Source organism: Neomonachus schauinslandi, chromosome 16 (assembly GCF_002201575.2).
Source record: "Neomonachus schauinslandi chromosome 16, ASM220157v2, whole genome shotgun sequence".
Taxonomy (NCBI): domain Eukaryota; kingdom Metazoa; phylum Chordata; class Mammalia; order Carnivora; family Phocidae; genus Neomonachus; species Neomonachus schauinslandi.
The window spans coordinates 4000652-4072740 of NC_058418.1; the positions used below are offsets into that span (position 1 = coordinate 4000652).

Below are 72089 nucleotides of genomic sequence, written 5' to 3' on the forward strand. Positions count from 1 at the left end.
AGCAGGGAGCCCGATGCGGGGCTCGATCCCAGGACCCTGGGGTCATGACCTGAGCCGAAGGCAGACGCTTAACGACTGAGCCACCCAGGCGCCCCTTATTTATTTATTTTTAAGATTTTTTAAAAAATTTATTCATTTGACAGAGACAGACTCAGCGAGAGAGGGAACACAAGCAGGGGGAGTGGGAGAGGGAGAAGCAGGGAGCCCGATGCGGGGCTGGATCCCAGGACCCCGGGATCATGACCCGAGCGGAAGGCAGACTCTTAAGGACTGAGCCACCCATGCGCCCCTAGACTGGTTATTTTAAATATCCATTAGATTAAGGTGCCTGGTCACCTCCCCAAATGCTTCCCAATAGGATCACGTGTGGAGTTTCAAAAAGGATCACATCTGCTGCCCTCCCCCTCAGATTCTGTCAATTGGTTTGGCTGAAAACTACAGTGTTGTGTTAATTAAGGGCTCCAGGTGATTCTAAGTGAGGCCAGGTTTAAGCACAAGGACTCGAGGTGAGAGCGGGCTCTGGCTTAAGGAGAGGTAACAGGGTCTCTGCTACGTGAGTCTGGGAGGGTCAGGTCCTTGGAGCACAGGGTTCCTAGGCTGTAGCTGAATTTGTGGGTGCCTGTGGGAGGGGAGGCCCCCTGAAAGCAAAGAAGGAAAAGTCAAGGCTAAGTCTCCCAGGAGGAGCTCAGTTTTTGAATAGCTCCTGACACAAAGGACTAGGAAGTTGGGCTTTTTCTGCGTTTCAGGGTCCTGCCTTCAGGGAAGCAGTTTCAGGTGAAGAGGCTCTGTTGTTGGCTTTAAGGGCATTTTCTCCTGATGCTGCTGTGATTTCTCCACAAATAACTTGTGAGAAAGAAATTAGAGGACGAGGTGAAAGAAGAAATGGCCAGTTCTCAGGTAAGCTTGGTGTTCCAGGAGAGGCCATGTCATGTTTTTCTCCTGAAATTCCTTGCATTTAGAAATTGCCTATGTTAATTCCTGTAGTTCTGATGTTTCTCCCTTATGTTTTCACCTATTTTTAAGATCTTTTCAGAAATGACACTCAAGGTGAGGTGTTCATAACACTTGTCTATATCCCAGAGCCTTCTCTCCTGTGTCTCCAACCTGGCTTATAATAGGGCATCAACAGTTGTTACTTTGAATTAAAGTCCTCCAAGTATTGAAAATATTTTCTTGGTGACAGATCCACAGCGGAAGGCATTGAGTCTTAAGATTCCTACTGCTGATGAGGTTTGTTCCTGGGATATCAGTGAAGGAAAACATTTCTAATTTAGGTCCCATGTGGTTACTTTATCAGCTCTGTGTAGACCAGGGGTAAGAAAATTAAGAAATAAACCCGATGAATTTGAGGTCCAGAATAACTCCAAAAGTTCTCTGAAAGAAAAGTGGGGCGGGGGGGGTGCTTGAGACTTGCTCTTTAGAACGTGAAACAGATATTCTATTTAAAATAACCCTAGAGGGGGAGCTGGGGGGCTCAGTTGAGGAAGCCTCAAGACTGTTGATTTCAGCTCAGGTCATGGTCTCAGTCCTAGAATGGAGCTCTTCCTTTGGCTCCATGCTCAGAGGGGAGTCAGCTTGAGATTCTCTCCCTCTCCCTCTACCCCTCCCCTGCACTAAAATATAAATAAATCTTTAAATAAAATATACTGGCCATTACAGGACATGGAAACTGGTGTCTAAATGTGGTGTCTCTGCCAGTCAGATGGGGACCCCAAATGTGGGTCCATGATTGGGTGGAAGTCAAGTGGGAATTGAAAAGAATTCACCTGAGGCAGAACCACGTTGTTAGAAGTTTCCTGAATACACTGCGAGAGAGCACCAGGCAGGACAGCCGAGGAGCGGCTGTCTGCAAGGAGCAGTGGGTGGGATGGGGGCTCTTTTAAAAGCAGGAAGGTGAGAAGGTGTGGGGATTTACGGAATTTTTCCTTCCCTTTTCTGGTCACTGAACCTGGTTGTCAGTAGCCCGTTGGTTAATGGGCCTATGGCTATTTTGAGGTGGGTCATCTGTTGGGCCAGTCTCTGTTCAGCCAAGGGGTCACTGTGGGCTCTTGCCTAAAAGCAGCCTCTATAGAAACTATGGGTGATGGAACTGTATATATATCCACTGTATTTTCATAATTAGATTTATATTCTGAATTCCTGCTTTCAGACAACAAGGAAACACCAGTGATGGTGTGTCCTTGATGTGCCTTAGGCACTGATAACAGTTTGTTTCCATACAACTGATGCTAACTGCTTTTATTGTCTTGGTGCTCTTTGTCAGATTCCTCCCCTGCAATGTTCATATTTCCCCTCTTAGTCATTTGTAAGGAACTTGGATGTACTCAGCAATATGCAGAGACCATCACAGTTCAACTGGAAACTTCTTTGTTCTGAGCTACTCTTGTAGTTTTTTTTTTTTTTTTTAAGATTTATTTTTAGAGAGCGCACATGAGTGGTGGTGGAGGGGGACAGGGAGAAGTAGACTCCCCACTGAGCGGGGAGCACAATATGGGGCTCCATCCCAGGACCATGGAAACAGGACCTGAGCTGAAGGCAGATATTTAACCAAGTGCCCTTGCTTCTAGTTTCTGAGGAAGAGAACAAAGTCAAAAGAAGTGTGGATAAAATTAAATTTCCCTCAACTTGCAGCCCATTGATAAATACTTGAGACAGAGTATGACGTTCTTCATGGAATTCACAACTGTCTTAATGTTTTATTTATTTTATTTTATTTTATTTTTTTTTTAAAGATTTTATTTATTTATTTGAGACAGAGAGAATGAGAGAGCCAGAGAGCACATGAGAGGGGGGAGGGTCAGAGGGAGAAGCAGGCTCCCTGCCGAGCAGGGAGCCCGATGCGGGACTCGATCCCGGGACTCCAGGATCATGACCTGAGCCGAAGGCAGTCGCTTAACCAACTGAGCCACCCAGGCGCCCTGTCTTAATGTTTTATTAGAGGGGGAAAGCAACCTTAGCTTGACAATAACCAGAGCTCTGGGATTCTTGTAAGTCCTCTTTAACATAAAAAAATGCCCTTGGAATCTTCTTTATCTTTCCCCCCAAATATGTTGGCCATCATCCTCTCTGCATAGCACCCACTGATACATATCTGAAGGGTCTTAGGTTTTTTACTCGACCATAGTTAAGTGACCTTATCACACCAGGGAGGCCCTCAAGGTCCTGGAAACCTTGCTTTCAGATTCCATAGAGATTGCTGCTATTGCTTACCCACTCACCATTTGTTAAGTATAGGATAAATTACTGCTCACAACCCCAGTGCATCTCTTTTGACCCGTGGGTCCTGTTCCTGTGCTTCAGTAAGACCACATTTTTTTGTACCAAAGACATCTCAGTAATTCATCATTCACTTCTGAACCCCAGCATTTCACATCAAAAACATCTCAAGAATTCTTCCTTGGGGTGCCTGGGTGGCTCAGTCATTAAGCGTCTGCCTTCCGCTCGGGTCATGATCCCGGGGTCCTGGGGATCCCCCTCCCTGCTCCGCGGGAAGCCTGCTTCTCCCTCTCCCACTCCCCCTGCTTGTGTTCCCTCTCTCGCTGTCAAATGAATGGATAAAATCTTAAAAAATAAATAAATTCTTTCTTGACCATTGGCTCCTATCCCACATCCCATCAATTTCCACTGGACAATGAGGGCTCTCACCTTGGTGTAGTTGATACATTTGACTTCTGGGAGTGGAGGTTCTCAGTCAGCCAGCTCTCTGTCCCAACGGTCTTTCTTTTATTCCACACTCATGTCACAGAGCAGGGAAAGTCAGGTCTTGGGTCTAACTGATGACATTAACTCCCTTCTCTTTCATCTTAGGGACCATTGTGAACTCTGCCTATGGCCACTTGGTAACTGTGGTATTTATTGCAGGCACTGCTGACATTCAGGGATGTGGCCATAGAATTCTCTCAGGAGGAGTGGGGATGCCTGACCCACACTCAGCGGGAATTGTACAGGGATGTGATGTTAGAAAACTACAGACACCTCCTCTTCTTGGGTGAGGATGACTCCTTCCAGATTTCCCAAACCACACTAAGTGTTTTCTTCCTTCCTGTGAAGACTGTCTCTTGGAAGATTCCTCCGTGAATGACTGGAATTCAGATCTAGGCAGCAAGGGAAATGAGGGGTTTGTAGATGTAGAGAAAAATGTTCATGATGTTTCCTTTTCAGCTTTAGCTTCCCCTTCCTTAAGGTAACATCATCACTTCTGTAGATTAGTGGTGATTCTAAATATTGAGGGGCATAAAATGGTACTGCTCACATTTTTTTTTTTTTTAAGATTTTAATTATTTGAGAGAGAGCATGAGTGGGGTGAGGGGCAGAAGGAGAAGCATACTCCCCACTTATCAGGGAGCCGGATGCAGGGCTGAATCCTGGGACTCCGGGATCATGACCTGAGCTGAAGGCAGACCCTTAACCAACAGAGCCACTCAGGTGCCCCGGCACTGCTCCCATCTTAAGCTAAGCTTAAATTTCCACTCCTTATTATTGTGTCTACTACTTGGAAGTGGAGGTCAGAATGTGAATATTGGAAATCCGTTCTTCGTGTTCTAAAGGGGCTATTTGGCGGCAACATTTGGGAAATTATTTTCTAGAATTCTACAATGTCTTCTCTACTGAGCACAATCATGATTGAAAGTTGAATCCCCAGCAGTGTTCATTTTCTTTTTGTCTAATAAACAGGTCTCATTGTGTCAAAGCCAGACCTGATCATCTTTTTGGAGCAGGAGGAGCAGTTCTGGGCTGTGAAGAGAAAGGAGACAGTAACCTTCCATCCAGGTAGGTGGGAATGAAGGAGGCAGATGACAGAGGTGAGGTTTAAATGTAAAGGTGGAAGATCGACCTTAAACTGTGGTTCGAGTAGCTCTCCTTAGATGGAAATACGTTTGAGAAGCCTGTCACACATGTTCTGGGCATTTATCATGTCTGCGTTTTTGTAATTTCCCAGTTTAAGAAAGTGGAGTGACTACTTTAGAATGCATGATACCTTCCTCTCTGTCTTCAGCTCTGGAGTCTCTTCATTGTTTGAGCAAGTGCTCACGTTTTGTCTGAGCAGCCAGCACACTGCATCCAGAGGGTGCTCTCATTCCGTCTGTTTTCTGTGTCAGGCAGGTGAAAGAAGCCAGATCATTCAATATTCCGGTCACTCATTTTTTTCTCTTTTGAGGAGAGGTAGGAGTTTACTCACAGTGTTGCCATGGAGTGTCAGAGGGTGAACAGCTGTTGTGAGAAAGTGTCACAAATGCTCGCTGTCTCCGATGTGCCTCTTGTTCATTTGTATTGTCTGGAGATGCTGTGTTCTCCTAACTGGCTTCTGGAACATTCTAAAAGGTAATTTGGCCCATTTTTGTCTCCATGGGGGAGCAAAGTCCTGATGGTTCCTATTTCTCCATTCTGTTGCTGTCCTAGGATGGCTATTAATTTGGTATGCATGTGAATGTAGTAAGTGAGATATCTTATTTTTCATCTGTTCATGGTGTCTTTCTTTAACACCCCAAGCTTGTTGGCAAAGACCAGCAAAGAAGATTGACTGCATAGAGTGATAGGGGAAGATGTGGCAGCAGTGAACCTGAGTATTTATACTTAATGAATGACTGGGAAGGGGATGGGGCTAGTGAAGGGCAAGAAGGATGCTATGATGTATATAACCAGACTGGGACAATTAACTGTAATTAAATCCTTACTGCCAGAAGAGAGCAAGGATATGAAACATTTGGGGGGAAACCCCACCTTAAGTCAGTTATATTTGCAGAACAATGTCATTCATCCCAAGGGCCCAAAACCATTAAAAATATATATATATTCTGAAAGGACCTTTTGAAGTTTTGGAAAGTCACCTAGTCCATGATGAAAGTAATCCTTCAAAGCATTTCAAATGTGAGATTGTATTAATCATTCACGGAAACATTTCTGAAAGTTAGATATTTAAACGTGAAGATGAAAATTCTAAATGTGATTGATTGGAGAAGTCCTTTTTCAGAAAGTTCATTGTTCTCCCACCAACACATAATCCCTCCTTGTTCCAAAGTCTCTAATATTGATAAACACAGGAGGGCCTTTATTGAAACATTACTGTTCAATAGTTATCACATAATACTTAACTTGGAGCAAGTTTTCATGTGTTGTGAACTTAGGAAGATCTTTACCGAGGACACTCTCTTTCATAATTACAGAGGTATATATAATGGAGACAGAACTTACCAATGCAATGGATCTAGGAAAAAAGTTAACCAAGGGTCAAATCCCAGTAATCCTCAGAGAACTTAGTCTTCAGAGAACCAGTATCAAAGTAATAAATGTGGGAAAGACTTACGAAAGCTCAAATCTCATTGTACATCATTTTATCCTCACTGGAGAGAGGACTTAGAAATGTAGTAATTGCAGCATAGCTTTTCACTTATATTCAAAACCTCAACAGCAGAGATTCTATAATAGGAAGAAACCTTACAAGTGTATAAAATGTGGCAAAGCCTTTAACTACCACTTGAAACTTACCAAGCTAAGGTAAGATACAGTGGGGAGAAGGCTGACATATGTAAAATGTGACAACGCCTTTAAGCAGAACTACCAACTTTGTGAACAGCAGATGCATAGTAGAGAGAAGCCCTTAAATGTAAAGAATGAGGCAGGGTATTTAATTCATAATCAAAACTATTCAACCTGAGATAATATATCCTGTGGAGATAGCTTACAATTGTCCAGAATGGTGGCAAAGTCCTGGAACTGCACCCTTAGTGAACATCAGACGAAGCATACTGTATAGAAACCCTAGAAATGTAAAATTAATGCAAGACTTGGTTTTAATACACACTTCAGAAAAAAAGTTATTTATGTCTTTAATGATTTTATCCTTTATAATTGGCAAACTGTGTAATGGAAAGGCAAATCTTAACACCACAAAAAATTGGCAGCAGAAAGCAGTAAGTCAATACCACTTTTCAGACATAATTCAAAATCAGAGTATTTTTTTTAAGATCTTATTTATTTATTTGACAGAGAGAGACACAGCGAGAGAGGGAACACAAGCAGGGGGAGTGGGAGAGGGAGAAGCAGGCTTCCCACGGAGCAGGGAGCCCGATGCGGGGCTCGATCCCAGGACCCCGGGATCATGACCTGAGCCGAAGGCAGACGCCCAACGACTGAGCCACCCAGGCGCCCCACATTCTGAATTTTAAATACTTTGCCAGTTGGGTTTTAAGGAGAATACAGTGGTGGCTTATTAAAAGTTGGATGGGGGTGCCTGGGTGGCTCAGTCGGTTAAGCATCTGCCTTCGGCTCAGGTCATGATCCCAATGTCCTGGGATCGAGCCCCACATCAGGCTCTCTGCTCAGCGGGGAATCTGCTTCTCCCTCTGCCTTTGATCTGCCTACTTGTGCTCTCTCTCTCTGTCCAATAAGTAAATCTTAAAAAAAAAAAAAAAAAAAGGCTGGATGTATCTTCATGATAGGAATTGTTACAAGTCAAGAATATTAGTTATGCAGTTAAAATAATAAAAATTTCACAGACAACTGAGAAAAGTATAGCTGACTCTTCCGTAAAAGGGTGTAAAATCATTATAAATCCACATTTACTCAGTGAAGACCCTCTGTTTGAAAAGCATGGAAACTACAACTCACAGATCATCGTATCAGAAGAACAAGAATGGTCCTTCCTTGAGTGACTGTCATGGTATTTTTTTATTTTATTTTATTTTTTTTTAAGATTTTATTTATTTATTTGAGAGAGAGAGAATGAGAGACAGAGAGCAGGAGAGGGAGGAGGGTCAGAGGGAGAAGCAGACTCCCCGCTGAGCAGGGAGCCTGATGCGGGACTCGATCCCGGGACTCCAGGATCATGACCTGAGCCGAAGGCAGTCGCTTAACCAACTGAGCCACCCAGGTGCCCCTGTCATGGTATTTTGACCAATGATCATACAGTGATTTTGCAGTGGTTTGTTTAGAGTGTTTCAACTTTATTTGAATTAATAACACTAAATGGATTTTAATGTGTTAACACTGATGTGTAATAAACAGTGATCCTGCACCAACCTTAGCCTGCCCCAATTTCATCAAGGTTGCAGGTAAACAGACAGTAACAAAAGGACACTTGACCCTTGAGCAACATGTTTAACTGTGTGGGTTCCCTTATAGTCAGATTTATTTATAGTACAGTACTATAACTGTATTTCTCTTCCTCTTGATTTCCTTAACATTTCCTTTTCTGGAGCTTCCTTTACTGTAGGAATACCATATATAACATAGGTACCATAAAATATAGGTTAAGTGACTGCTATAGGTAAGGTTTCTTTTCAACAGTCTATTAGAATTAACCGTTGGACGACGTGGATGGAACTGGAGGGCATTATGTTGAGCGAAATAAGTCAAACAGAGAAAGACATGTATCATATGATCTCACTGATATGAGGAATTCTTAATTGCAGGAAACAAACTGAGGGTTGCTGGAGTGGGGGGTGGGGTGGGAAGGATGGGGTGACTGGGTGATAGACACTGGGGAGGGTATGTGCTCTGGTAAGCGCTGTGAATTGTGCAAGACTGTTGACTCTCAGATCTGTACCTCTGAAACAAATAATGCAATATATGTTAAGAAAAAAAAAGAAGAAGGTAGCAGGAGGGGAAGAATGAAGCGGGGGAAATCGGAGGGGTAGATGAACCATGAGAGACGATGGACTCTGAAAAACAAGCTGAGGGTTCTAGAGGGGAGGGGGTGGGGGATGGGTTAGCCTGGTGGTGGGTACTGAGGAGGGCACATTCTGCATGGAGCACTGGGTGTTATGCACAAACAATGCATCATGGAACACTACATCTAAAACTAATGATGTAATGTATGGGGATTAACATAAGAATAAAAAAAAAAGAACCGTTGGAGAATGGAAGTTACACATGGGTTTTCTTTCCTTTTTTTTTTTTTAAGATTTTACTTATTTCTTTGACAGAGACAGCGAGAGAGGGAACACAAGCAGGGGGAGTGGGAGAGGGAGAAGCAGGCCTCCTGCTGAGCAGGGAGCCCGATGCGGGACTTGATCCCAGGACCCTGGGATGATGACCTGAGCTGAAGGCAGATGCTTAACGACTGAGCCACCCAGGCGCCCCTACACATGGGTTTTCAACTGCATGGGTGGTGGGTACACCGAACCCCTGCATTATTCAAGAGTCACTTGTACTTGTTAAAGCAGTGGGATGGTATCACTAATAATTTTTCTTCCCAGTGGCCCTAAACCTTGAATTATTTGTGATTAATTTTCCCCCAAGATTCTGTATTATATCTTTTCTTTTTGAAACTGCTGGGACATTAGGGTGCTTTTAATGATGATGATAGAGTAGTAGTATGGATACTGTGGGTAACAAATGGGTGATACTGCTGACTTGGAATCCAGTTTCTATAACCAGACTGCCTGCAGGGAATTTGAAATAACTAGCTCCACCCATTAGCAAATACACTAGATAACAGCCCCTATAGTCACAAGCAAAGGTAATTTCCTGATCTGACTTCCCCAGTAGCCTCTTTGAAAGTGTCCGATCCTTGGGCGCCTGGGTGGCTCAGTTGGTTGAGCAACTGCCTTTGGCTCAGGTCATGATCCTGGAGTCCCTGGATCGAGTCCCGCATGGGGCTCCCTGCTCAGCAGGGAGCCTGCTTCTGCCTCTGACCCTCCCCCCTCTCATGTGCTCTCTCTCTCTCTCTCATTCTCTCTGTCTCAAATAAATAAATAATAATAAAAATCTTAAAAAAAAAAAGTGTCCAATCCCAGTATATTTATCATGAGCATCCCTTAGAGAAGACCCCTGCAGTGTTGACCATCCTCATCCACTCATTCTGGTTTGAATTGTGCATTCTAGACTTGGCCCAGAAAGTGAAAAGCACTCCTACCAGGAACCCTAAAAAGACATCTACCCCAGTTCCTGCCACACTCTGCCTGCACTCAGTCTTGACCTCTTCATGTTGTCCCTCAAGGCATATTGGGTACATCCTTCAGGATCTATGAGTAGTAAACTTTATTTCAATTTCTTTGTTTCCTTTTGTTGAACCATGGCTCACCATCTAATACCCAGGTGTTCTGCCTAACTACTGCTAATTGAACAAAGTCACTACAAATATAATTATAAGCCATACCTACAGAATTCTTAATCACTATAAAATTTTGCCATAGATTTTTCTTTCCTCCTGTTTTTTTTGTTTTTGGGGTTTCTTTCTTTCTTTTTCCTTTTTTTTTTTTTAGCATACAGAACACAGTTTTATGGTTTAGATATTGACAGAAAGGAATATATTACATTAAGCTAAAGATAGATTTTGGAGTAACAGAAATAACTAGGACGGAGTATGAGTGTGCTTATGTATTTATGTGTATGTGTATCTATATCTTCAGAAGGAAAGGGAATATGGGATCAAGAGAGATAATTTGCAAATTTCAAGTTGATGATTTCCTAGCAAAGGGAAATGTTATAGATTATTTAGTGGGAATAATTTTCTCTACAGTATATAGAATTTATTTCTCCTAAATACACCCTGTATCTTGGTGTGAGGATCTCCCCATGCAAATCCTGTCCTGTCTACCTGCCTGTTACTCATGTAGGATCTAGTGTTTCCCTTGTTCCAGTATTCAGGACCTATTGCTTATATGCCTTGATCAGGGATTTTAAGAATAGTTTGCACGAAATGACGTGTTCAAAAATTGATTTGAGGGCGCCTGGGTGGCTCAGATGGTTACGCGTCTGCCTTCGGCTCAGGTCATGATCCCGGGGTCCTGGGATCGAGCCCCACATCGGGCTCCCTGCTCCTTGGGAGCCTGCTTCTCCCTCTGCCTCTGCCTCTCTCTCTCTCTGACTCTCATGAATAAATAAATAAAATGTTTAAAAAAAAATTGATTTGAATGGGGGAGTAATTCTACAGTAAGCATATTAAATTCCATGTAGTTCAATTAATTGTATTTACTCCTTCCTTCTTGGTGGGCGGACACTCAGTAAGATTTCTTTAGTTATGTTATTTTCCCATCTTGGAAGTGACATCCAAGTTCCTCACTTTACTATAAGTTTGATTAGGTGAAAACGTGGACACTTCATGAGTCATAGGTTGTTTTACATTTATTTGAAGGGACTGAGCATGGGACAGGGCTGGGTGCTGAGTAGATGTTCTAGCTTAGGAAGAAAACAATCTTCTATTCAGAATGATGAAGAAGCCCAAGGTCAGAGGTAAACGCATCTAGGCTGACGTATTGGCATGAATTTTTCATGTGGGGAGAGGACCCCTGTCCAAGGCTGCACTACTGACTGAATCTAAATGATAAGTTTTATTTTTTTTCCCCAAATCCTCTCCAGTTCTTCTGTCTCCTCATCTCCATTCCAGTGATGTAGGCATCACTGCTGTCCTTCTTTCCTGTCTTATGGAGACCCCATTGTCACTGCTCACTCCCACCACCTAAGGCACCCAGGCCATTGTACTTAGGAGTAACTTTGGAATTTTCCAATTCAAAGGTAAATGAATGGTACAGGAGCATTTGAGGCCCTATCTGAGATTGAAATACTATGTTGTCCCCAACTGAAGAACAGGAAAAAGCCATCAGTTCGCCACAGGCTTAATTTTGGCACTTGGCACTGAGAGTTATGAGGACAGATAAAACATGATGACACAGTTCGAGAGGAAGATAAGTCCTACTAAAAGCAAATATGGAGAACTCTTGAAATGTGGGGAATGTTCTGGTATGGAGCTCCCTTTGGTCACTGTAAAGTCTTAGGAAGCTACTTGTGATGAGCAAATGTGACAGAGATGGGGACTTGGGGAAATGAGATGGTTTTCTGGGATTCAGGGAGGTCTGATCCTTTTCTCAGGATTTAATGAATTCCTTGGTGGTCCTGAGGACCAGCGCTGTTGGATGACAGAACTACACTTTTCCATGGCGTGGAGTGGACGGAGAAGGGAGTACTGGATGATGTAAACATTGAATGAATGCATAGCATGCCTAACTGTTAAGATGTCACATGACAGAGTGGCTCTTGAAGATGAAGAATGCTGTTGGACATTACTAGTCAGAATCAGCAAGGTGTGTGTTGTGGTGCCACAAAGCCCTGGTATCCCAGGTATATAACCCCAATATAGGTGTGATCCAGTATAGATGGGTGACTTTCCAAGGATGCTGACCTGAGGTTGTCAGGGAGGGACCCCCCCCTCACTTCCACTCAGCCCCGTGATGAGTCTAGTTCTGTGCTATGAACTGTGTGCAAGGCACTGATGAGTTGCAAAGCATGTGCGGTGACCATCTGTGCTTCAAACAGCCTACCCAAGTTTTGGGCAACTGTCCCTATGTTGTTTCACAGCCCATGCAGTCCCTACACCCCTCCTGACCTGAGAGGAAAGAGAATTTTCATCAGTTGTAGAAACCGGTAAAATTAAGTTGGGTAGCATATTACACTCACATTTAACATTGGCTAACAGGTGTGTAGTCTTGATTCTCTAGGTGTGAAAGTGGATTCCTGTGTGTTGGACCTTTCCTGTGTTTTTACCTTGGGCACCCGACCTCTGTGTCTGGTTTTTAGTAGTCAACCAGAAAGCCACTCAGGCTGTATTATGTGTGGTTCTGGCTGGAATTCCACTTTGAAGTCTCAGTTCGTGTTGTGTGAGGTCTTCTGGGTGAACCACTGAGTGTCAAAGAGGAAAGAGAATCCAAGCACAGGTCACCGTCTGGAAGAGCATTTGACCTGGCTGCCTCATGTCGATGGGCAGGGTATCCAGGTTGAAACCCTGACTCTACCAATATTTAGAAGCTCACTAAATTTTCTTTTATCTAAATCCTGTCAGTAAAAGGACAATAGTATTAGCACTAACACATAGAATCAAGAACATTAAATACATCACGTTAGCTAAAGCATCAATAATCGTGGGACATGTGTTCTACATACTATGGAAAGGAAGGTGTCAAGACTTCAGTGAATTTTTTATTTCTTTATTTTTATTTTTTTAAAAATATTTATTTGAGAGAGAGCGTGAGAGAGAGAGAGCACAAGAGGGGGTAGGGCCAGAGGGAGGAGCAGACTCCCCGCTGAGCAGGGAGCCCGATGCAGGACTCGATCCCCGGACTCCGGGATCATGACCTGAGCCGAAGGCGGTCGCTTAACCGACTGAGCCACCCAGGCGCCCTATTTTTTTTTTTTTTTTAAGATTTTATTAATTTATTTGACAGAGACACAGCGGGAGAGGGAACACAAGCAGGGAGAGTGGGAGAGGGAGAAGCAGGCTCCCCGCGGAGCAGGGAGCCCTATGTGGGACTCCATCCCAGGACCCTGGGATCATGACCTGAGCCAAAGGCAGACGCTTAACGGCTTAATGAGCCACCCAGGTGCCCTAGTGAATCTTTTAGATTTGTTTTTTCATGAAAAAGGTAGTCCACAAGTTATGTTTCATGCTGAATCCTCTATTATCATTATTATTTTTTTTAAGATTTTACTTATTTATTTGACAGAGTTTGCGAGAGAGGGAACACAAGCAGGGGGAGTGGAAGAGGGAGAAGCAGGCTTCCCGCGGAGCAGGGAGCCCGGTGCGGGGCTCGATCCCAGGACCCTGGGATCATGACCTGAGCTGAAGGCAGACGCCTAAGACTGAGCCACCCAGGCGCCCCTGAATCCTCTATTTGAATGTGAATATTGAACCTTGGAAAACAACCGAAATCCTGTATGTATTTGAAAATTGGAAGGATCTGGTCCCGTTTAATTGGAATCCTGCAGAATTTCTCACTCTTGTGTCTGTACCTCTTCCTTTACTGAAATGGCATGAAGGCAAGTTTGAGAGGTTTTATTCTCCGTCATCTCAGTGTACCCAATGTTTGTCATTCCTTCTAGAGGTATCCCAGGGACCATAGCAGCTTCTAGTTTAAAACATTTGCAATCATTTCAGACGTAAACTTATACTCTATGATCACAGAGGGCCAGACATAAGTCCACTGACAATTGTGGTACCCTGAGTGGTTTCCTAATGTATGCTGGCAATTCCGTGGTTAGGTAGGGCCAGAGGGATATTCAGACTTTGGCAGGATGAAGGCCATTCTCTTTTGCTGGCCAGTACCATCGGCTAGGCCTGAGACTGCCCAGATTCACTGTTCAAGCTCCCTGCTCATGCAGAGAGAGATTATGATCAACACATGGACAATGCTGCTGGCTTGGCACTGTCCCCATAGGCCTATAAGATAGGCTTGATGGTTGCCCAGGGCCTTTGTTCAGGCGTCCGGGTGCAGTGGGAGTGGAGGCTATGCTCAGCAGTGGTAAGTGACTTCGAACTTGCATACCTACCCAGACAGAACCATAGAATGCTCTCCATGCTCTAGTTCAAACTATTGGCTGGAGACCCAAGTCAGGCACAGCTGCTGACAAATCTCCTTAACCATCTCCACTCTGCAAGTGGGCAGATTCCTGGGGATCTCTCGTTGGGTGTGAAGTACAAGGTGGAACACCATCTGGTCCAATAGTTCTAAGATCTGAGCACTGGTTGCTGTAAGCCCTACCCACCTTCTCCATGTCTATAGGATCCCCAGCGGTCCAGCACCACAGATTTCCAGTGGGATCCCCATAGGTGAGATCTCACTGGGCCACCCAGTACGTGGCTTGCCATTTAGGGAATATTGGATACCTACCATGTCTTCCCTTTTTATTGGTGGAGCAATTGTAGTTCCTGCTGGACCCTCATAGTGCACTGTGCCATTCCCGTGGTAGATGCATTGTGACCAACGTGGTATTGCTCTTCTTTACCCTTCTAATGTTGTCCTTCTTCTTCTCAATGGTCCAGGGATGCTTCAGCCTAATCCCTGAGTACTGAGAGTTATCCATTGATGATTTCCATGAATAGTTGCTAGTTGAGCTTATTTTCAAAAGTACTGACGTGGGAACTACTTTTTCACTATCTTGATTAGTTCATCCCTCTGTGATGAATGGTTTTATATCTCACAGCCTAAAAAATAAATGTTTCCCTACGTACATGTATTTGTGTGTGTGTGTGTGTGTGAGAACGAATATGGACAGATGTTTGCTTTCCATGAAATAGAATATTTAAATAATGTAACTTTTGATATTGAAAAATAACACTATTAATAACAGTGAAAATTCCTTTCATGTTAAAGATTATTTTATATGTTATTTATATTGCCATGCTGGTTATTTGATTGGTTTTCACTACAGGGGTTGTTTTTTGTTTTGTTTTTTGATTTTTATCCTCCTGTTTTAGTTACAGCTCTAGGATAATTCCAGTGGCATATACTCAAGCAAAGTTTACTGTTACCAGGAACATTTGGTTTATTTATGTTTACTATTCCAATGGAGATGTTGGGATTTGTTCACCTCTCTGTAAGCCAATGAGATCACGAAACAGAGTATTGTCCTCTGAAATTCCCCTTGAGCTCCTTAGTAACTTTCCCCAAAACACAGTACTCTTTTGTCATGTAAGGTAAAGAGATTGCTGTGCGCATTTTTGTACTTTATATAAATGTAATCAGGAAATGGTACTCTTCTATGCTCAGAGTCTCACAGATAGGACACAAACCCACTGCGTGTGCAGCATCTCCCTGGGTCAGTTGGGGGTGGGCAGTTGGCAAGTGAAATTACTGTGTTGAAGGAGTTTATGATGTTTGCTGTGTCAGGAGCCATAAGATCCTTGGACTTTGACCTGGGAACCTCCTGTCTTCTGCCAGGATTGAAAAATTGTTACAGGCCAACTGGTCACATTATAGAATGTGTGTAATCTTGGAATTTTTATAGTTCCTGAGATTATCCATGGACTTTATTCAAAACAAAACAGATATTGGGCCTGTTTCTGCTCCTGTTAATTTGTTTTGTTGTTTTGACTGCACATATAATTGAATATGTGTGATAATTTATCTTTCTCTGGCTTATTTCACATATAAGTCTGGGTCTATCCACAGTGTCAGAAATGGCAAGAAACAATGAAAAAAAGAAACTGATCCTTAAATACAATGAATAACCTGATTGTTACCAGTGTGGAATGGAGAAGGATGTTGGGCAAAATGTGGAAATCGGAATGAGAAGTACAGGCTTCTAGTTACAGAATTAATAAGTCACGGGGGTAAAAGATACAACATAGGAAATACATTCAATGGTATTATGATGGCATTTTATGGTAACAGATGGTCGCTCACTTATACTGAGCATAGTAGAACCTATGTAGTAGTCAAATCCCCATATTGTACACCTGAACTAATTTAACATTGAATGTCAAGTATACTTTGATAGAAAAGAAAGCAAAATAGATACCGATGTGCATATCCTTATATAGGTTATACTACTTTTTTAGGAAGTTGCACGTAAAGAAAGCTAACCTACTGTCCAAATAAAGCTAATCCTATGTATTCATACTAATTAAAGACTTAGGGGGGCACCTGGGTGGCTCAATTGGTTGGGCGACTGCCTTCGGCTCAGGTCATGGTCCTGGAGTCCCTGGATCGAGTCTCACATCGGGCTCCCTGCTCAGTGGGGAGTCGGCTTCTCCCTCTGACCCTCCCCCATCTCATGCTCTCTCTATCTCATTCTCTCTCTCAAATAAATAAATAAAATCTTAAAAAAAAAAAAAGACTTAGGAAAGCAAATTGATCTGTATCACATTGGAGATAAAAGTTCATTGTTGAAAGGAGAGGGCACGGGAAAGAGGAGAGTTTGCCCAGCACAGTGAAGAAGTGGAAAGGAAGACACAGAAGAGCCTGTGGTCCTCATAGGCTGAGAAGCCCGGGAGGTACATGGAAGAACAGTCATTTCTGTCTTCTTTTTAAAGATTTTTTTTTTTTTAATTTGGGACAGAGAGAATGAGAGAGAGAGAGCACATGAGAGGGGGGAGGGTCAGAGGCAGAAGCAGACTCCCCGCCGAGCAGGGAGCCCGATGCGGGACTCGATCCAGGGACTCCAGGATCATGACCTGAGCCGAAGGCAGTCGCTTAACCAACTGAGCCACCCAGGCGCCCCATTTCTGTCTTCTTAAATAGTTCCTTGTAGTGTGCTCTCTCTCTCTCTCTCTCACAGCTTTCACCATTCACATGTATGTAGTAATGGCCACATGTCTCATGAAGACTTTTCTGTATAGGCAGATTCAGTTGGGGTTACCAGAAGCCCGAGTTGAAAACAGAAGAGATCCTGTAGTTTGAAGGCACAAGAATTAGTAAAAATGTAGGGAAAACTTGATATTTATGAAGACTACCGGAATCCGTGGGGTCCAAGCTAAGAATTCCAGCCTTGCAACCAGAAGCAGATTGTACTTGAATTACTTATCAAAGAGGGAGCTATTTCGATGAATATGTTTTTCATGGTGACTTGAAGAAGGATAGATAAAAGGAGATCCAGAGAAGAGTGGTCAAGTTTGTCGTGCAGGGGTGGAGTTAGCTTGAATGAAAAGTGAAGGGAGGGGAGGCCTCCAGACTCACCTCTTCTATCCTCTTCCCCATGTTTAGGAACCCTTTGAAACTTTTCATCTTCTGTGATACAGGCCTGGAATTCAGTTTGGGGCATATATTCTGAAAGTTTGACATCAGTTGCACATGTGTGAAATGTAGAAACTCAGACCCCACCCAAATATCAAAATCCGGATATGAATTTTAACAAGGTTTTCAGTTCATTGTCCTACACATTAACATTGGAGAAGGATGCATCTATCTCACCTACACACTTCCATTATTCTATTCCTGTTTTCGTGTCTGTAGGACATTATTTTGATGCCTGTGCCTTAAATCAGGAAGTGAGCTCTTCATTTTCCCCAGGTTATTCTGGTATGTGTTATCCTGTGACATCCATGTAAAGTTAGGGTGGATTTTAATCTTTTTGCAAAAATGGCATTGGAATTTTGGTAGACATTGCATTAAATACTTTAAGTTTTATTGTATTCCATTTTTTAAGTATTCCAGTGAGACCTTGGATATGTTTCCAGTTATTTCTTCTTTCAATTCCTACACAATATTTTATAGTTTTCATTCCGTGGTTAGACCTCCATCATCATGTTAAAATGCAAGCATTTTATTTTGGGAGATGTCACTCTAAATGTATTATGTCTCTTTTGGAAATTGTTCTTTGTTATATAGAAACAAAACTAATTTTTTATTTTATTTTTTAAATTTTTTTAAAGATTTTATTTATTTATTTGAGAGAGAGAAGGAGATAGAGAGGGCATGAGAGGGGGGAGGGCCAGAGGGAGAAGCAGACTCCCTGCTGAGCAGGGAGCCTGATGCGGGACTCGATCCCGGGACTCCAGGATCATGACCTGAGCCGAAGGCTGTCGCTTAACCAACTGAGCCACCCAGACGCCCCGAAACAAAACTAATTTTTATGTGTTGGGTTTGTGTACCAACTTTGTAAAATCCATTTGAGTTTTAACAGGATTATAACAATAAGGATTCCCCAGGAAAGGAAATGACAGTGGAGGAGGAGGATCCTAGACTCATCACATACCCTGAACACCACGAGATAACTATCAGATCATCCTAAATACCCCAGAGATTGGGCTGAAGACTGACAGGACAAACTCCCCAAGAAAGGGAGAGAAGAGGTAACATTGAAGATGGCAGACAGTTTGGAGACATGGTTTAGGGAGAAAAGGTGTATAGCGCTGTGGAGGGCAGGGAATTCTGGTTGGACAGAAAGTAGCATGACAGAGGAGCTCACAGGGGAAGGCATAAGGAGAAGGTTTCCCCAAAGCCATTGGCTTGGAAAGGGAGCGGGGACAAATTTCACGAGTTCTTGGAATTAGGGTGTCTTAAAGCCTGGAGTTTTAATCATCAGCAGGTTTGGCTAGGATAGAGCTAAGAGGACACTGTGCTGCTCCTAGAGGATGGTAGGCAAACAGCCTGGGGGCAGACAACATCTAAACAGTCATCTGAATGACGTCTGGGGCACACAGTGGGGAGAATATTCACAAGTCTAGGAGCACTTTACTGAGAGGAAACATTCAGCGAGACATGTCTCCAAGAACACAGGAGTTGGATGGTACCATTTTCCTCTTCCAGCCTATAGCATAAACACAGAGCCCCACTCAGTGAGGACACCGGCTGTCTGCCTTGCTTGCACCCCGGCTGTCTGCCTTGCTTGCACCAAGCCTCACCCCCCCTGTGATCTGATGGGACTGCCCTTCTCAGTGAGGCTTGCCTCAGGCTCAGCAAGGTGCACCCCTGCCCACATCACATCTCCTGAGCAGAGAGTTCTGTAGGGCCTCAGCTCTGGGAGGCTTGATGTCAGGTCACCTTTGACAAGCAGGCCAGAGCTCACCTAGTTAAAACGGGCCACATTCAGGCCAGGCACCAAACACTGCCCATAGCAGGCAAGGAGAGTCTCTGCAGACCACTGGCTTTTCTAACATACAGATGAAGGCAGAGACTTAGACAAAATGCCAAGATGAAAGAATTTATCCCAAATGAAATGAGATATGGCCATGGCCAGAGATATAAAGGAAATAGATATGAGTAACATGCTTGATGGAGAATTTAAGGTAACAATCATAAGGATACGCACAGGGTTGAGAAGAGAATTCTGAGAACCTTACCAAGAGATAAGAAAAAATTGGGGCACATGGGTGGCCTACTCAGTTAAGCATCAGACTCTTAGTTTTGGCTCATGTCTTGATCTCAGGGTCCTGCGATCCAGCCTCAAGTCAGGTTCTGCACTCAATGTGGTGACCCTTGCGATTCCCTGTCTCCTTCTGCAGCTCTCATTCCTGTTCTTGCTCTCTTTCTCTTCTCTAAAATAAATTTAAAAAATCAGAGATGAACAGTGCAATAAACGAGTTTGGAAACAGGCTTGATGCAAAAACAGCAGGCTGGAAGAAACAGGAATGATTTTGTGACCCAGAAGACTAAATAAAAGAAAATAATGAATCTGAACAAAAGAGAGCTAGAAGAATCCTGTAGCACAAGGTTTGATTTAGGGAACTCAGTGACTCCATCAAATGTAGTAACATTCCTAGGTCTTGGGCTTTTCTGTGCTGGGAGAGTTTTGATTACAAATTCAACTTTCGGGGCGCCTGGGTGGCTCAGTCGTTAAGCGTCTGCCTTCGGCTCAGGTCATGATCCCGGGTTCCTGGGATCGAGCCCCGCATCGGGCTCCTCGCTCAGCGGGAAGCCTGCTTCTCCCTCTCCCACTTCCCCTACTTGTGCTTCCCTCTCTCGCTGTGTCTCTCTGTGTCAAATAAATAAATAAATAATCTTAATTAAAAAAAAAATTCAACTTTCATTCTTGTTATTGGTCTAAGATTTCCCATTTCTTTGGTTCAAGCTTCTTAATTCAGTCTTAATAACCTGTGTATTCTTAAGTTATTAACTGGTTTTTTTTTTCCCTAAATTATCTGATTTTTTTTTAGTATGTAATTGTTTATGTAGTTAAAGCATTGATCTTTGTGTTTATTATTTTGGCTAAAATGGGTATTACTTTCAATGTTCTTTTATTGTTTATTCTGGTAGCTATTTTATTTATATCAGATTTTTCTTTGTTACTTCCTTCCTCTACTGAATTTCAGTTAAGTTTCTTCCTTTTCTAGAACCTTGTGGTGGGAAGTTAGATTGTTTATTCCAACTTCTTTCTTAACCATGTATAGCCTAAAAAAAAAAAAAAATTGAGGGCGCCTGGGTGGCTCAGTCGGTTAAGCGACTGCCTTCGGCTCAGGTCATGATCCCAGGGTCCTGGGATCGAGTCCTGCATCGGGCTCCCTGCTCTGCGGGGAGCCTGCTTCTCCCTCTCCCAGTCCCCCTGCTTGTGTTCCCTCTCTCACTGTGGCTCTCTCTGTCAAATAAATAAAATCTTTAAAAAAAAAAAAATTGAAAATGGACAGTCTATTAGAAAAAACTAGCAAAAATAAACAATGTTTACAATGACCAAAAAAGAAAAACAGCAAAAACATTAAAATTAGGATTCTCTAGGGTTTTCAATAGATCATGTCATCTGTTAACAGAGATATTTTTTCCATTTCTTTTTCAATGTGGATTCCTTTTATGCATTTTTTTGTTGCCTGATTCTTCTGACTAGAATACCCAGTACTTCATTCAAAGGCAGTGGTGCAGTTACTTCATTACAGTGTTTCTGATCTTTGAGAAGCTTGCAGTCTTTTACTATATAGTATGTTAGGTTTCAGCTTTTCATATGCATATGGCCTTCATTAGGTTGAGGGGGTTTCCTTCTGTCTCTGTTTAGTGTTTTTATTTATAACATGTTGTCCAATATGCTCATATTTGTGTTCTGTCTCAATATCATGTCTTTTTTTTTTTTTTTAAGATTTTATTTGAGAGAGAGAGTGCACAGGCAGGGGGAGCAGCAGAGGGAGAGGGAGAAGCAGGCTCCCCACTGAGCAAGGAGCCCGATGAAGGGCTCAATCCCAGGACCCTGGGATCAGGACCCGAGCCAAAGGCAGACGCTTAACCAACTGAGCCACCCAGGTGCCTGTGATCATGTCATGTCATTTTTGATCATCATTCTATTAATGTGGAGTCCTCAATTTATAGTTTTCTATATGTTGGAACACCCTTAATTCCAGGACAATTTCCCACTTAACATACGTTGTAAAATGGTAAAATGTGCTTTTGATTCAGTTTGCTCTGTTTATTGGACTTTCCATGAATATTCCTCACAGGTAGTGGTTTGTAGCCTTTTTTACTTGTAGTGTGTTCCCCTGGCTTGGATAACCTGGTAATGCTGGTACCCCAGAGAGAGTGTTTTGCTAATTTCTCTTATGTTTTCTCTTTGGACATGTTTGAGGAGATTTGAAGTCCTTTCTCATTAAGTGTCTGGGCACAGGACTTTTTCTTTGTTGGGAGTTTTTTTTTATTACTCTTTCGATCTGCTTAGTAGTTGTGATTTTTAAATATTTCTTCATGATGGTAATACTTTTTTTGATATTTATTGTTTTCTTTTGGTATCACTTTGTTGGCACATGATTATCCATTGTCACCTCTTATCATTACTTTTATTTCTATGGTATTAGTTACTATGTCTGCTTTTACTTCTTCACTTCTCATTTTAGTTGGTCCTTTCTCTTTCATTCTTACTTGATTTATTTCATGGGCTGTCAATTTTGTTGATCTTTTCTGACAACCAACTCTTCCTATTGTTGATACGTTCCTATTTTTACTATATCCGGTTTGGTTCATTTCACTTTTACGTTTAAATATCCTTCCTTCTACTAATTTTGCACTCATGTGACACTTCTGATTATTTGAGATGTAGGAAAGTGATTTGTGCTACAAAATGACAATACCACAGAATTATCTATTAGGATATGGTCAGTACGTTTTGTGCAAAGTTACGTGTCCATGGATAAATGAAGTCCTGATGATTCCTTCTCAGCCATCTTTCTGACATTGTCTGATTGACTTGAAGCATGTAATTAGAAGTCATCAGTGTATTTATCTAAAAATAGTAAGTGAAATGATTTTCTCTTATTTCTTATCGTTTAGGCATATCTTTACATACCCAGTGCTTCCTGCCAAAGCCAAGCGTAGAAGGTTCTTTCCAAGAAGTGTCAATGTGGACATACAAAAATAGTGTCCCTGAGAATTTATACTTAATGACAGATTGGGACAATGATGGGGAGAGTGAAGGGCATCAGAGATATCATGAAGGACATATTCAAACTGAGACACGTGCCTTTAATAAGAAACTCACTGCCCCAAATGGTGAAGGATATAAAACTATGTGGACAACCTCCCTTTTTAAGTCAGCTGTTTCTGAAAAACAGTGTGATTCTGCAAGAAAAAGCTGCTATCAAATATTCAAACATACATGTTTGTGGAAAGAAAATTTGGAAGATGGGGAAAGTTATCTAGCCCATGCTGAAAATAATGATTTGAACCATTTTGAAGATAGGATTGGATTAACCTATCAGTCAAATATTTCTGATAATCAGAGATTTAGAAATGAAGAACAGTGTGCTAAGTGGGGTCTATTTGAGAGGTGCCGCAATGTGGAGTTGACCCTACAGAATTACCAGAGCCTTTTCAATGGAGACAGAATTGCTCAATGCAGTGAATCTGAGAGAACATTTAACCAGTGCTCCAGTGTTAATAGACGTGTGACGACTCCATTTCCAAAGAACCATAGTGAATGTCATAAATGTGGGGAAGTCTTTTATCAGAGCTCTAACCTTACTATACATGAGACTATCCATGTGGGAGAGAATCCTTATGAACATAATCAGTGTGGGAAACCTCTTAAGCAGTCCTCCAGTATTGGTGATCATCAGAGAATTCATGAGGGAAAAAACCCATTCAGGTGTAATAAGCCAGGGAACATGTTTAGTCAGTCATCAAGACTAAATATAAATAATACAATCTCTACTGGAGAGAAAAAGTACATTTTTAAAGAATGTGGTAAAGCCTTTGACTTGCGCTCAACACTATCTCAACATCAGCAAATTGGAGAGAAAACATATAAATGTGAAGAAGGTGGTAAAAGCTTTAAGGACTGCTCATCACTAAATAGACACAGGCAAATCCATACCGGAGAGAAACTTTACATGTGTAAAGAATGCGGCAAGGCCTTTAAGAGGCTACACCACCTTACTCAACATTACAGAATTCACACTGGAGAGAAACCTTACAAATGTAAAGAATGCGGCAAGGCCTTTAACCATCAATCAAACCTTATTAAACATCACAGAATTCATACTGGAGAGAAACCTTACCTATGTAACAACTGTGGCAAAGCCTTCAGATTTCGCTCAGTCCTTACTGAACATCACAGAATTCACACTGGAGAGAAACCTTATAAATGTAAAGAATGTGCCAAGGCCTTCAACAGTCAATCAAACCTTACTCAACATTATAAAGTTCATACTGGAGAGAAACCTTACAAATGTAAAGAATGTGGCAAGGCCTTTAACCACCACTCGACACTTACTGAACATCACAGAATTCATACTGGAGTGAAGCCTTACAAATGTAAAGAATGTGGCAAAGCCTTTAAGTTTCACTCAAACTTTACCAAACATCACAGAATTCACAGTGCAGACAAACCTTACCAATGTAAAGAATGTGGCAAAGTCTTTAAATTACGCTCAACCCTTACGGGACATCACAGAATTCATAGTGCAGAGAAACCTTACAAATGTAAAGAATGTGGCAAGGCCTTTAAGAGGCAGTCAGCCCTTAATCGACATCACAGGATTCATAGTAGAGAGAAACCGTACAGATGCGAAGAATGTGGTAAAACCTTTAAGGACTGCTCATCACTAAATGCACATAGGCAAATCCATACTGGAGAGAAACTCTACAAATGTAAACAATGTGGCAAAGCCTTTAACGGGCACTCAAACCTTACTCAGCATCACAGAGTCCACACTGGTGAGAGACTCTACAAATGTAAAGAATGTGGCCAGGCCTTTACATTGCACTCAGGACTTACTCAACATCACAGAGTTCATACTGGAGAGAGACCTTACCAATGTAAAGAATGTGGCAAGGCCTTTAACAGACAATCAATCCTTACTCAACATTACAAAATTCATACTGGACAGAAACCGTAAAAATGTGAGGAATGTGGTGAAGGCTTTAAATTACACCCAACCCTTGCTCGACATCACAGAATTCATACCGGAGAGATATGAGATGCCCTTCTTCATTAGGTGGAACTCATGCATACCTAATTTTCCATCGATGATGGACAGTATAATACACAAATACGCAGAAAAACTAAATGGAGATGCTATTTATGGTTATAACATTGATGTGAGTTACCATGAAATAGCTATTCAGCTGTACGATACTCCATGTATTGTAACCTAAAGAACTTCCTGAACATTAGAAATACAAGATTTTACTAATAGCTCTTTAAGGAAAAGGTGGCAGTCCAGTAAAGTGCTGATAATATCTTCAGAGCAATCATTAGAGTGTGAGGTGATGTGGTTGAAATGAAGAAATCCTGACACACATCAGGAGGATAGCTGGTTTGTTTGGACTGGAGAAGGGAGGCTCTGGGCAAAGTGCGCATGGAGTGGGGAAGGGGCGCTGCCTGTGTAGATTCGTAGGCTGCCGACCCCGCTGCCGTGCACTGGGCTAAAAATGACAACTAACGCCAACCATGAAAGATCCAAGTCACAGCAGTACTAGCCCAAGCATCATCAATGAAGATGTGATTATTAATGGTCATTCTCATGAAGATGACAATCCATTTGCAGAGTACATGTTGATGGAAAATGAAGAGGAATTCAACAAATAGAAGAGGAGTTATGGGAAGAAGAATTTATTGAACGCTGCTTCCCAGAAATGCTGGAGGAAGAAGAAGAACGTGAGTGGCTTATTCCAGCTCAAGATCTCCCACAAACTATGGACCAAATCCAAGACCAATTTAATGACCTTGTTATCAGTGATGGCTCTTCTCTGGAAGATCCTGTGGTCAAGAGCAATCTGAATCCAAATGCAAAGGAGTTTGTTCCTGGGGTGAAGTACTAAAATATTTGAGTAGACGGGGCCCTCTTTTGGTGGATGTAGCACAATTTCCACACTGTGAAGGCAGTATTAGGAGTCTTAATTGTAAACGCTCTCTTGTCACTGTGTTACACTTATGCATTGCCCAAGTTTTGTTAGTCTTGCATGCTTAGTAAAAGTGCTGAGACTGTTACTAAGGATTAAGCTGTCATTTCACTTTTACTGAGCTGTATGGCACTCTAGGGAAGAGTTAGCTGAAACGTTTACTGAAAATAGGATTGGCCCCATGGCTTAATGTGAAGACAGTGAGGAAAGAAGCACTAGTAAAGTTGTGACAAAGCACCAAATTAAAATGACCTCTAAATCTTAGTGAATTGTCTTTTAAAGCTAAACTAGTCCCTTAGGGTTAGCGAATGCTAGTTAATGTCTAAACTTTATAAAAATGAGTACATTTAAATGAAGTTCTAGTTGTTAGGCATATTTCTCAGTTCAGACTTAAATTTGCATTTGTAACAAAAAGGAGCTCCTTTTTCTGAAGAAGGCCTTGTTAGTTAATTTGAAATAATTCTTTATAGACAAGTATATCTTTGGTTTACTGAGGTTATAAGGTAGAAATCAGATGAGAACTAGTCCTGACTTCGATGGTATTTTATCATGTAAGAAATAGTGAATTCTGGGCTCCTGGGTGGCTTAGTTGGTTAAGCGACTGCCTTCGGCTCAGGTCATGATCCTGGAGTCCCTGGATCGAGTCTCGCATCGGGCTCCCTGTTCGGCGGGGAGTCTGCTTCTCCCTCTGACCCTACCCCCTCTCATGTGCTCTGTCTCTCAAATAAATAAAATCTTTAAAAAAAAAAATAGTGAATTCTTCTAATGTTACATCTGAGGAAGTATGTAATTTGAGAATTGCATCTTCTATGGAGTCACTGCATCATAGCTATGCCTATGTAAAGTGCAACGTTTGACCCACCATAATCCAACTGAACAAAGTAATGGTAACTTGATTTGAATGGTGCTTTTCCTTGCTTTGTTAACCATCACAACAATAGTCTACAGCACAACTTTTCTTTTAACAAAGCTAGAACAGTTTTGGCTTCTTAAACTTCATACTTGGGTAGGTTAAGCTGCCATACATGTTCAGTGTGAATAGTGTTTAAGTTGAAAATATTGTAAAAAATTATATATTTTTTAAAAATATTAAAAAAAATAATAATAGAACTGGGGGCGGGGGGTGGAAGGATAGCTAACTCTTCCCTAGAGTGCCATACAGCTGTACTTAACACCTTTCTTAAAAATGACCTCAGGCCTGAAATCTATGGAAATTACTACTCCCACATCATGATAGCAGCACTTGAATGCTTTTTAAAGCTTGTATTCTGTATTTTGAAAGGTAGTAATAGAGTGGATTTGAAATGCATAACTTAGTCTTTGTGTGAACTTAAATATATTTTAATAAAACAATTTTTTTTAAAAGATTTTATTTATTTGACAGAGAGACAGCTAGAGAGGGAACACAAGCAGGGGGAGTGGGAGAAGGAGAAGCAGGCTTCCCGCTGAGCAGGGAACCCAACTGGTGTTCCATCCCAGCACCCTGGGATCGTGACCTGAGCTGAAGGCAGATGCTTAACCTACTGAGTCACCCAGGTACCCCAAAACATAATTTTTAACGTGTTAACATGGATGTGTAATGAATGACATGTTATCCCACCACCAACATGAATCCATCTCATTTTATTGAAGGTTGTAGGTAACTGATGGTATCATCCATTTGGTAACGGTGTGGAATAATATACTTACGAATCCATTTTCTCAGTGATCTTAAGGTTTATATAATGTGATTATTTTCCCCCTAGTCTGTCATACGATTTTCTCTTTGTGAAAACTCTGGTATTATTATGCATATATTAGAGAGGGGTATAATATAGAGGTATTGTTGAGGTTTTTGCTCATGTACTCTATGCTATTGCTACTTAGCGTCCATTTGGTGTAGGCAGTATTTTGCAGGGGCCTTGAATGACATCAGCCATTCTCACTAGTGAATCCCAAGACAACACGCTGCAGAGTCCCAAGTTAATGTAACTGCTGATATGACATCTTCATTCCATTCTTGTAAGCAACCCTCTCCTTTTTCCCAAAGCATTCCCCTCCCGTGTCCCTTAGAGAAGACACCCACAGAGCTTACCTAAGCCTGCTTTAGTTTGAATGGCCTAGTCTGTACTTAGTCCTGGGACTCTGAAGCACTTCACCATGGCCCCAAATAAAGATATGTGCCGCACGTCATAGGTGGAGGTGTTTTTTTGATGTGTATATGAAATGTGTGCATATGACTGTTGGGTGTGTAATTGATAACCCATAAATAAGTGAAACCTATCCCAATGAAAGTGATATGGTAGCCCACGTAAGAGATAGAAAATCTTTAAGATGAAGAATTAGCACGTGGATGAGGACAACTGTCCGAAGGTGCACAACTGACTCCCTGTATTTAGAAAATATCTTCTTTTCTCCAGTTTTATTTTTCTTCATTATGTTTCCACGTACGAAGGCATCACAACCATTCTTTTTTCCTGTGTTTTGCCGAGAGAGTCCTCTCTAAACACTTGAGATTAGAGTGATGGAAGGCCAGTGGGTACTCAGACATTCACAGTGGGATGTGACATGTGAATCTAAGCAAGACTTGATGAAGCACCATCTTTAGACAGATAAGACCTATTAAAATGTGAAGAATTCTTCCAATGTGGTGAGGAAACTGGAGGTGGCTCCCTTTAGTCAGTACAAAGTCACAGGGCAGTCACAGGTATCATTGGATGAATGCCTATAACGGGGAAAAGGAATTGGCAAAGGTGATGGGTTTCTAAGGAGTAGCGAAGTCCTACTTTATCTTCATGAACTGATTGAATTCCTGTGTCTTAACTGAGGACTAACGATGTTGGATGTTAATGATTACTGAGTTTCCCCAGGCCTAGATCAGTGCCAAGTGATGGATGAGGGTATTGGATGATGCAATGCAATTATTTGTGCAGAGCTTTAAAAATGTCACAGGGCAGAATAGATGTTCAAGATGAAGTTTTCTGGACAGTGGAATAGGCAGGATCAGCAAGGCATGTGCTGTGGTTGAACCCAAGCACTTGTTGCCCAGGTAGATAACCCCAGTCAAGGTAAGAGCCACTGTAGTTGGGCGATCTTTCAGGGAAGGTGATGCACTGCTGTGCGGGACCTTCCTCCCTTTAGTCAGTGTCATGATGAGTGTAGTGAGAGGCAGGAAGCATTTCTGTTCAAACAGTCCAGCGCAAGTGTTCACTGACTACAGAATGAATAAAGATGTGGGGTATATATAGTAGGGAATATTTATCAACCTATAATTAATGAAATCTTGGCATTTCCACAACATGGAGCTAGAGAATATTCTGCTAAATGAAATAAGTCAGAGAAAGTCAAATACCATATGATTTCACTCATACTTGGAATTCAGAAATCAAAACAAGTGAGCAATGGGAAAGAAAAAAAGAAATGGAGAGCTAAACCAAGAAACAGACTCTTTAGAGAACAACCTGATGGTTGCCAGAGTGGATGTAGGTAGATGGATGCCTTAAATAAGTGATGGGGACTAAGGATTGTCCTTATGATGAGCACTGGGTGTTGTATGGAATTGTACAATCACTATTGTAAACCTAAAACAAATGTTACCTTGTGTGTTTTAAGTGAAATGCAAACAAAAACCTTAGAAAATGTTTTGTTTTTTTTACAGATTTAAGAGACTTTTTGTCTTTGGTTGACTGACTTGCAGTAGTTACACAAAATAGACCTTTGTTTTTTTTGTTTGTTTGTTTGTTTTTAAAGATTTTATTTATTTTTTTGAGAGAGAGAGTGAGAGAGAAAGAGCACAAGAGGGGGGAGCGGGAGAGGGAGAAGCAGACTCCCTGCTGAGCAGGGAGCCCGATGCGGGACTCGATCCCGGGACTCCAGGATCATGACCTGAGCCGAAGGCAGTTGCTTAACCAACTGAGCCACCCAGGCGCCCCAAAATAGACCTTTGTAAACAAATTGAAACATTCATCTTTTCTCCCTTTCTGATTCCTCCCCAATTCAGAAATTCTCAGTAACTGTTCTTAATTTTTTATGCCATCATATGTATATGCATAATTTCATAAGAATCTGTTATCCATATGACAAGAAATCATTAGAAATACTGTTATATAACCAAGGTTTTTTGGGGTTTTTGTGAAGATGTCATTTGAGAGAAAGCCTGAGTGAGCACGAGTGTGGGTGGGGGAGTGACTCAGCAATCCAGGCACCCCTGTATTACCAAAGTTGTGACTGGAATGTCACAGCTCAGAAAGAGCTGCATAAACTCAGATATGACGAGACAGCTATAGGGACTGAGACTGAATTTATGGAGTCAGTAAAGCCCCCTTGTAAATAACAGCCTGATACCTTGTTTACAGAGTTCCCAGCAGCCTTACCAGGTAACCAAAGATCATTTCCCCATTTTTTTTTTTGTTTTTTTTTTAAGATTTTATTTATTTGAGAGAGAACATAAGCAGGGATGGGCAGAGGGAGAGGGAGAAGCAGACTCCCTGCTGAGCAGGGAGCTCAAGCCCAGGACCCTGGGATCACAACCTGAGCCGTAGGCGGACACTTAACTGACTAAACCCCCTCGGTGCCCCAAGATCATTTCCTAATAGGTGCAGGAACCTGGTTATCTGGGGGACCTCAAGAAGAGCGAAATTCACCCAAATCTATCGATATCACAGGCAATGTCTGGTGACCTGTATTTGGCTTGGCTTCTGGCCTAGAGAAGCTATTAAAAGTTCAATATAGAGATTCGTTATGAAACGTTCAACAAAATGATCTATCCATCAAACCTTTCTTCCTGGTACACTATGTAAATAATCAGGCCAAGTTTTCTTCCTTCAACTAGATTTATTTTCAATGAAATTAATGTTAATTTGGTATGATTATAGAGAAAAATATGTTTCAATAACACATGTTTGTAGATAAAGATTTTAATACTATTCATTATAATGTGGACTAGATTCTGATTTCTTCTAGTGTCATCCAGTGACTGGCTACAAATCCCCAAACTAATATTCTCATTTTTCTCCCACCCTTCTGACCTGAAATTGTGTGAGAACTAAAACTGCCTTTTTTTTTTTTTTAAGATTTTATTTATTTATTTGACGGAGAGACACAGCGAGAGAGGAAACACAAGCAGGGGGAGTGGGAGAAGGAGAAGCAGGCTTCCCGCAGAGCAGGGAGCCCGATGCGGGGCTCGATCCCAGGACCCCGGGATCATGACCTGAGCCGAAGGCAGATGCTTAACGACTGAGCCACCCAGGCACCCCTAAAACTGCCTTCTTCCTGAAGCTCTGCAAGCTTAATATAAATGTCTTGATGTATTGGAAATTACAAGTTACAAAAGATGAGGCCTTCACCTTCAACAACCTTAAAGATTGAAGGACCAATATATACAATGCAATATTACTCAGGTATAAATAATAATGAAATCTGGCCATTTGCAATGACATGGATGGGGCCAATGTATTATGCTAAGTGACAAGTCAGAGGAAGACAAATACCTTATGAGTTCATTCATGTGGAAATTAAGAAATGAAACAGATGGGGGCGCCTGGGTGGCTCAGTTGGTTAAACTGCTGCCTTCAGCTCAGGTCATGATTCCAGGGTCCTGGGGGGATCGTGCCCCGCATCGGGCTCCCTGCTCATGCGGGAAGCCTGCTTCTCCCTCTGCCTGCCGCTCCCCCTGCTTGTGCTCTTTCTCTCTCTCTCTCTGTGTCAAATAAATACAATCTTAAACAATTAAAAAAAAAAAAAGAAACAGATGAACATGGGGGGGAAAATGATAGGGAAACCACAAAAACTCCTAACTACAGAGAACAAACTGAGGGTTGTTGGAGGGGAGGTTCAGATGGGGGAGGTAGGTGATGGGTGTTAAGGAGGGCACTTGTGATGAGCACTGGGTTTTGTATATAAGTGATAAATCACTAAATTCTCATGAAACTAATGTTACACTATATGTTAACTGGAATTTATTTATTTTTAAGATTTTATTTATTTGACAGAGACACAGTGAGAGAGGGAACACAAGCAGGGGGAGTGAGAGACAGAGAAGCAGGCTTCCCGCTGAACAGGGAGCCCGATGCAGGGCTCGATCCCAGGACTCTGGGATCATGACCTGAGCCAAAGGCAGACGCTTAACGACTGAGCCACCCAGGTGCCCCTGTTAACTGGAATTTAAATAAAAACTTGAAAGTCCAAAATAAAAAATTTAAGGACAAAGAATTGGTCATTGGTGAAAGGATAAGAAATAGAAACAGAAAAATGTTCATTTTAGCCCAGGAGGCTGACCTATAGCCTGCATAGTTGTTGTTTTTTTTTTTTTTAAAGATTTTATTTATTTGAGAGAGAGAGAGCACATGAGAGGGGGGAGGGTCAGAGGCAGAAGCAGGCTCCCTGCCGAGCAGGGAGCCTGATGCGGGACTCAATCCAGGGACTCCAGGATCATGACCTGAGCCGAAGGCAGTTGCTTAACCAACTGAGCCACCCAGGCGCCCTAGCCTGCATAGTTTTGATAGGGATCCAATGTGTGCAGATTTCTACATTCTTAAATGGTCTAATGAGTCCTGTACATCTCATCAATAGTTAATATTGAACTGAATGATAAGCACCTTAGAAATTTTGCAAAAGTAGGTTTGTGAGTATAAATCCGAGGAGGGGTGCTGGGATGCCTCAGTCTGTTAAGTGGCCGAGTCATGATATTGCCTCAGGTCATGATCTCAGTATGGTGGAATGAACCCTGTGTTGGGCTTCCAGCTCAGCACAGTGTCTGCTTGAGACTGTCTCTCCTCTCCCTCTGCCCTCCCCCACTCTCACTCCGTCTCTAAAATAAATCCTTAAAAAAGAAATTTGATGAGGGGTGCCTGGGTGGCTCAGTTGGTTGAGCAACTGCCTTCGGCTCAGGTCATGATCCCAGGGTCCTGGGATGGAGCCCCGCATCGGGCTCCCTGCTCAGTGGGAAGCCTGCGTCTCCCTCTCCCACTCCCCCTGCTTGTGTTCCTGCTCTCGCTGTCTCTGTCTCTGTCAAATAAATAAGATCTTAAAATAAAATACAATAATATGTACCATCTTGGGGCGCCTGGGTGGCTCAGTCAGTTGAGCATCTGCCTTGGGCTCAGATCATGATCCCAGGGTCCTGGGATCGAGCCCCGCATCAGGCTCCCTGCTCCTTGGGGAGCCTGCTTCTCCTCTCCCTCTGCTGCTCCCCTGCTTGTGATCTCTCTGTCAAATAAATAAAAAGAAAAAAGAAATTTGATGAAACATTTATGATCTAATACTCCATGCACAACCCCACCCCCTCAAGCACTAAGCATATAACCACCTGCTTCAAGCACTAAAATTGTCACTCTTGGGCTTGGTTGGCTCAGTCAGTTAAGTGTCTTACTTCCACTAGGGTCGTGATCTCAGGTTCCTGGGATCCATCCCTCAGGCTCCCCGCTCAGCGTGGAATCTGCTTCTTCCTTTCCTTCTAACTCTGCCCCCCCCCCACACACACACTTGTGGCCCCTCTGCCCCCACCCTTCAAATAAATAAGATCCTTAGAAAAAAGTAAAAAAACAAAAAGTGTAGCTCTTCCTGAGGACAAGTCCTGTCCCTGTGTTACTTGAATAAACTTACTAAGTTGCACCATAAAACATCTCAAGAATTCTTTCTTACCAATGTGGTCAATGATTCCACAATTTTGTTATGGAAAAAACCCATGTTCCACTGCTGGCCCTTCAAAAATCCAATAGTCAAGGCATGATTTTTGATTGGAAAGGTATATGAGCTTTATTCAGGAGGCAAGCCACTTGGGAAAAAAACAGACTCATGTCCAAAATCAACTGCAAGTTTTCTGCCTTGCCCTCACATTTTTTAAAGGAACTTGAGGGCAGTTAATCAGTAGGAGGGCAGGGTAGTCTGTAACACTTTTTGATTGCCTGCAGACTCAATGGTGCCACCTACAGATGTTATGGAGGTCCTCGGAGGTTGTGTATGAGTGCTCCAGGGGGAGATTGTGCTAGAAGGTTTGATTATCAGGCTTTCTAGGAAACAATGCATGATGTATAAATGTACAAAGGAAGTTTTAGTTCATCAATCATGAAGGCTAAAGGTGTTTACTAAAATTTAAAGACCCTTAAGTTGGCCAGAGGGGCCGAGGCATGGCTTCTAAGTAACTTTAAAAAATTGTTTTCTAGGTGTATTCTGTTCCTGCAAATGGAATTTGTTCCTGTCTTTTGTGAGTCTGATATATATACCAAGAATAAATTAGATGGGGAACTTTATCAGGAAGAGAGCTAATGCCAGAGATGAACTTTTCATACCATAAAAAGTTGCCTGCCTGGAGAGGCAAACCATTTTTTTGACATATATTTGCTCTTTCCTTTTTCCTGTGAGTATGCATCCCCTTGTTTGAAATTCTAAATCCCTACCTCCTCCTTAAGTCATGGTGGCATGTAAGCCCTGTCTTTGAGCCTCACGTCTTTGAGGTTCCCTTTCTTTTCTTTTCTTTTCTCTTTTATTTCTTTTCTTTCTTTCGAGTCTGTCTTACATAAGGTTGATTATTAGACCATCCAAAGAATTGAGAATGGAGGAGAAAAACAAGTTTTCCTCTCCTCCACATTCATTTTGTTGTATAAACTGACCTGGGGGGAGAAGGAATTATGATGGCAGAGGAGTAGGAGAACCTAATTTTGTCTGGTTCCTGGAATTCAGCCAGATAGTTATTCTGAAAACCTGCCAAATCACCCAGAGACCTGATAAAAGAATTGCTACAAGTAGTGAAGCAACCACTTTTTGCAAGGTAGGAGGTGAGGAGAAGTGAATCTGGAGGCAAATTATTGGAAGATAAACTGCAGGAGGATGGAGCCTCAATAAGTGGGTCCCGGAATGTGCTATAAGCAGCAGAGTACAAATTGAAACTTTTAGAAGTCTGCCTGGAAGGTGCTCAGGTGGCAAAGAGGCATGGAATCCCAGATGGGACAGTGTGGCCTCAGGATCCCTGGGGTCACACAAAGAACAGGGTGCTTGAGTGTGGCATAGTTCCAAAGCACTGGAGTGGGGAAGTTGGCTAAAAAGAGCGAGTTCAGGCACCAGTGTTCTGCTCGATGTTGACAAAAACCAAGAACTGCTGCACAGTGGGGGACTGCTTTCCAGGCAGAGGACCAGCAAGAGGTTGAATTATGGCAAGACCCCTCTCCTTACCTCAGGAGGAACAGTGCAGGTCCATGCCTCAGAAGGCTGTAATGTTTGGAGACTTGAAATGGGATCACATGCCTGAGTAAAAAATGCTTGGTCACAGGCTGGGTGAACACAGAATTTGGATGGAAACCAGGGAGACCAAGAGTGATTGCTTTTCTGTGGGTAGCCACAAACTTTCAGCTCTGGGGCTAGAGATTGGGACATCGCCATTTTCATCCTCTCCAGTGGCGCTGAAAGCCTTCAGGCATCAAAACAGCAATATAGTACAATCCAGAGCCACCTCCACTGAGCCTGGCCCCCTGGCAAGGGCAGTGCAATTCCATCCAATAGACACCTGAGAATCAGTGCAACAGGACCCTCCCCAAGAAGACCAGCAGGAACTTCCTCTTTTACCACATATACTGATCACAGAGAAATCCAAACTCCAGTTCTTGGGAAAAAAACAGTATATAGCGTTTGTGGATTTTTCTCATTATTCTTTAGTCTTTCAGTTTTATTTTTTTTTCAGTTATTATCAATTATTTTTAAAGTAATTTTTAATTTTCATTTTTACATTTACGTTTTATATACATTTTTCATTTTTGGCTTCCTTTCATTGTACTCAATTTTATTTTCGTGTACATGTTTTTCTTTCTTTCCTATTTTGGGATCTAGTTTCTTCTACCAAGCCAACCAAAATACACGCAGGATCTAGTTTCTGGATCTAGTTCTGTTGTACTTCTTGTTTGATTTTATTTTCTTTCTTTTTTTTTTTTGTTTCTGTTCTCTTCTGATTAGTGTATATTTTTTCTAGCGTCATTGTTGCTATTTTTGTATTTTTCCCTCATCTATTCTTTTCTGGACATAATGACAAGATGGAAAAACTCACCCCAAAAGAAAGAACAAGGGGCAGTACTCACTACCATGGATTTAATCAATATGGATATAAGTACACAGTCAGAACTAGAATTCAAATCAACGACTATAAAGATACTAGCTGGGCTTCAAAAAAGCAAAAAGACAAGAGAAAATCCCTTACTGGAGAAATAAAAGAACCAAAATCTAATCGAGTCGAAATCTAAAAGGCTATTTACTGAGATGTAATAAAAAAAAGGAGGCTCTAACTGCTATGATAAGTGAGGCAGAAGAGAGCGTCAGTGATATAGAAGACAAAATGGAGAATAAGGAAGCTGAGAAAAAGATAACTACTGGATCACAAAGTGAGGATTCAAGAGATCAGTGATACCACAAAGTAAAACAATATTAGGATAATTGGGATCCCAGAGGAAGAGGAAGGTGGGGGGGGTGGGGGTGGAGAAGGTTTATTTGAACAAATTATAGCTGAGAACTTACCCAATCTGGGAAAGGATATAGGCATTCAAGTCCAGGAAGCACAGACAACCCCCCTCAAAATTAATAAAAATAAGTCAACAGGTTGACATAGAATAGCGAAGCTTGCAAAGATCAGAGATAAAGAGAAATCCTAAAAGCAGCTCCAGACAAGAGGTCAGTAACCTACAAGGGTGAAAAGAGAAGGCTGGCAACAGATGGGTTCACAGACACCTGGCAGGCGAGAAAGGACTGGCATGATATAGTCAATGTGCCAAATGAGAAAAATACGCAGCTAAGAATACTTTATACAGCAAGGCTGACATTAGGAATAGGAGAGATCAAGAGCTTCCAGGACAAACAAAAACTAAAGGAATTTGTGATCACTAAACCAGTCCTGCAAGAAATATTAAGGGGGATCCTTTGAGCAGAGAGAGAGTCCAAGAGAAGAAAGACCAGAAAGGAACAGAGACAATATACAAAACAGCGACTTTATAGGTAATACAATGGCGCTAAATTCGTATCTTTCCATAATTACTCTGTGAATGGAATAAATGCTCCAATCAAAAGGCATAGGGTATCAGATTGGATAAAAAAAAACAAACAAGACCCATTGATATGCTGCTTGCAAGAGACTCATGTTAGAGCCAAAGACACCTCCAGATTGAAAGTGAGGGGGTGGAGAACCATTTATCATACTAATGGACATCAAAAGAAAGCTGGAGTAGCAATCCTTATATCAAACTAGATTTTAAACCAAAGACTAATAAAAGGTGAAGAAGGACACTATATCATAATAAAAGGGTCTATCCAAAAAGAAGATCTAACAACTGTAAATATTTATGCCCCTAACTTGGGAGCAGCCAATTGTATAAACCAACTAAGAACAAAATAAAAGAAACACATTGATAAGGATACAATAATCGTAGTGGACTGCAACCTCCACTCACAGCAATGGACAGATCATCTAAGCAGAAGATCAAGGAAACAAGGGCTTTGAATGACACACTGGACCAGATGGACTTCACAGATATACTCAGAGCATTTCATCCTAAAGCAACATAATAAACATTCTTCTTGTGTTTGCATGGAACATTCTCCAGAATAGATCACATACTGTGTGACAAATCAGGTCTCAACTGGTAGCAAAAGACTGGGATTATTCCGTGTATATTTTCAGAGAACAAGGCTTTAAAACTTGAACTCAATCACAAAAGAAAACTTGGAAGGGACACAAACACTTGAAGGTTAAAGAGTGAATAGTGAAATATTTATTCATACTGAAGAATGAATAGGTCAACCAGGAAATTAAAGAAGAATTTTTAAAAAATCATGAAACAAATCAAAATTAAAAAATATAACAGTTCAGAACCTTTGGGTATAGCAAAGGTAATCCCTAAGAGGGAAATATTTAGCAATGCAATTCTTTACCAAGAAACAAGAGAAGTCTCAAATACACAGCCTAATCTTACACCTAAGGAGCTGGAGAAAGAACAGCAAATAAACCCCAAATCCAGAAGGAGAAGAGAAAATAAAGATTAGAGCAGAAATCAATGAAATAGAAAGCAAAAGAAGAGTAGAACAGATCAATGAAAACAGGAGCTAGTTCTTTGAAAGATTTAATAAGATCAATAAACCCCTAGCCGGACTTCTCAAAAAGAAAAGAGAAAGGACCCAAATAAATAAAATCATAAATGAAAGAGGAGAGATCACAACCAAAACTGAAGAAATACAATTATAAGAACATATTATGAGCAAAAAACCCAAAAAAACAAAAAACACATTTTATGAGCAATGTACGTCAACAAATTAGGCAATCTGGAAGAAATGAGTGCATTCCTAGAAACATACAACCTATCAAAACTGAACAGGAAGAAACAGAACACCATAACCAGCAAAGAAACTGAAACAGTAATAAAAAAAAATCTCCCAACAAACAGAAATCCAGGACTAGAGGGCCTCCCAGTGGAATTCTACGAAACATTTCAAGAAGAACTAATTCGTATTCTTCTGAAGCTGTTTCAAAAAACAGTAATGAAAGGAAAACTTAACAAACTCATTCAGTGAGGGGTGCCTGGGTGGCTCAGTCAGTTAAGCCAAACTCATTCAATGAGGCCAGCAATATTACCTTGATCCCCAAATCAAACAAAGACCCCACTAAAAATGAGATTTACAGACCAATATCCCCGATGGACATGGATGCAAAAATTCTCACCAATACACTAGCCACTATGATCCAACAATATATTAAAAGGTTTATTTACCATGACCAAGTGGGATTTACTCCTGGTCTGCAAGGGTAGTTCAATATCCACAAATCAATCAATGTGATATACCACATTAATAAAAGAAAGGACAAGAACCATATGATCCTTTTTTTTTTTTTAATATTTTATTTATTTGACAGAGAGAGACACAGCAAGAGAGGGAACACAAGCAGGGGGAGTGGGAGAGGGAGAAGCAGGCTTCCCACTGAGCAGGGAGCCCGATGTGGGGCTTGATCCCAGGACCCTGGGATCATGACCTGAGCTGAAGGCAGACGCTTAATGACTGAGCCACCCAGGCGCCCCCCATATGATCCTCTTAATCGATGCAGAAAAAGCATTTGACAAAATACAGGATCCTTTCTTTTTTTTTTTTTTTTTTAAGATTTTATTTATTTATTTGACAGAGAGACAGTGAGAGCAGGAACACAAGCAGGGGGAGTGGGAGAGGGAGAAGCAGGCTTCCCGCCGAGCAGGGAGCCCGATGCGGGGCTCGATCCCAGGACCCTGGGATCATGACCTGAGCCGAAGGCAGACGCTTAACGACTGAGCCACCCAGGCGCCCCTACAGGATCCTTTCTTGATAAACACTCTCTGCAGTGTGAGGATAGAGGGAGAATACCTCAGTATCATAAAAACCATATATGAAAATCCCACAGCGAATATCATGCTCAATGATGAAAAACTGAGAGCTTTCCCCCTAAGGTCAGGAACACTATAGGGATGTTCAATTTCACTACTATTGTTCAACATAGTACTAACAACTTCTTCCTAGACACATTGCCAAAGTCAAGGGAAGCCAGGGCAAAAAGGAACTATTGGGACTTCATCAAGATAAAAAGCTTTTGCACAGCAAAGGAAACTCGGTCGACAAAGCCAAAAGACAAAGGACAGAATGGGAGAAGATATTTGCAAATGTCTTATCAGATAAAGGACTAGTATGCAAAATCTATAAAGAACTTATCAAACTCAACACCCAAAGAACAAATAATCCAATCAAGAAAAGGGCAAAAGACATGAACAGATATTTCTCCAAAAAAGACATACAAATGGCCAAAAGACAGACGAAAAAAATGCTCAACATCACCCAGCATCAGGGAAATGCAAATCAAAAAACCACAATGAGATACCACCTCACACCAGTCAGAATGTGTAAAACTAACAAGTCAGGAAACAACGGATGTTGGTGAGGATGCAGAGAAAGGGGAACCCTCCACTGTTGGTGGGAATGCAAGCTGGTGCAGCCACTCTGGAAAACAGTATGGAGGCTCCTCAGGAAGTTGAAAATAGAGCTACCCTATGATCCAGCAATTGCATTACTCTGTATTTACCCAAAGGATACAATCATAGTAATCCAAAGGGGCTCCTGCAACCCAATGTTTCCAGGAGCAATGTCCCCAATAGCCAAAATATGGAGAGTCCAGATGTGCGGTGACAGCCAAATGGATAAAGAAGATGTTATATAGACGATGGAATATTACTCGGCCATCAGAAAAATGAAATCTTACCATTTGCAGGGATGTGGATGGAACTACAGGGTATTACGCTAAACGAAATAAGTCCATCAGAGAAAGATAATTATCCTGTGATTTCACTCATGTGAATTAAGAAACAAAACAGGATCATAGGGGAAGGGAGGGAAAAATAAAATAGAAAGTCAGAGAGGCAGACAAACCATAAAAGACTCATAACTATAGGAAACAAACTGAGGGTTGCTGGAGGGGAAGTGGGTGGGGGATGGGGTAATTGGGTGGTGGGCATTAAGGAGGGCACATGATGTAAAGGGCACTTGATGTTGTATGCAACTGATGAATCACTAAACTCTACCACTGAAACCAGTAATACACTGTATATTAATTTATTGAATGAAAAAAAATAAAGAAACTGATCTCTGTGCTTCAGATCCAAAATATAACAGGAACACAGAGTTGGGCATAAAGAGGAAGAGTAGCTTTATTGTTTTGCCAGCAAAGGAGGCTGCAGCAGGTCAGGGCCTTCAAAACTGCAAGCCCGCCCAGAGGCAGGGGCTGGGGGTTTCGTAGGGAAATGCAGGATCTAGCTGGTTTCCACAGGAACTGTGTCTGTGTTGCCAGCCCTGTTAATCAAGTTGTCAGGGTGGAACCAGGTTCCTAAAATAGACTCAGAGGTAGGAAGGGAGGTTTGCAGAAGCGAGAAAAAAAGCTTATTTAGTTTGAAATGGAGTCTCACTGAAGCCTTAATGCAGCCATTTTGGTTTTTGTTCAACTTGATGCTTTTAAGTGGTTAGGCTAGGAGCCTCCTGTCTTCTGCCACATTTGGAAAATTGTGAGAGGCCAGCTTGTTACATTATAACAATTTCATTTCAGTCACCTTGACAACAATAGGAAGCCCACTTCATACTTTACAGTGAGAAACCAGTCAATATTTTCTAGAACGGGTAAAATAAAGAAAAAAGATAAAACACCAAATTTCAATGAGAATGTTGATGAATTAGAATTCGCATATTGCTGATGGGAGGGTAAAAATTACATTCACTTTGCAAAACTGTGTGGCAGTTACTTATGAAAATAAATGTTTAGGAATATAGGAATACAGGAAAAGCTCTGAAACACAGTATATATTTCCTTTTGTGATAGACGTTTGTATTTATACAGGAAAGCTCCATTTATAAGGGTGTCTCCCTCCGTGTAGCGGAAAGAGGGAGACTGTGTCAGTTTCCAGAAACTCTGATCAGTGGAGAAGGCATGGATCTAAATCTGCTCACAACCACAGCCTTGGTCACCGTGCTTTGCCTGGTCCCCTCCCCAAATGCTCCCCAGTAGGATCACGTGTGGAGTTTCAAAGATGATCATCACTGGTGCCCTCTGCCTCAGATTCTGTCAATTGGTTTGGGTGGAAACAACAGTGTTAATTAAGGGCTCCAGGTGATTCTAAGTGAGGCCAGGTTTAAGCACGAGGGCTTCCTGTTATTTTGCAAGAGTTGAGAGCTGACTTTAGCTCAAGGAGAGGTAACAGGGTCTCTGCTACATGAGTCTGGGAGGGTCAGGTCCTTGGAGCACAGGGTTCCTAGGCTGTAGCTGAATTTGTGGGCATCTGTGGGAGGGGAGGCCCCCTGGAAGCAGAGAAGGAAAAGTCAGGGATTGGTCTTCAAGTAGGAGCTACTGACAAAACGGACTAGGAAGTTAGGACTTTTCTGCATTTCAGGATCCTGTCTTCAAGTGAGCAGTTTTACAGGTGAAGAGTTTCTATTGGTGGCTTTAATGGCATTTTCTCGTGATGGCAGCTGTGATTTCTCTACAGAAAGCTTGTGAGAAAGAAATCTAGAGGACGAAGTGAAAGAAGAAATGGCTAGTTCTCAGGTAAGCCTGGTGTCCCAAGTCAGAAGCCATGTAAGGTTTTTTTCCTGAAATTCCTGAAATTGCAAATGCTGTTCCTCTAGTTTTTATGTTTCTGCCTCATGTTTTCACCTATTTTTAAAATCTTTTCAGAAATGATACTCAAGGCTAGGTCTTTAGAACACTTCTCCCCAGTATCCCAGATCCTTCTCCCTTTTCTTCAACCTGGCTTCCAATAGGCCATCAATATTTGTCACTTTGAATTAAAGTCCTGCAAGTATTGAAAATATTCCTTGGTGACAAAACCAGAGGGGAAAGTGTTGAGTCCAAGATTCCTATTGCTGGTGAGGTCTGTTTCTGGGATTTCAGTGAAGGTAAACATCATTTAGATCCCACCTGGATACTTTATCAACTCTCTGTAGCCCAGAAGTAAGAAAATGCACAAATATACAGGATGGGTATGAGGTCTAGAATAACTCGCAAAGTTTTCGGACTGCAAATAGGCATGGTGTGTGAGTCTTGTTCTTTAGAATGTGAAAAAGATGGTCTATTTAAAATATAATAGAGGGGCGCCTGGGTCGCTCAGTCGGTTAAGTGTTGGACTCTTGATTTCTGATCAGGTCGTGATCTCAGGGTCCTAGAATGGAGCCCCATTTCTGGCTCTGCATTCAGAGGAGAATCTGTTTGAGATTCTCTCTCCCTCTCCCCTGCCCCTCCCCGCCTCTCTCTCAAATATAAATAAATCTCTAAATAAAATTAGATTTAAAATAAAATAACTTCCGGGCGCCTGGGTGGCTCAGTTGGTTAAGCGACTGCCTTCGGCTCAGGTCATGATCCTGGAGTCCCGGGATCGAGTCCTGCATCGGGCTCACTGCTCGGCGGGGGGTCTGCTTCTCCCTCTGACCCTCCTCCCTCTCATGCTCTCTGTCTCTCATTCTCTCTCTCAAATAAATAAATAAAATCTTTAAAAAAAAATAAAATAAAATAAAATAACTTCCCCAGTAGCCTTTCTGAAAGAGTTCCACCCCCAATATATTTCAGGAAAACCTATGTCTCGCTCCATGGCAATGGATTGGCAGATACGCAGGATGTAGCTTTAAGCTATTGTCATTTCCTGCGCTCAGGGTCTACAGATGTGACAAACCCACTGCAAGTTCAGCATCTCCCTGTATCAGTTGGGGGTGGGGAGCTGACAAGTGAAATTAGTGTGATGAAGTTTATGGTTGTTACTGTGTCATGAGCCATAACGTACTTTGCACTCTGCTTGGAGCCTCCTGTCTTCTGCCACGATTGGAAAATTGTGAGAGGCCAGCTTGTTACATTATAAAATGTGTGTAATCTTGGAATTTTTATGGTCCTCAAGATTATCCATGGACTTTATTCAAAACAAAATAGATATTTATGGGTCTGTTTCTATTCTTGTTTGTTCATTTGTTTTTAGTTTTGATTTTGTATATATGTGAATTCATATGGTATTTGGCCGCCTTTGACTTATTTCAAATAGCACAATACCTTCTGGGTCTATCCACATTGTCACAAATGTCAAGAAACAACAAAAAAACAGAAAGAGACCACAGCAACCGTGGTTACCAGAGTAGAATGGAGAAGGATGATGGGCAAAATGGGGAAATGGGACTGGGAAGTACAGGCTTCCAGTTATGGAATTAGTAAGTCATAGGGGATAAGATACAACATAGGAAATACATTCAATGGTAGTATAATAGCATTTTATGGTGACAGATGGTCGCTCACTTGTGGTGAGCATAGTAGAACATACACAGTTGTCAAATCACCATGTTTTTCACATGAACTAACGTAACATTGAATGTCAAGTATACTTTAATAGAAAAGAAAGCAAAATAGGTACGGATAAGCTTATAGCTATACAGGTTAAACTACTTTCTTAAGAAGTTGTAGGAAGGGGCGCCTGGGTGGCTCAGTCGTTAAGCATCTGCCTTCGGCTCAGGTCATGATCCCAGGGTCCTGGGATCGAGACCCACATCGGGCTCCCTGCTCGGCGGGAAGCCTGCTTCTCCCTCTCCCACTCCCCCTGCTTGTGTTCCCTCTCCCGTTGTGTCTCTGTCAAATAAATAAATAAAATCTTAAAAAAAAAAAAAAAATAGAAAATCCCCTGGGTACTGCAAAGTTATTTTCACTAATGAAAATAATTGTGGCAAACAGCAAAGCTCCATGCCTGATTATAGTATATTGATTCTAATACATTTCTCCCAACATTTTAAACAGCTCTTCAATCCATGAGGATTACACTCAATGGAATGTCACAGTTTAATGAACAGGGGATCTCCTCCCCTCCCGCTTCTTGGTGGCACATAAAATAAACACTCATCTCACAATTAAAGGTTTCTTAGTGTTGAGATCATCATCATCATCTTAAAAATGATGCAATATGAGGGTGCCTGGGTGGCTCAGTCCTTGAGTGTCTGCCTTAGGCTCAGGTCATGATCCCAGGGTCCTGGGATCGAGCCCTGCATCGGGCTCCCTGCTCTGCGGGAAGCCTGCTTCTCCCTCTCCCGCTCCCCCTGCCTGTGTTCCCTCTCTCGCTGTGTCTCTCTCTGTCAAATAAATAAATAAAATCTTAAAAAAAAAAAAAAAGCGCTAATTTCCCAACAGGTGCAGGAACCTAGGGATATTTGGGGGACCTCAAGAAGAGAGAAATTCACCCAAATCTATAGATATCACAGGCAATGTCTACTGGTGAGTATTTGGCTTGCCTCTGGCCTGGAGAGGCTATTAAAAGTTCAATCTAGAGATTCATTATGAAACATTCAGCAAAGCTGGTTTTAAAGAGTCTGTCAGTCAAATCTCTGTTCTTGGTGGGATTATGTAAGTAATCAGGCCAAGTTTTCTTTCTTGAACTAGACTTATTTTGCAATGAAATTAATGTTATTTTTGGCTATCTTTGGTAAAAATGGGGGTGATTATAGAGAAAAATGTTTTAATAACACATCTTTGTCGATAAAATATTTTAATAGTTTTCATATAAACTGGACTAGATCTTGATTTCTTCTAGAGTCATCCAATGCCTGGCTACAAATCCCTAAACTAATATTTTGATTTTTCTCCCACCATTCTGATACAAAATTATGTGAGAACTAAAACTGCCCTTTTTTCCTGAAGCTCTGGAAACTTAATGTAAATGACTTGATGTAACAAAATCATCTTAATAGCTCATGTATACACAGCCTTAGGGCTGTGGCTCAGTGGGCCACTGAAAACTTTAACTGATGCAAAACCAGGAAGATCTGTCAGGTGGTCACTACCTGCCCTCAGTCTATCTGAGGATACTTCAGGTCTGACATCTAGATGTCTGCTCAACTGGCTACCCTTAGAAGACAAAAAAATTGGCTTAACATTTGACCTAATCATGAGGCACAGTTCTATGGTTTTCATATAAAAGTCTCCTTTAATTACATTATTTGTAGCACAGGGCACTTTGAAAATTGACCTGCATCATTGCCTCCTGAAATGACTTTGACCTGACCTACTGTCAGGCCTAAAATGCTGGATCAGTGATATGAAACAAGTACCACGTCAACTTTTAATATGTGAAACTCACAAGGAAGTTTCAGATGGGGGAAATGTGAGGGGTCAGGACAGCTTGTCCATGCCCCTTACCCCTGAATGTGCCACTTTCGCCTGTGGATAATTTGAGTTGAAGGTATTTGAGCAGGTGAAGACTCAAGAGGACCTTTCCCCCCTCTCTTACCCACACAGTAGAATCAAAATTGGGGAGGGTCTTTCTCAAATAAGAGTTATTAACTGAGACAAAGTTTATCTCAGTGACCCAGTAAGGTAGGATAAATATCTACTTACCAAATATGTGCTTTTCTTATCAGCCTTGACGTGCTTTCCTTTCCTCGGAAGCTCCAGACCCCAACCCCGTTTTCCTTAGTTCAGGCTGGCATTTATACCTCCTCTTGCCTGACATTCTTTGAAATTTCCACACCTATGTGGACTCCCTATATGTACACCTATTTAATTTTATTCTCTCCTGTTAATCTGCTTATGCCAACTTGATTCTTAGTCCAGCTAGAAGGATCTTGAAGTGGACAAGAATTTTTGTTCCCTGACAGAGGATTTTATTTTAATGCCTCATTTCCTGGCATCTTTTTTTTTTTATTATTCTTATGTTAATCCCCATACATCATTAGTTTTAGATGTAGTGTTCCATGATTCATTGTTTGTGCATAACACCCAGTGCTCCATGCAGAATGTGCCCTCCGGCATCTTATTTAAAGTATAAAAAGAAGGTGGAGCAGTAGGAAGTAACTCTACAGGAGTTGATATTTTTGAGTTTAGTTTTTGTCACTATTTCAGAAGGTTCCTTATTTGTTTCCTGTGTGGTTACTATCTTGTCAGTGTTTCCTTAAAAATCTTCTCAATACCAGTCAAAATATGTATCCCACTTGGTTTTTGTAGTTTAATATTTGGCTTTCTCGAGGTTTTTGTCTAAGTACACAAATCAGGTATTTTATTTATTTTTTATTTTTTATTTTATTTTCTTTTCAAATCAGGTATTTTATTTATTTTTTTTATTATTTTTTTTTATTCTTATGTTAATCCCCATACATTACATCATTAGCTTTAGATGTAGTGTTCCATGATTCATTGTTTGTGCATAACACCCAGTGCTCCATGCAGAACGTGCCCTCCTCAATACCCACCACCAGGCTAACCCATCCCCCACCCCCTCCCCTCTAGAACCCTCAGTTTGTTTTTCAGAGTCCATCGTCTCTCATGGTTCGTCTACCCCTCCGATTTCCCCCGCTTCATTCTTGCCCTCCCGCTACCTTCTTCTTCTTCTTTTTCAAATCAGGTATCTTAAAAGGTCCTCATTTAGGCCACTTGAGCATTAAAATCATCTTTAGTGTAATTTTCTATTTATTTAGATACTTGAAAATATCTAATCCTCGTGTATAAAACATGAATCCTACCAAATTGTTGGAAGGTGGTTCACCATCCCTTTTTTCCCATTGTGATGGTAATTTGCCATCCTAGTGGGTTGAAATGCTTAGCACTGGGGCACCTGGGTAGCTCAGTCAGTTAAGTGGCTATTTTCAGCTCAGGTCAGGATCCCAGAGTCCTGGGATCAAACCCCGGGTTGGGCTTCCTGCTTAGCAGAGAGCCTGCTTCTCCCTCTCCCTCTCCCTCTGCCTGTCTCTCTGCCTACTTGTGCTCTCTTTTATCTCTCTGTCAAATAAATAAAATCTTAAAAAGAAAGAAAGAAAGAAAGAAAGAAATGCCTAGCACTATCTAAGGGGATTTAGCCGTGAATGAATGTGCTAAGTAGAGTGATCTTGCTCCTTCAGACAATCGACCCTGGAGATGGTTGATTTTATTTTGTGTCTTGGTTTTCTCTGGAGGTAGCCTGGCTAAATTCAAAGTGCTCAGCATGCCAAGTGGCTGATCTTCTGTGTTTCCCTTGATGGAGCAGCTAAAATCTTTTTTTTTTTTTTTAAGATTTTATTTATTTATTTGAGAGAGAGAATGAGATGGAGAGAGAGAGCATGAGAGGGGGGAGGGTCAGAGAGAGAAGCAGACTCCCCGCTGAGCAGGGAGCCCGATGCGGGACTCGATCCCGGGACTCCAGGATCATGACCTGAGCCAAAGGCAGTCGCTTAACCAACTGAGCCACCCAGGCACCCGTAGCTAAAATCTTTGTGGGTTGGCTGCTGGGGGCTGATGTTGACTCTGCCACTCTCTACTGAGGGAACTAATGTCCTTTGTGTTTGATTCATTCTGAATCTCATCTACAGAATGCATCAGGCATTTAAATGGGCCACATTGTGAAGAATTTTAAATTTCTAAGAGGCAGATGCATCTGTGCCACGGACTTGCAATCTGTGCTTCTCTTGATTCTAAAGTGTATGGTGGCCATGCAGTATTACAAGAGAAAGCCATCTTTGTTTTAGTAGTCCTAACTGACCACCAACTGATTTTGTAACATGCAGCCTAATGGGCTGGAAGTGGGGAGCTAGATCAGACACACCATTTCCCATTGCTATCCAAAAAACAACTTCAACAACACAGCACAGAACCACAACCACAAAGCTTCTCAGATTCTGTAAACTACTATAAGCTGAAGGGGACTAGTCCTCACCAAAATGAGTGTATGATGAAACTCAAAACAAGTAACAAGAAATGTCTCTGTTATTGTCACATGCCAAGTTATTTCCCAAGAAAGGTCTTCTGAGCCAGATGCCTTATTCCTTTCATTGCAAAATGAAAGCACCATGCTCAAGAGTCATTTCACATTTTCCTTCATGATCTTCTTAAACCTAACTTTCTGATATGCAAAGTCCTTAAAAAAGTTTTTTTTCTTAAATATTTTTATTTATTTGAGAGAGCTAGAGAGAGAGAAAGAGCATGACTAGGGGGTGGGGTAGAGAAAGGGAGAAGCAGACTTCCTGGTGAGTAGGGAGCCTGATACAGGACTGGATCCTGGGACCCTGGGATCATGACCTGAGCCAAAGGCAGACACTTAACCAACTGAGCCACCCAGGTGCACATGCACAGTCCTTTTAAACTATCCTTTTAATTCATTCTTTTTTGGTTTATGTCAGTTCAATCCTAAATTTTATTTTTGACCTTTAAAAAAGAAAAATTGGTTTTAAGAAAAAAAAAATTAAGATTGAGACTGCCTGCGAGTTAGGGGGAGTGGAGGAAAGGGGAGGGGCAAAGGGAGAGGGAGAGAATCTTCAGCAGACTCTTTGCTCGGGCCTGGATCCTGACTCAGGGCTCCATCTCAGGGCCCTGAGATCATGACCGGAGCCAAAATCAAGAGTTGGATACTAACTGAGCCACCCAGGCACCCTGACTTTTTATTTTATTTTCATTCTAGTTAGTGAACATAAAGTGTTTTCTTAGTTTCTGGTGTACAGTATAAGGATTCCACAATTCCATACATCACTCAGAGCTCATAAGGATAGGTGCACTGCTTAATTCCCATCCCCTATTTAAGCCTTCCCCAAACCCACTTTCCCTCAGGTAACCATCAGTTTGTTCTCTATCCTTGAGTCCGTTTCTTGATTTTTCTCTCCATCTCTACATTGTTACTTCATGATTGATTAAATTCCTGGCAGAGAGGTGGATTATGATCACCCCTAAGGGTCTTCTCCTTATTGCTCTTCTGATTTTTCATTATAGTAATAATTCTAATCTGTTCTCTCTTTTGCTTTTGTTGAGATATATGCAAGCAGATCCTGTTCCTTCACCCAGCCAACAGATGATGCTTACTGCCCAAAACAAATTCACCGCAGTGTCCCCTCTGGACTCTACAAGAATGGCCTAACTATAATAGTTACACGTAGGGACAGAGAGGGACCAATTTCGGTCCATAGGTAGGGATATCTCAGCAATCCCTGTCACCATGAAGAAGTTACAGAAGATGAGCCCTCACCCTTCCACAGCGTTAAAAACCAACGGACCTATCTATACAGTGAAATATTACTCAGCTATAAAAAGTAATGAAATCTTGCCATTTGCCAGAGCATGGATGGACGGAGCTACTGTATTATGCTAAATGATGTAAGTCAGCCAAAGACAAATACCTTATAAGTGCACTCATATGTGGAATTTAAGAAATGAAATAAACATGGGGAAAAAAGAGGGGAAAAAAAAAAACCAAAATCAGGCTTTTTTTGTTTAAAAGATTTTATTTATTTATTTGATAGAGAGCACAAGTAGGCAGAGAGGCAGGCAGAGGGAGAGGGAGAAGCAGGCTCCCCACTGAGCAGGGAGCCTGATAGGGAGCTTGATCCCAGGACACCGGAATCATGACCTGAGCCGAAGGCAGACGCTCAGCCAACTGAGCCACCCAGGCACCCCTACCAAAATCAGACTCTTTTTTTTAAAGATTTTATTTATTTATTTGAGACAGAGAGAATGAGAGACAGAGAGCATGAGAGGGAGGAGGGTCAGAGGGAGAAGCAGACTCCCTGCCGAGCAGGGAGCCCGATGCGGGACTCGATCCCGGGACTCCAAGATCATGACCTGAGCTGAAGGCAGTCGCTTAACCAACTGAGCCACCCAGGCGCCCCCCAAAATCAGACTCTTAACTGTAGAGAAAAAACTGAGGGTTCTTGGAGGAGAGGGTGGGGGCTGGGTTAAATGGGTGATGGGTGTTAAAGAGGGTACTTGTGATGAACACTGTGTGTTGTATAGAAGTCATGAATACTACATTCTGCTGAAACAAATATACTATGTGTTAATTAACAAATTTAAATAAAACTTGAAACTACAAAAAAATAAGGACAGAAAATTGGTCATTGGTGAAATGATGAGAGATAGCCCAGAAGGCCTGCATAGTTATGATAAAGATCCAATAAGTGCTTGTTGCTACATTCTGAAAGGGTCTCATGACTTCCTATACATCTCACAAATAGTTAAAATGAATGATAAGCACCTTAGAAATTTTTCAAAAGTAGTTTTAGGAGTACAAATTTAAGTAGGGGCGCCTGGATGGTTCAGGTGGTTCAGCTGCCAACTCATGATTTTGGCTCAGGTTATGATCTCAGGTTGTGGGATCGAGCCCTGTGGAGTCAGGCTGCCAGCTCAGTGCAGAGTCTGCTTGAGACTCTCTCCCTCTCCCTTTTCTTTTTAATTTTTTTTTTTTAAGATTTTATTTATTTATTTGACAGAGAGACACAGCAAGAGAGGGAACACAAGCAGGGGGAGTGGGAGAGGGAGAAGCAGGCTTCCCGCGGAGCAGGGAGCCCGATGCGGGGCTCGATCCCAGGACCCTGGGATCCTGACCCGAGCCGAAGTCGGATGCTCAACGACTGAGCCACCCAGGTACCCCTCAAATAAATTAATCTTTAAAAAAATATAAAGAAATTGGTGGAAACATTTATAATCTATTACTCTCTGCATGAGCCCACCCCCTTGAGTGCTAAGTGTATAACTACCACCTTCAGACATTAAAAGTGTAGCTCTTATGGGTTCTGGGGGGCTCAGTCAGTTAAGGGTCTGACTTTGGCTTGGGTCATGATCTCAGGTTCCCGGGATAGAACCCTGCAGTGGGCTCCCTGCTCAGTGGTGAGTTGGTTTGTCTCTCTCCCTCTGCCCATCCCCCCTCCCCACAAGTGCCTCACAGTTAATCAGTAAGAGGGCAGGGTAGTCTGTACTAGTTTTTGATTGCCGCAGACTCACTGGTGCTACCTACAGATGTTAGGTGCTTGGGGTTGGGTATGGGAGCTCCAGGGGGAGGTTGTGCCAGAAGGTGTGATTATCATTCTTTATAGGAAACAAAGCATGATGATGTATAGATGTACAAAGAAGGGTTTAGTCCATCATTCATGTAAAGGTGCATGCAGAAATGTAAAGACTACTAAGGTGGCCAGAGGCGCCAAGGCAGGGCTTCAGTGTAAGTTAAAAAAATGTCTTCTAGGTTTGTTCCATGATGCAAATGGCATTATTTCCTTCTGTTGTGAGGCTGATATATATACCAAGAGTCAGTCAGATGGAGGACCTGTATCCGGAACAGAGCTGATAATGATGTGGTAAACAAAGGCAGCTGAAAAATAAATTTCCCTACTACTTACAGCCCATTGACAAGTCCTTGAAACAGGAAGAGTGACATTCCTCTAGGGACTCAACTGCCTTGATGTTAATACTTTGCTAAGGGCAAAAGGCAATCCTAGCCTGAACCCCCCCCCCAACCCCCACCAAGATCCTGTAAGTCTACTTTAACATACAAGAATTCCTTTGGAAACTTCCTTTTTCTCTAAACCCACCAAGCTATGTGTTGGCAACCATTCCCCAAGCAGATGGCCCACCGATATACATCGGAAGGGTCTCATGACTAAGGTTTTATTAGATGGTAATAAATGACCTTTTCCCAACAACCACTAGCCCCCTCAAGGTCCTAGAAACCTTACTTCCAAAATTCCTTAGAGATTTATGCTATCACAAACCGCCTCCAACTTGAAAGTGTATAATGGGCCACTCCTCATGACCCCAGTACAGCTCTTTCTGCCCACAGGTCCTGTCCCCATGCTTTAATAAAATCACCTTTTGCACCAAAGACGTCTCAAGAATTCTTTCTTGGCTATTGGCTTCGAACCCTAACGTTCTTTCCTACATCAATACCAGAGATTCACTTTTTATATCCTAAAGATTTGCCGGCCTGGAGGGACAAACTATTGTTTGGCATACATTTCATCTTTCTCCTCCTTTGAAATGTAAGTCCCCTCTTTTGAAATTCTAAATCCTACCTCCTCCTTCTTAAGTCACAGTGACATGTAAGCTTCAATCACCTGTCATTGACCCTCATGTCTTTCAGGTTCCCATAATTAAGAAATTGTTTTCTCTTGTGAAACTGTCTTACATCATTTTAATTATTAGACTGGCCAAAGAATTGAGAATGGAGGAAGAAAAACAAGTTTTCCTCTCCTAACATTCATTCTGTTGTATAAACTGACCTCCCTGCTTCATATCCAGAATTGAACGTGAAGACAGAGTTGGGGATAAAGAGCAACAGCAGCTTTATTGCTTTGCCAGCGAAGGATGCTGCAGCAGGTCAGGGTCTTCAAAACTGCAAGCCCACCGAGAGGAAGGGGCTAGGGTTTTGTGGGGAAATGCAGGATCTAGCCCGTTTCCACAGGAACTGTGTCTGTGCGGCCAGCCCTGTTCATCACGTTGTCAGGGTGGAAGAAGGTTCCTGACACAAAGAGCTGAGAAGTGAGAAGAGGTTTGTGGAGGAGAAGAGAAAGGTTACTTATTTTGAAATGGCGTCTTGCTGAAGCATTAATCTAGCCGCTTTTTTCTTTGTTTGTTAAACTTGATGCTTTTCAGTGGTTTTCATTTCAGTCACCAGGACAACTGTTGTAAGAAGACTTTATATTTTACGGGGAGAAACCACTCAATATTTTCTAGAATGGGTAAAATAAAAAGGATAATATCAAATTTTCCTGAGAATGTTGAGAATTAGAATTCTCATATATCGCTGATGGGAAGGTAAAAAGCACATTCGCTTTGGAAAACCGTGTGGCAGTCACTTATGAAGATAAACATTTACATACTGAAAGGGAGCATTTTGTCACCCTAAAATATGTTTCTTTGGCCTAAGCATTATTTTAGGCTGGTTATTTTATTAAAAATTTTTTTTCTTAAAAGATTTTATTTATTTATTTGACAGAGAGAGACACAGAGAGAGAGGGAACACAAGCAGGGGGACAGGGAGAGGGAGAAGCAGGCTTCCCGCCGAGCGGGGAGCCCCAGGCGGGGCTCAATTCCAGGGCCCGGCGATCCTGATCTGAGCCAAAGGCAGACGCTTAACTATTGAGCCACCCAGGTGCCCGTAGGCTGGTTATTTTAAATAAAAGGCAGATAAAGGAAAAGCTCTCAAATCCTGTGTTTACTTTTGAAAGGGACATTTACATTTATTTATTTTTTAAAGAGCCAGGTTTTTTTTTTTTTTTTTTGAGATTTTATTTATTTGACAGAGACACAGCGAGAGAGGGAACACAAGCAGGGGGAGTAGGAGAGGGAGAAGTAGGCTTCCCGCCGAGCAGGGAGCCCAATATGGGGCTCAATCCCAGGACACCGGGATCATGACCTGAGCCAAAGGCAGACGCTTAACAACTGAGCCACCCAGGTGCCCCGGGACATTTGCATTCATAAGGGAAAGCTCCATTTGTAAGGCGTCTCCCTCTGTGTAGCAGAAAGAGGGAGAATGTGTTAATCTCCAGAAACTCTGATCAGTGGAGAAGGCATGGATCTAAATCTGGACACAACCACATCCTTGGTTACCATGCTTTGCCTGGTCACCTCCCCAGTTACCTCCCAGTAGGATCACGTGTGGAGTTTCCAAAAGGATCATATCTGGTGGCTTCCCCCTCAGATTCTGTCCATTGATTTGGGTGGAAACAACAGTGTTGTGTTAATTAAGGGCTCCAGGTGATTTTCAGTGAAGCCAGGGGTAAGCACGAAGCCTTCAGGTTATTTTATGAGAGTTGAGAGCAGGCTTTGGCTCAAGGAGAGGTTAACAGGGTCTCTGCCACATGAGCCAGGGAGGCTTGGGTTCATGCAGCACAAGGTTCCTAGGCTGTAGCTGAATTTGTGGGGGCTGTGGGAGGGGATTTCCTCCCCCCACCCCACCCCTGGAAAGCCATTAAGGAAAAGTCAGGGATTGGTCTCCAAGTAGGAGCTCAGAGTTTCTGAATAGCTCCTGATGCAAAGGACTAGGAAGCTGGGCCTTTTCTGCATTTCAAAGTCTTGCCTGCAGGTTAGCAGTTTCAGGTGGAGAAGCTCTCTTGGTGATTTTAAGGGGATTTTTCTCCTGATGCGGCTGTGATTTCTCCACAGACATCTTGTGAGAAAGAAAACTAGAGGTCGAGGTGAAAGAAGAAATGACCAGTTCTCAGGTAAGCCTCGTGTCCCAGGAGAGACTGTGTCATCTTTTTCTCCATAGATTCCTTGCATTTAGAAATTTCAAATGTTATGGGGTGGCTGGGTATGGACACTGGGGAGGGTATGTGCTATGGTGAGCGCTGTGAATTGTGTAAGACTGATGAATCCCAGACCTGTAGCCCTGAAACAAATAATACATTATGTGTTAATAAAAAAAGAAAGAAATTGCAAATGTTGATTCCTCTAGTTTGATGTTTCTCCCTTATGTTTTCACCTATTTTTAAGATCTTTTCAGAAGTGATACTCAAGGTTAGGTCTTCAGAATACTCTATATCCCAGAGCCTTCTCCCCTGTGTCTCCAACCTGGCTTCCAATAGGGCATCAACAGTTGTCACTTTGGATTAAAGTCCTGCAAGTATTGGAAAATATTTCCTTGGTGGCAGATCCAGAGGGGACGGCGTTGAGGCCAAGATTCCTGTTGTTGATGAGGTCTGGTGCTGGGAAATCAGGGAGGGAAAACATTTCTCATTTAGGTCCCGTCTGGATGCTTGATCACCTCTATGTAGCCCAGGAGTAAGAAACTGCACCAATATACCATCCCAGATGGGTATGAGGTCCAGAATAACTGGGAAAGTTATATTTTAAAAAAAGGGAGTGGGAGAGTCTTGGTCTTTAGAATGTGAAAAAGATACTCTTTTCAAATACACTAGAGGTTTCCCCGGCTGTCTCAGTCGGCTAAGCTTGGACTGTTGATTTCAGCTCAGGTCGGGTTCTCAGGGTCCTAGAACAGTATCCCGCTTCTGGTGCTGTGCTCAGAGGGGAGTCACCTTGAGATTTCTTTCTCCCTCTCCTTCTGCCCCTCCCCATCTCCTCTAAAATAGAAAAAAGTCTTGGGCCCCAGGGTGGCTCGATCAGTTAAGAGTCTCCCTTCTGCCTTGAGCTCAGGTCTTGATCCCAGGGTTCTGGGATCCAGCCCCACACCGGCTCCCCGATGGGCGGGGAGCCTGCTTCTCCCTCTCCTTCTGCCTGCCGCTCTGCCTCTTTGTGCTCTCTCTCTCTTTCACATAAAAAAATACAATCTTTTTTTTTAAATTTTATTTCTTTGTCAGAAAAAGAGTGAGAGCGAGCACAAGCAGGGGGAAGTGCAGGCAGAGGGAGAAGCAAGCTTCCTGATGAGCAAGGATTCCCCACGCGGGATGTGATCCCAGGACCTTGGGGTCATGGCCTGAGCCAAAGGCTGATGCCCAACTGACTGAGCCATCCAGGCGCTCCAATAAATACAATATTTAAAAAAAATAAAATATAAATCTTTAAAAATTAAAAAAAATGAAATAAACTAGCTATTACAGCACATGGACTCTGTGGTGTCTCAGTCAGTCAGATGGGAGCCCCAAAAGTGGGTCAGTGATTGGGTGGAAGCCAGTCAAGCGGGCACTGAAAAGAATTCACCTAAGGCCAAACAAAGGATATAAAAGTTTGTTGAATACACTGCAAAAGAGCACCAGGCAGCAGAGCAGAGGATAGGCTGCAAGGAGCACTGGGTGGGGGTTTTTCTTAAAGGGGGAAGGTGAGTTACGGCGACATATGGAATTTTCCCTTTTTTGGTCTATGTCCCTGGTTGTCAGAATCCCATTGGTTAGTTAGGGCCTATGGCTACTGTGAGGTGGGTTGGGCCTGTCCAGACCCAGCCAAGGGGTCGCTGTGGGCCTTTTCTCCATCCCTTTGCTCAAGCCTGCTTGCCTAAAAGCAGCCTGTACAGAAACTGTAGGTGATTGGATTGTGTGTATATATATATCCACTGTATTTTCATAATTAGATTTGTATTCTGAATTATTGTTTTCAGACCACAAGAAATACCAGTGATGGTGTGTCCTTGATGTGCCTTAGGGACTGAAACCAATTTCTTTCCGTGCAGCTGCTGTTAACTTCTTTTATTGGCTTGGTGGTCACTGCCAGATCCGTCCCCTGTAATGTTCATATTTTCCCTCTTGTCATTTGTAAGGAACATAATATACTGAGCAATATGCAGAAACTTATCACATTTCAGATGTAAACTTCTTTCTTCTGAGTTTCTCGCTAGAAAGCATTTTCATATTTGAGAGAGAGAGAGAGCACATGGGTGAGGAAAGGGGGAAGAGAGAGAAGCAGATTCCGCATTGAGTGGGGAGCCGAACTCAGGGCTCAATGCCAGGAGCCTGGGATCATGACCTGAGCTGAAGAGAGACCCTTAGCCAACTGAGCCATCCAGGTGCCCCTTGCTTGTAGTTTCTGATGAGGAGAACAAAGTCAAAAGAAGTGTGGACGAAATTAAATTTCCTTCAACTTCCAATCCGGTGATAAATACCTGAGATAGGCAGAGTATGACATTTCTCAGGAATTCACAACTGCCTCATGTTAATGTTTTGTTGGAAGCAAAAATCAGCCTTAGCTGGACAATAGCCAGACCTCCAGGATCCTGTCATTCCTCTTGAACATAGGAAAATCCCTTTGGAAATGTCCTCTATCTCTACCACCAAATAGATGGTGGCCATCATCCTTCAAGCATATGGTCCACTGAAAAATACCTGAAGGTCTCATGACTAAAGTGTTGCTAGACAGTAAGTGACCTCCTCATAACACCAGCTAGGCCCTCATGGTCCTGGAAACTTGCTTCCAAATTCCTGAGAGCCTTGTGCTATCCCTCACCCCCTCCGCACTTGAAAGCATATCATCAGACACTGCTCACAACTTCAGTTCAGCTCGTTCTACCCACGGGTCCTCTCCCCGAACTTTAAGCCTACATTTTTTGCACCACAGCTGCCTCAACAGTTCTTTCTTCATCATTCACTCCTGAACCCCAACATTTCCATCAGAAACGTCTCAAGAATTCTTTCTTCACCATTGGCTCCGCTCCCACATCCCAACAGTTTGCACTGACAAGGAGGGCGCTCTATCAACTCTATCAACTATACAACCTCTGGGTAGTTGATAGAGTTGACTTCTGGGAGCGAAACTTTCCAGTCAGTCAGCCCTCCATCCCATAGGTTTTTCTTTTACTCCGCACTCACGTCACAGAGAAGGAAAGGTCAGGTCTGGTTCTGGGTGGTGACATTAACTCCCTCTTTCACCTTAGGGACCATTGTGAACTCTGCCAGTGGCCACTTGGTCACTGTGGTATTTATTGCAGGCACTGCTGACATTCAGGGATGTGGCCATAGAATTCTCCCAGGAGGAGTGGGGATGCCTGAACCTCGTTCAGCGGGAATTGTACAGGGATGTGATGTTAGAGAACTACGGACACCTCCTCTTCCTGGGTGAGGATGACTCCTTCCAGATTTCCTAAACCCCACTCTGGGATTTCTTCCCTCCTGTGTAGACTGTCTCTTGGAAGATTCGTCTTTGAATGACTGGAATTCAGATCGAGGCAGAAAGGGAAATAAGTAGGGGTTTTTAGATGTAGTGAAACACCTTCATGGTGTTTCCTTTTCAGCCTTAGCTTCCCCTTCCTCAAAGTAACATCATCACTTCTGTAGATGAGTGGCAATTCTAAACACTTAGTGGCATAGAATGCTACTGCTCACATCTTAAACTGACATTTCCAGTTCTTATGTCTACTACTTGGAAGTGGAGATTGGGATGTGAACAGTGGAAATGCCTCCTGTGTGTGTGTGTGTGTTTTAAGATTTTACTTATTTATTTGACAGAGACAGATAGCGAGAGCAGCAACACAAGCAGGGGGAGTGGGAGAGGGAGAAGCAGGCTTCCTGAGGAGCAGGGAGCCCTATGCAGGGCTTGATCCCAGGACCCTGGGATCATGACCTGAGCCAAAGGCAGACACTTAACGACTGAGCCACCCAGGAGCCCCTCCTGTGTGCTCTAAAGGGACTGTTGGGCAACGGCTTTTGGGAAACCATGTTCTAGAATTCTACAATGTCCTCTCTTCTGTACTGAACACAATCCTGATGGAAAGTTAGAATCTACAGCAATACTCATTTTCCTTTTTCCTCATAAGCAGGTCTCATTCTGTCAAAGCCAGACCTGATAATGTTTTTGGAGCAAGAGAAGCAGCTCTGGGATGTGAAGAGAACGGAGACAGTAGCCTTTCATCCAGGTAGGTGGGAATGAATGAGGCAGATGACAGGGGAGGTCCAAATCTGCAGGAGGAAGGTAGGTGTGGTTCGAGTAGCTCTCCTTGAATGAAAATCAGTTGGAGGCGCCCAGTTTTATTTCTCTCTCTCTCACAAAGAGACATCTGCTAGCCAACATTCTCATGCTCTTACATTCTCTAGGGATTCTCCTTCAGCTCCAGTGATGGTCCATCACATCCACAGGGAGGGCCAGGAGACTCTCCTGGGAGCGGGAGAGCCTCCATAGCCTGAGAGCTTCTCCATAGCTGTGAGGGCCCTGGGAAAATCATCCTATTTCTGAGGAACTCTATGCTAAGCCCTTGGTAAATTCTATTTTTCCTCATGGGAGAAGTAGGTCAGGGTAGTTGTATGCACATTGGGGTTTGGTGGAGAAATTCTGGGAACACTTGAGACAGATTTCTTATTTATTTATTTTTTTAAAGATTTTATTTATTCATAAGAGACGGAGAGAGAGGCAGAGGGAGAAGCAGGCTCCCCGCTGAGCAGGGAGCCCGATGTGGGACTTGATCCCAGGACCCTGGGATCATGACCTGAGCCAAAGGCAGACACTTAACGACTGAGCCACCCAGGCGCCCGAGACAGATTTCTAATGTTTTCTGGTTTATGCTTTCCAATGTCACGGAGGCTTTAATCTTAATCTTGTAAAACTGAGACTCAGTAACTTCATCGGATAACAAAGCACCTCCCTAAAATGAGAAAATATGCTCTTTTATTTACCTTCAAAAGTTCATTCTTTTTCATATTAACTAATATAGAAGTTTCCACTCTATGAGTTCCATTCCTCAATGATGAAATAATGTAATGTCTCTATTTGTTTCTTAGATTTCCTACATAAATAATGCTATTGTGGAACTAGCACATTTAGAACTCAGAACTTGTAGCCTTTAATAAAGTTTCAATGATTACCTTATTTTTTTTATTTTTATTTTTTAAAGATTTATTTATTTGACAGAGAGAGACACAGCGAGAGAGGGAACACAAGCAGGGGGAGTGGGAGAGGGAGAAGCAGGCTCCCCGCAGAGCAGGGAGCCCGATGCGGGACTCGATCCCAGGACCCTGGGATCATGACCTGAGCTGAAGGCAGACGCTCAAGGACTGAGCCACCCAGGCGCCCCACATTTTATCCTTAATTGTGGTGTTATGCCCATGATAGGCCTTGGTACCTTTCTCATAAACTTTTGTGTCTTCTGTGAGAATTTTCATTGTGGTTACCTTAGCGATTCCTTAACACAACTTAGAGTTAAAACAAACCATTTAAAACTCATATTGTCAATTGCATACAAAACTCTTCTTCCTATGTCCACCCCTGCACCCACTTTGTTACTGATATCTCAAATTCTTTTATGTTGTGTACTTTATTTCCTACACTGAGATTTTTATACTTTTTTAATTAAAAATTTTTTTTTAAAGAATTTATTTATTTATTTGACAGAGAGAGACAATGCGAGAGAAGGAACACAAGCAGGGGGAGTGGGAGAGGGAGAAGCAGGCTTCTCATTGAGCCGGGAGCCCGATGCAGGGCTCAATCCCAGGACCCTGGGATCATGACCTGAGCCGAACGCAAACTTTTAACGACTGAGCCACCCAGGCGCCCCTATACTTTTTTAAAACAAAATTCCGTAGCAGAAATAAACATGAATGGTATCGAATTACAACACTACAGGTTTGTATAAGTGTCTAAGTATGTTTAGCAGAGAGCTTTATGTTCTCATGTGGTTTCAGTTACTGTGTAGAATCCTTTTATTTCTTTCTTTTTTTTTTTTTTAATTTATTTATTCATGACAGACAGAGAGAGAGAGAGAGAGGCAGAGGGAGAAGCAGGCTCCCAAGGAGCAGGGAGCCCAATGCGGGACTCGATCCCAGGACCCTGAGATCATGACCTGAGCCGAAGGCAGACGCTTAACCATCTGAGCCACCCAGGCGACCAGAATCCTTTTATTTCATCTAGACAGTGTTCCCTTAACGTTTCTTGTAGGACAGGTCTACTGGTAAACTTAGAGGGGATTTTACTTGGGAAAGTCTTCATTTCTACATCTATGGAAAACAGTTTTGCCATGTGAAGTATTCTTCGTGGCTCTTTTTTGATCTTTCGGTACCTGAGTACATTATGCCATGCCCCTCTTCATATTGGGTCTGCTGAGAATCCCACTACTAATTTCCTAGGCGCTCTCTTGCACAAGATGAGTTGCATTTGTCATGCTGTTTCAAAAGTCTATCTTCACCTGTATTTCCTAGGGTAATTACAACGTGTCACTGGGTTCATGTCTTGACATTTATCCTACTTAGAATTTACTGAGCTTGAATTTGTCTCTTTTTTCCACATAGGTCACTCTCCTCTCCTTATGAGGTCCCCTTCATGTGCATACTGGACCACTTGTCAGTGTCCCATGAGTCCCTTAGACTCTGTCCTTTTCACATATTTCTTGGCTCCTTTCAGTAGAGAATTTAGAAAAGGTGTCTTTAAGAGGTCTGATTCTTTGCTCTGCTTCATCAAGTGTGTTGCTGATCCCTGTGTATTTTTAAATTCAGTAATTGTACTCTTCAGCTCCCAGTTTCTTGTTCATGGATGTTAAACTTTCTGTCTCATTGGGTTTACATTTTGGTCATGCATAGTTTTTTTTTTAAGATTTTATTTATTTATTTGAGAGAGAGAGAATGAGAGAGAGCACATGAGAGGGGGGAGGGTCAGAGGGAGAAGCAGACTCCCTGCTGATCAGGGAGCCCGATGCGGGACTCGATCCCGGGACTCCAGGATCATGACCTGAGCCAAAGGCAGTCGCTTAACCAACTGAGCCACCCAGGCGCCCAGTCATGCATGGTTTTCCTGATAACATGTAGTTACCTATCTGTTTTCTCTTCTTCCTCCCTGAACATCTTTATAATGGTAATTTGAATTCTTTGTCAGAGAAAAAAAAATATATAGATAGATAGATAGATAGATAGATATCTATCTATATATATATTTTTGGCAATGTATGGCTCTTTATTAACTTAGGGCAGTTTTGGAGATTGATTTTCGTTCTCTGATTGGAACATATTTTCCTATTTCTTCATATGCCTTCTGGTCTTTGGGATGTATTTGGGGGCCTGTGGGCCCAGGATTATGGACTTGGATTCTTGCCGAGTACACAAATGATAGCAATTCTGGGTTCTGTCACACATGTTCTAGGCATTTGTCATGTCTGCATTTGTGTAATTTCCCAGTTTAAGAAAGAGGAGTGACTACTTTAGAATGCACGATACCTTCCTCTCTCTTTGCCTTCAGCTCTGTAGTCTCTTCATTGTTTGAGCAAGTGCTCATGTTTTGTCTGAGCAGCCAGCACACTGCCTCCAGAGGGTGCTCTCATTCCGTCTGTTTTCCGTGTCAGGAGGTGAAAAGAAGCGAGATCATTGAACCTACGGGTCACTCATTTGTTTCTCTCCTGAGGAGAGGTAGGAGTTTTCTCCGTGTTGCTGTGGAGTGTCAGAGAGGGTGAACAGTGTTATGGGCAAGTGTCACAAACTTTCTTTGTCTCTTCGATGTCTCTTGTTCATTTGTACTTGCCTGGGGGTCCTGTGTCCTCCTAACTGGCTTCTGGAGCCATCTAAAAAGTAATTTGGTCCATTTTTGTCTCCATGGGGGTGCAAAGTCCTGGGGGTTCTTATTTCTCCATTCTGTTGCTGTCCTAGGATGGGTATAAATTTGGTATGTGCGTGAGTATAGTAAGTGGCATGTCTTATTTTATATCTTTTAGTTGTTGTTGTTTAAGATTTTATTTATTTGACAGAGAGAGAGACAGTGAGAGAGGGAACAAAGCCGGAGGAGTGGGAGAGGGAGAAGCAGGCTTCCTTCCCAACAGGGAGCCCAATGTGGGGCTCAAACCCAGGAACTTAGTACCATGACCTGAGCTGAAGGCAAACGCTTAATGACTGAGCCACCGAGGCACCCTACATCTTTTAGTTGTGTCTTGCAATCATACCCTAGGTGTGTTGGCAAAGACAGGCAAAGAAGATTCTTGGCATAGAGTGATATGGGAAGAGGTGGAAGCAGTGGCCCTGAGTATTTATACTTAATGAATGACTGGGAAGGTGATGGGGGTAGTGAAGGGCAGGAAGGATGTTATGATGGGCATAACCCAATACGGACAGTTACCCATAATGAAATCTATTTTTTTTAACATTTTTATTTATTTATTTTTAAAATTTTATTATGTTTTTCAGCATATATTACATCATTAGTTTTTGATGTAGTGTTCCATGATTCATTGTTTGCGTATAACACCCAATGCTCCATTCAATGTGCCCTCTTTTAATACCCATCACCAGGCTAACCCATCCCCCCACCCACCTCCCCTCTAAAACCCTCAGTTTATTTCTCAGAGTCCATAGTCTCTCATGGTTCGTCTCCCCCTCCGATTTCTCCCCTTCATTTTTCCCTTCCTACTATCTTCTTTTTCTTTTCTTTTCTTTTCTTTTTTTGACATATAATGTATTATTTGTTTCAGAGGTACAGGTCTGTGATTCATCAGTCTTACACAATTCACAGCGCTCACCATAGCATATACCCTCCCCAATGTCTATCACCCAGCCACCCCATCCCTCCCACCCCACACCACTCCAGCAAACCTGTTTGTTTCCTGAGATTAAGAATTCCTCCTATCGTTGAGATCATGTGATACAGGTCTTTCTCTGATTGACTTATTTCATGTAGCATAATACCCTCTAGTTCCATCCACGTCGTGGCAAATGGCAAGATTTTGTTTTTTTGGGGTTTTTTGACGGCTGCATAGTAGTCCATTGTGTATCTATACCACATCTTCTTTATCCATTCATCTACCTATAATGAAATCTTACTGCCAGAAGAGATCAAGGATATAAATCATTTGGGGGAAAACCCCACCTAAGTCACTTATATTCGTAGAACGATGTCTTTGAATCCAAGGACCCAAATCCACTTTTTAAGACATGAATTTTCTGGAAGGACATCTGGAAATCGTGGCGAGTCACCTAGTCCATACTGAAAGTAATCCTTCAAACCACTTTAAAGAATTTATTTTATTTATTTGACAGAGCTCGAGACACAGTGAGAGAAGGAACAGGGGGAGTGGGCAGGGGGAGTGGGAGAGGGAGAAGCAGGGGGAGTGGGAGAGGGAGAAGCAGGCTTCCCGCAGAGCAGGGAGCCCGATGTCAGGCTCGATCCCAGGACCCTGGCATCATGACCTGAGCCGAAGGCAGACGCTTAATGACTGAGCCACCCAGGCGCCTTTTCAAACCATTTTAAATATATGATTGGATTGATTATTCATGGAAATATTTCTGAAAGTTAGATATTTGAAAATGAAGATAAAAATCCTAAATGTGGTTGATTTGGGAAGTCCTGTTCAGACGGTTCATTATTTTCCCACCAACACATAATCCCTTCTTGTTCTACAGTCTCTAGTTTTGATAAACACAGGAGGGTCTTTATCAAAACATCACTATTGAATAGTTATCACATACTACTGAATTTGGAGCAAGTTCTTATGTGTTGAGTACTTTAGTGAGGACTCTTATCTTCCATAATTAGAGGTTTCTATAATGGAGAGAGAACTTACCAGTGCAATGAATCTGTGAAAAATGTTAACCAAGGGTAAAATTCCAGTAGACATCAGAGAAATGTGTCCAGAGAACCGGTGTGAAAGTAGTTAAGCGTGCGAGTCTTATGAAGCTGAAATCTCATTGAACATCATTGTATCCTCACTGGAGAGAAGACATAGAAACTGTAAGTGTGGCAAAGCTTTTAACTGCAGTTCAAAACTCACTCAACAGCAGAGATTTTATAATAGGAAGAAACATTACAAATGTATAAATGTGCCAAGCCTCTAAGTACTACTCAATACTTACCAAAGTAAGGTAAGACATAGTGGGGAGAAGGCTGAGAAATGTAAAATAAAATGTGACAAAGCCTTTAAGCAGAATGATCAACCTTGTTTACAGCAGAGGGTGCATAGTGGAGAGAAGCCCTTAAATGTAAAGAATGTGGCAAGGCATTTAATTCCTAATCAAAACTATTCAACATGAGGTAATACATCCTGTTAAGATACCTTGATTGTCAAGAATGGTGCACAGTCTTTTCCTGGAACTGTACCCTTTTTGAATATCAGAGAAAGCATACAGGGTAGAAACCCTAGAAATGTAAAATTGATGCAAGACCTTTGTTTTTAATACACACTTCAGAAAAGAACAGTCTTTTTTTTTTTTAAGATTTTATTTATTTGACAGAGACACAGCGAGAGAGGGAACACAAGCAGGGGGAGTGGGAGAGGGAGAAGCAGGCTTCCTGCTGAGGAGGGAGCCCGACGCGGGGCTTGATCCCAGGACCCTGGGATCATGACCTGAGCCGAAGGCAGACGCCCAACGACTGAGCCATCCAGGCGCCCCAAGAACAGTCTTTATAAAGGCTAAAATATAAAGGACGGAAATAATTGGTAAACTGTAATGGAAAGCAAATCTAAATAACATCAGAGAATTCACAACAGAAGTGAAAACCACTTTTCAGACATGATTACTTTTCTTTTTTTTAAGATTTTATTTATTTGAGAGACAGCCCATGTGTGGGGGGAGGGGCAGAGGGAGAGGGAAAAGCAAACCCCTCCCCTCCTGCTGAGCAGGGAGCCCCAGGGAGCCCAATGCATTGCTGGGTTGGATCCCAGGACCCTAAGATTATGACCTGAGCTGAAGGCAGGCACTTAACCAACTGGGCTACCTGGGCACCCCTCAGATGTGATTCTTAATCAGAATATTTATTACAGAGAGAAAACACTAGATCAATTTACATTTTAGCTATGGACAATGTAGGAATGAGGAGTGCTAACTCCTCCACAGTTGAAAATTTCTGTGTATCTTTTGAGTCCCCAAAACAAAACCATACCTACTTTTGCATGGAAATAGCCTCTTGCTGACCAGAAGCCTTACCTAGATCATGAACAGTCATCGCATTCTTTGTATGTGGTCTGTAATATATACCGTATTTTTATAATGAAGTAATTTGAGGAAATAAAATATTAAGGCAATCATAATGAAGAGAAAACACATTTACAGGAGTGCAGTGTATTTATCAAAACAAACTCATCTGTGTATAAATGGACCCTTACTGATCAAAAGCATGTTATTCAATGGTTAACTGTGTTTGTTAATATATCTGAAAGGATCCAGCCGGAGATGGATATCTAGAGATGGATAATTATTTTCACTGTGTTTTTTTTTTTTTTTGACTATATTTGAGATTTTCTACATGCAAATGGATGTCAAAAGAAAGCCATAGTAGCAAAACTTTTATCAGATAAACTAGCCCTTTATCTTTTGGTATTGTGTTTATTCTGCTTTGGTATCAGGGTAAGGCTGACCTCATAGAATGGTTTTGAGTGTATTTCTCTATTCCAGTATTTGTTTTTTTTTTTTTTAAAGATTTTATTTATTTGACAGAGAGAGACACAGCGAGAGAGGGAACACAAGGAGGGGGAGTGGGAGAGGGAGAAGCAGGCTCCCCGCGGAGCAAGGAGCCCGATGCGGGGCTCGATCCCAGGACCCCGGGATCATGACCTGAGCCGAAGGCAGACGCTTAACGACTGAGCTACCCAGGCGCCCCTCTATTCCAGTATTTGTAAAAAATTTTTTTTTTGCTAAGATTTTGAAAAAGATTGTCATGAGTGATTTTTTTTTTAATTTTTTTTTTAAGATTTTATTTATTTGCGAGAGAGAGAATGAGAGACAGAGAGCATGAGAGGGAGGAGGGTCAGAGGGAGAAGCAGACTCCCTGCTGAGCAGGGAGCCCGATGCGGGACTCGATCCAGGGACTCCAGGATCATGACCTGAGCCGAAGGCAGTCGCTTAACAAACTGAGCCACCCAGGCGCCCATGAGTGATTTTTTAAATGTTCGTTTCTTTTTCTTGTACTGAACCATGGCTCACCATCTAATGTCCAGGGGTTCTACTTGATAACTGCTAACTGAACAAAGTCACTACAAATATAATGATAAGCCATAGCTACAGAATTCTCAAGGACTATTATTATAAAATTTATAAAATTTTACCCTTTTGTTTCTCTTGTTCTTGTGAGCATAGAGAACACAAGCAGAGTTTCATGGTTTGGATATGCACAGAATGCGATGTGTTATATGAAGCTAAAGATAGATTTTGGAGTAACATAACTAACTAGGAGGAAGCACAAAAATATTATAGATTCATAATAGGAATAGTTTTCCCTATATTGTATTGAATTTATGTTTCCTACATCTCCTTTATCTTGGTTTGAGACTCTCCCCATGCAAATCGTCTCTTATATACCTGGTATTACTCCTGTAGGATCCACTCTGTGTTCCTTATCCCAGTGTTCATGAACTGTTGCTTACCTACCTTGATCAGAGATTTTAAGAATAGTTTCCATGGAATGACATGGTATTCAAAATTTAATTTAAATATGGGGGTAATTCTCTAGGGAGCATATTAAATTCCATGTAGTTTAATTGATACACTTCACTCTTTCCTTTGCTATTGGAGAAGTAAGATTTCTTTATTTACTGTTCTTTTCCCTTCTTGGAAGTGACATCATCCAAGTTGCTCACTTTACTGTAACCGTTTGATTAGGTGAAAACCTGGAGACTTGATGAGTCATTTTTTTTTTTTTTAACATTTATTTGAAGGAAACAAAGATGGGACAGGGCTGGGTGCTGAGTAGATGTTCTAGCTTAGGAAGAAAGCAGTCTTCTTTTTCTTTTTCTTTTTTTTTTTTTTAAAGATTTTATTTTTTTATTTGAGAGAGAGAGAGAGCACATGAGAGGGGGGAGGGTCAGAGGGAGAAGCAGATTCCCCGCTGAGCGGGGAACCCGATGCGGGACTCGATCCCGGGACTCCAGGATCATGACCTGAGCCGAAGGCAGTCGCTTAACCAACTGAGCCACCCAGGCGCCCAGAAAGCAGTCTTCTATTAGGAGTGGTGGTGCATCCCAACATAAGAGATGGAACCTGTCTAGGTTTAAGCATGGGCATGAATTCTTCATGTGGGGAGAGGACCCCTGTCCAAGGCTATACTCCTGACTCTGAATCTAGAAAGATAAATTGTACTTGTTTTCTTTCCAAATCCTCTCCAGTTCTTCTGACTCCTCATCTCCATTCCAGTGATGTAGGCTTCACAGCTGACCTTCCCTCCTGTGTTATGGAAGCCCCATTGTCCCTGCTCTCCCCATCTCCACCTAAGCCAGGCAGGGTCTTGCAGGGCCTTAGGAGTAGCTTGGAACTTTCTAATTCAATGGTAAATGGTTGATAACAGGATCACTTGAGGCCATATCTGAGAGACTGCGGACTCTGAGAAACAAACTGAGGGTTCTAGAGGGGAGGGGGGTGGGAGGATGGGTTAGCCTGATGATGGGTATTGAAGAGGGTCATTCTGCATGGAGCACTGGGTGTTATACACAAACAATGAATCATGGAACACTACGTCAAAAACTAATGATGTAGTGAATGGTGATTAATATAACATAATAAAATTAAAAGCCTGTGTGCATTTGAAAATTGGAAGTGTCTGCCTGATGCTAATTTTCAATGGAATACTGCAGAATTGCTCACTCTTGTTTCTGTACCTTCTTTACTGAAATGGAATGAAGGCAAGTTTGAGTGGTTTTATTCTCAGTCATCAGAATGTAGCCAACTGTCCGGCATTCCTTCTAGAGGTATCCCAGGGACCTTCGTAGCTTCCAGTTTAAAACATTTGCGATTTTGTGATCATTTTGGATGTAAACTTACTCTGTATGAGCACAGAGGGCTAGACCTATGTCCATGGACAACTGTGGTCTCCTGAGTGCTTTCCAAACCTATGCTGGCAACTCTGTGGTTAGCTGGGGCCAGAGTCACCAAAATTTGGCAGGACTGAAGGCCATTCTCTGTTGCTGGGCAGTACCATAGGCGAGGCTTTGAGACTGCCCAGATTCACTGATCAGGCTCCCTGCTCATGCAGAGCAAGAGGTTATGCTCGGGACTTGGTCAGTGCTACTGGCTTGGTTTTCTCCCCATAGTCTTATAAGAGAGGCTCTGTGGTTGTCCAGGGTCTTTGTTGAGGCTTCCTAGTGGGGCAGGAAGGGAAGCTATGCTCAGCAATGGGAAGTGACTTAGACCTTGCATACCTACCCAGACGGAGAACATAGAATTTTCTAGTTCAAACTATCAGCTGGACACCCAAGTCAGTCACAGCTGCTGACAAATCTCCTTAACCAGGCAGGTTCATCTCAGTTCTGCAAGTGGGCAGATTCCCGGGGATCTCTGATTCGGTGTGACCGGAAGGTGGAACGCTGTCTGGTCCAGCAGTTCTAAGATCTGAGCACTGGTTGCTGTAAGTCCTACCCACTTTCTCCATGTCTGTGTGATCCCCAGGGTCCAGCACCACAGACTCCCCCAGGGATCCCCATGAGGTGAGATCTCATTGGGCCACCCAGGAAGTGGCTGGCCATTTGGGGAAAGCTGGATGTCCACTGTGGGCTCTCTTTTTCATGGTAGAACAATTGGAGTTCGTGCTGGTCCCTCCTAGCTGGGCACTGTGCTGGCCCAGGGAAGGTGCATTGTGATCAATGTGAAATTGCTCCTCTTACCCTTTTTTTTTTTTAAGATTTTATTTATTTATTTGACAGAGAGAGAGAGGGAGAAGGAGAGAGAGGGCAGAAGCAGGGATAACATCAGGCAGGGGAGAAGCAGACTCCCCACTGAGCAGGGAGCCCGATGCGCGGCTCGATCCCAGGACCCTGGGATCATGACCTGAGCCGAAGGCAGATGCTTAACGACTGAGCCACCCAGGCGCCCCTACACAAGTCATTTCTTGATATGGATTCACATCGCCAAGATCTTGGAGTGGACTTCTTTGATTTATCTCTGTTTTCCTGCCTCTAGTGACATTTAGTAATCTCCCAGGAACACACACACAATGTCAGTTTTTTTTTTTTTTAAAGATTTTATTTATTTATTTGACAAAGACACAGCAAGAGAGGGAACACAAGCAGGGGGAGTGGGAGAGGGAGAAGCAGGCTTCCCGCGGAGCAGGGAGCCCGATGCGGGGCTCGATCCCAGGACCCTAGAATCATGACCTGAGCCGAAGGCAGATGCTTAACCGACTGAGCCACCCAGGCGCCCCTGGGTGAAAGATTTCTGCCATGATTTTGGATGCACACTTCTTTGTTAGGTTTACAGAGTGGCTAGGGATATTTCTGTGGTGGTACAATGTGCATCTTGGATGTCTTCCAGACCTTTACAATTGGCTCTGTGGCCACTGGTTGGAAGGATCTTAAAGTCAAACCTTCCAGGTACATTGAGTTTGTCATTTACACTGCATGTAACTGCATATTACTTCCAAATGAGTAGCAAAAGATCATTAAGGAAAATGTATTGGTTACTGTTGTGGATATCTAAACCAAAACAAATGTGCCTTATACAGTATTGTTATTATTCCTTGAAATCATGCAGTGACCTCATGATCTGCACTAGCATTTCCTTGACTGACATTTTAGTTATATTGTCATTCCGCTCATGTTTATGTATAAAAATGCTTGGGAATATAGTGATATAGTGATAGTGTCTTGCTCTTGGGTAGAGGACAGATGTGCTTATTGTACAAGAAAACAGATGTCTCTTTCCATGGCAAAAGGTTTGGGCAGATATGCTAGATGTTCCTTGAAGATACTGGGGTTTCCTATGCTCAGAGTCTCACAGATAGGACACAAACCCACTGCACGTGCAGCATCTACCTGTATCAGTTGGGTGTGGGCAATTGGCAAGTGAAATTAGTGTGATGAAGGAGTTTATGATGTTTGCTGTGTCAGGAGTCATAAGATGCTTGGACTTTGACCTGGGAACCTCCTGTCTATTGCCAGGATTGGAAAAATGTTACAGGACAACAGACCACGTTATAGAATGTGTGTAATCTTGGAATTTGTATCGTTCTTGAGATTATCAATGGACTTTATTCTTTTTTTTTTTTTTTAAAGATTTTATTTATTTATTTGAGAGAGAGAGAATGAGAGAGAGCACATGAGAGGGGGGAGGGTCAGAGGGAGAAGCAGACTCCCTGCCGAGCAGGGAGCCTGATTCGGGACTCGATCCAGGGACTCCAGGATCATGACCTGAGCCGAAGGCAGTCGTTTAACCAACTGAGCCACCCAGGCGCCCAATGGACTTTATTCAAAACAAAATAGATATTCATGGGTCTCTTCTCTTGTTTGTTCATTTACTTTGTGGTTTTGACTATACACGTAAGTGAATATGTATGGTATTTGTCTTTCTCTGTCTGATTTATTTCACATAGCATAATACCTCCTGGGTCAAACCACGTTGTCACAAATGACAAGACACAATGAAAAAAGCAGAAACAGACCCATAAATACAATGAATAATCTGATTGTTACCAGTGTGGAATGGAGAAGGATGATGGGCAAAAAGAGGAAATGGGAATGGGCAGTACAGGCTTCCAGTGGTGGAATAATAAGTCATGGGGATGAAAGAATACAGGGAACACGTTTAATGGTATTATGATAATATTTTATGGTGCCAGATGGTAGCTACGTGTGGTGAGCACAGTAGAACCTATAGTTATGAAATCCCCGTGTTGTACACCTGAACTAATGTAACATTGTCAAGTATACTTTATTTATTTATTTATTTTAAAGATTTTATTTATTTGACAGAGAGAGACACAGCGACAGAGGGAACACAAGCAGGGGGAGTGGGAGATGGAGAAGCAGGCTTCCTGCAGAGCAGGGAGCCCGATGCAGGGCTCAATCCCAGGACCCAGGGATCATGACCTGAGCCAAAGGCAGACGCTTAACGACTGAGCCACCCAGGCGCCCTGTCAAGTGTACTTTAATAGAAAAGAAAGCGAAATAGTTTCCGATAAGCATATCCCCATATACGTTAAAACTAGTTTCTTAAGAAGTTGCAGGTAAAGAAAGCTATCCTACTCTCCAAAACAAACTAATCCTAAGTATTCATAGGAGGATAAAGTTCTAGGAAAGCAAATTGATCTTTATCTCAGTGGAGATAAAGGTTCGTTGTTGTATAAAGGAAAGGACAGGGGAAAGAGGAGAGTCTGCCCAGCAGGGTGAAGAAGTGAATAGGAAGACCTAGAAGAGCCTGTGGTCTTCATTGACTGAGCATCCCAGAAGGTACATGGAAGAACAATCATTTCTGTGAGAGCTTCTTAAGTCCATTTCCCTGCAGGGTGCTCTCTCTCATCTTTCACCAATGAAGAATGTGTAATAATGGCCAGAGGTCACATGAAGGCTTTTGTGTATAAGTGGATCCTTTACTTTTTTTTTTTTAAGATTATTTATTTATTGATTAGAGAGAGAGAGAGACAGCGAGAGGGAACACAGCAGGGGGAGTGGGAGAAGGAGAAGCAGGCTTCCCGCGGAGCAGGGAGCCTGATGCGGGGCTCGATCCCAGGACCCTGGGATCATGACCTGAGCTGAAGGCGGTTGCTTAATGACTGAGCCACCCAGGCGTCCCTATAAGTGGATTCTTCTGGGAGTACCACAAAGTGCAATCAGGTTTTATATCTGTGCTCATTTTAGGCAAAGTCAGTTTTTAGGAGGAAGCCTAAGTTGAAACACAAGTGATTCTGTAGCCTGAAGCCATGGGAATTAGTAAAAATATAGGGAAAACTTGATATTTATAAAGGCCACGGATTCAGTGGAGTCCAAGCTAAGAAATCCAGCCTAGCAACCAGAGGCAGATTGCACCTGCATTTCTTGTCAAAGAGGGACCTATTTCCATGAATATGTTGGCATGGTGATTTGAAGAAGGATAAATAAAAGGAGGTCCAGAGAAGAGTGACTGGTCAAGTTTGTCATTCAGGGGTGGAGTTGGCTTGAAAGAAGGGTGAAGGGAGGGAAGGACTCCATGCTCACCTCTATCCTCTTCCCCCTGTGTAGGAACCTTTTGAAAACCTTCATCTGCTATTCAGGCCTGGAATTCTGTTTGAAGCATACAGTGTTAACGTTTGACATCAGTTGCCCACGTGTGAAATGTGGAAACTCAGACCCCACCCAAATATCCACATCAGAATATGAATTTTACCACGATCTTCAATTCATTGTCATA

General features: G+C 42.4%; 3 protein-coding genes and 1 pseudogene across 3 annotated transcripts; all 4 read left to right on the plus strand.

Moving 5' to 3' along the window:
• The first annotated feature begins 876 nt into the window (after positions 1-876).
• On the plus strand, positions 877-57972 carry LOC123326867 (putative protein ZNF720). Its single transcript, XM_044922022.1, has 3 exons — positions 877-897; positions 57035-57161; positions 57863-57972. The coding sequence occupies exons 1-3, from the start codon at positions 883-885 to the stop codon at positions 57970-57972; spliced, it is 252 nt and encodes an 83-aa protein (XP_044777957.1). The 5' UTR covers positions 877-882.
• On the plus strand, positions 1036-4784 carry LOC123323215 (zinc finger protein 679-like). Its single transcript, XM_044911317.1, has 3 exons — positions 1036-1047; positions 3862-3988; positions 4675-4784. Exons 1-3 carry the CDS (start codon positions 1036-1038, stop codon positions 4782-4784), a joined length of 249 nt encoding a protein of 82 aa, XP_044767252.1.
• On the plus strand, positions 22463-24460 carry LOC123323216 (zinc finger protein 345-like). The gene is made up of 2 exons (XM_044911318.1): positions 22463-23893; positions 24062-24460. The coding sequence occupies exons 1-2, from the start codon at positions 22463-22465 to the stop codon at positions 24458-24460; spliced, it is 1830 nt and encodes a 609-aa protein (XP_044767253.1).
• LOC110573776 lies at positions 24991-25449 on the plus strand (annotated as a pseudogene).
• Positions 57973-72089: the final 14117 nt, after the last annotated feature.

Bases quoted from the DNA above. Each gene is read 5' to 3' on its own strand.
- LOC123326867 (XM_044922022.1), top strand. The intron at 57,162-57,862 runs GTGAGGATGACT...CCTCATAAGCAG, and splicing joins CGGACACCTCCTCTTCCTGG to GTCTCATTCTGTCAAAGCCA.
- LOC123323215 (XM_044911317.1), top strand. The intron at 3,989-4,674 runs GTGAGGATGACT...TCTAATAAACAG, and splicing joins CAGACACCTCCTCTTCTTGG to GTCTCATTGTGTCAAAGCCA.
- LOC123323216 (XM_044911318.1), top strand. From the start codon at position 22,463: ATGTGGACATACAAAAATAGTGTCCCTGAGAATTTATACTTAATGACA. The intron at 23,894-24,061 runs GCCTTTAAGTTT...GAATGTGGCAAG, and splicing joins AATGTAAAGAATGTGGCAAA to GCCTTTAAGAGGCAGTCAGC.